At 36.1% G+C, this 72,089-nt stretch overlaps 3 protein-coding genes across 3 annotated transcripts; 2 read left to right on the plus strand and 1 right to left on the minus strand.

The window, feature by feature from the left end:
- Window positions 1–9,265: 9,265 nt before the first annotated feature.
- On the plus strand, window positions 9,266–11,449 carry LOC141696139 (uncharacterized). Its single transcript, XM_074500325.1, has one exon. It carries the CDS (start codon window positions 9,266–9,268, stop codon window positions 11,447–11,449), a length of 2,184 nt encoding a protein of 727 aa, XP_074356426.1.
- A 12,071-nt stretch (window positions 11,450–23,520) lies between these two features.
- On the minus strand, window positions 23,521–24,505 carry LOC141696140 (uncharacterized). The gene is made up of 2 exons (XM_074500326.1): window positions 23,737–24,505; window positions 23,521–23,636 (listed from the first exon to the last, which is right to left on the minus strand). Exons 1-2 carry the CDS (start codon window positions 24,503–24,505, stop codon window positions 23,521–23,523), a joined length of 885 nt encoding a protein of 294 aa, XP_074356427.1.
- A 6,401-nt stretch (window positions 24,506–30,906) lies between these two features.
- Window positions 30,907–32,240, plus strand: LOC141696142 (uncharacterized). The gene is made up of 4 exons (XM_074500327.1): window positions 30,907–31,092; window positions 31,145–31,594; window positions 31,663–31,866; window positions 32,031–32,240. Exons 1-4 carry the CDS (start codon window positions 30,907–30,909, stop codon window positions 32,238–32,240), a joined length of 1,050 nt encoding a protein of 349 aa, XP_074356428.1.
- The last annotated feature ends 39,849 nt before the right edge of the window (window positions 32,241–72,089 follow it).

Here is a 72,089-nt window from a genome sequence, read left to right on the forward strand (position 1 = left end):
TGGAAATGAATGGCAAGTTATGACACTTCAAGAAAAACAAATTTATGATCGAATGACACTGATGCAGCACAAATATCTTATAGAGCTAACCTTATCTCCTTCCTTCTTCTTCCATTTCGCCAAGTTACCTTAAGCCTGCAATGCAGTGTACGAAGAGCATATGTTATATTTCACTAAGAAACATGTTTAAAGTTTATATACCTAAGCAGCTAAACATCTTACCATTGTAGGGGACAAAGCTGGCATAACTATAATGTGGTTGATGACCTAGTCAACCACCTGTTTATAACTGGAGTAGATTTAGAACAATGATTTCTGGCATTTTAAATTACCCCTATGGAATCACTCATTGATTTCATTTCCCTTACTTGTGCTCCTAGAAGATTCATAAGGTCCTCAAAGTATCATACCTCTGCATGGACTCAAAAATGTCAGCTACAAATATTGTTACATGTTCAGTATCCATCAAGTATGGGAGTAGGTAACCTAAATCATTAAAGCACAAAGACAAAAAGATAAACTTATTCCGAAAATGCTAGCAGCAAAGAAAGGAAGCCTGGATTTGAATTAAATAAGTTACCTCCTGCTGGTTGACCAGTTGAAACTGGTGGGGTTTGATCCTGCCATCGGAAACAAGATGTTTTCATGATTAAGAATAGTAAAATTACTTATCTGAACTGTTGATGATAAAAACTGAGAGATATATTTAAAAATGGACTCTATAAGGTGTGTAAATGAAGAAGAAGAATACATGCCTTCATCTATCTCCTCCTTTGTAAGGCCCTTCTTCTCAGAGAGGAACGTCTGTACAGGACAGAAAATCCCTTAATTTTTAGATGTAAAAGAAATTTGACAGCATTCTCCACTTGATCGTCCTGAATTGGTTCTGAGTTCACAAACACAGATAGAACCTTGGTATCTTGATGGACCTTGTAAACTCCAAGACTGTTATTAACAAAGTAGCAATGCTTAGCACAATTTAACACAACTTAAATTACAAAAACAATAGCAGTATATTACTGAAGTATTAATACATCATTTTCCCATATTCCTGTCAATCATAAGAGTTTTTAGAACCGTAAAAAGTTATTTTAATGAATGCATGAGTATTTGGTAGATCGTAATTAGTAATTAGCACATAAAACTCATGAAAACGATAGCAGTATATTACTCAAGTATTAATACATCATTTTCCCATATTCCCGTCAATCATAAGAGTTTTTAGAACCGTAAAAAGTTATTTCAATGAATGCGTGAGTATTTGGTAGATCGTAATTAGTAATTAGCACATAAAACTCACGTAATTAGTATTTTTCAAGAAACTCATGAAAACGATATTCTGAGTTTCTTTTTTATCGTCTTCAAACTGTTGTGCTACTGAAGCATTTCTCTTGAGACATTTAGTGGTAAGGTATCAGAATCAACAAGTCCCTAACTAGAAAGAATCATATCAGCAAATCAATCAGTGGTCACATATTTCATATTGTGACTCGAACAGGTTACACTATTTCATGTACTCGGTCTTTCTTTAACAAAAGAAAACATACCTAAAGAGAACCCGTTCTTCGATGATTCTGTGAGTGCGGCGTCAACAATCTGTTTGAGACGTATCAGCTTAGACCCTCGCATGACAGCATTGCAAGTTATCAGTACCTTTGGTTTACAATCACTTATTCTTTGGGCAACAGATTCAGCAGAAAATCACTTATTCTGAAACCAATAAGCAACTATAATTAAATGGCTACGAATCCCATTTCACGAAATTACTTTCCTTTCTTCTACTCAAAAACAAGCCTAAAACACGGGGTTTGGGTCTTTTTATCACATTGAGATGCCGCCTTAGGAAGAGAAATCCAAAACAAGCAAAAATCCCGGGAAAACGCTAACTTGTCCGATTTGAGATCCCATCTACGAGCGGAAATGGACTTGCAGCCTAAAATCCCGCGAAACATGTACAAATTAGTGACAACAATTTGTTAACAAAAACATACAGGGAAATTCATACAATTAGATATCCAACACAGTTCCCCTTGACATAATTAGCTATATACCACTGATATAAAAAAATACTAGTAAACTATTAGTTATTTTTTTAAAAAAACATATATACTGGAATTAGCTACCAACATGCTCATTATCACAAGAAAGAATTGAATACCATGTAATCAGTAGACATGAAAGGATCGTTAACTTTACACAATTTACAAAAATTAAAAAAACAAACAAAAATACAAATGTACAACCAAAAACACCCAAATTACCTAAAGTTTTAAATCTTTTTCTCAGATTAGGTCCTGTATACAACAAGAAGAAAAGTATAAGCAACAAGTTTAGACACTAAATTAATAAAAAAAATAAGGGTTTCAAATTAGAAAAAACCCCAGTTTACAAAATTAGGGTTTTGAATTCAAAAATCCTCAACTTTGAAAACTGGTGTTCATGTAGAGAAGACCAGTTCGATTCAAGTAGATACAACACTTACCGCAGTAGATAGGTTAACTGAAAGAGGCTTAACGGAGAGATTGAGAGCGGAGAGAGGTTCAGAGAGAGAGAGAGGTTCCAGTGAGAGAGAGAGAGAGAGAGAGAGAGAGAGAGATTGTGATGGTGAGATGATGGCCGGAGTTCAGAGAGATTGTGAGGCGAGAGAGGTTCGATCGAGAGAGAGAGAGAGTTTCGAGAGAGAGAGAGGTTTGATTTTGTTGTGTCTGAAGATTGATTTGGGGGGAACCAAAATTTGGTTAAGGGGGGAGAATTTTGGGATTAGGGGGAATGTAGAACTAAAAACTAAATGAAAATTTCACTAACGGGGAAAAGAAAAGGTGGGCGCGAATTTATTTTTTTTGGTGAATTTTAGACATCGGTTTAATTAGAACCGATGTCTACAAAGAACAAAGACATCACAAAAATACAGGGTGATGTCAATACTTTTTTTAACATCAGTGGCAAAGTTAACTGATGTCTAATGTGTGATGTCTATTGACATTATTCTTGTAGTGCGAATAGTAAAATATTTTTGATTTAGCACGAGATCTCTAAAGAATATTTCTGATATATTCCTTATTTGAGCTTGTTGCCTTATTGATGTTGCAACTGTGATCTAAAAAATATCATATCTTGATATTTCTTATTTGATCAAATTGTCTTAGAGATATATTCCCTAAAATATAATTTTGATGTTTTTAGAATAATGGAATATCTCTTTTATAAATAGTCTTGAAAATAATTTAGCTGGTTTGACTATTTAACTTTGATCTGGATCAATTAAAATCATGTCCTAATGGAGAGGATCTAAGTGTACTTAAATTTTATGTTTAATCGTACAAATACCAAAATAAATAATATATCGAAGATATCCTTTCACCTTATATATTACTAATTCAATATAGTATACGTACTATAACAAACATAAATATATATTTTTTAGCCTTTTCGAATCATATATTTTTTTAATATAATAGTTAGAATTTTATTTTAATTATACTCCTTGATTTCTCTGCAACACCAAGACCATTCTAATTTCATATATTAATCTAACAGACTCTTATTTGAAAATATATTATTTTTAGCCGCATTGATTTGGTATAATTAATAGAATTATACTTTAATTATACTTCTTGATTTTTAAGTATCACTGAATTATATATTAATTATACTTTATGATTTCTAAATATCACCTAGGTATTCTTCTTTAATTTTTATATGACTTATAATATTATGTGTATTATTTTACCTTTTTTCTAATTCCAATTCTTATATTAATTTCAACTCGGTAATCCTATTTCTCATATGACTCAATAGTATATTTTAATGAAATAATAAAAATTTAAAATCATATTATAATTATAATATTTTTATTTATTATAATTAATAACATTTTTAGTAAGTGAAACACTCTTTTATGGTAATTTGATTTCACCTTTTTTTGGTTTCATCAACTTTTGGTTTCACCCCTTTTTGAATTTCATTATAACTCTAAATGTATAATCTTTATTCTTCTTTTATTTTATATGACTTAAAATATTATATGTATTATTTTACCCGTTTTTTAATTTTCAATTCTTATATTAATTTCAACCCAGTAAGAATATTTTCCATATGACTCAATATTAAAATTTAATAAAATAATAAAATTTTTGAAATCGTATAATAATTATAATTTTTTTCTTATAATCATAACACAAACATTGTACCTTTGTAATAAGCGAAATACTTTTTTTTAAATGGTCCCAAATTTGATATCACCTCATTTCTTTTCAACCTAGTTTCACTCGAATCATCATATTTCTTATACACCCTCTATATTATTTTATTTTTAATAACATAACTAAATTGTTTAAATCATATTGTAATTAATCCTATTTTTATTTCAGCTCGATTATCTTATTTCTGATATGACTCTATATAACTCTATAGTATTTTTAATGAAATAACAAAATTGTTGAAATTAAATTATTATAATCTTTTTTATTATAATTCTAATGCAAATAATGTATTTATCAAATGTATATTACAATTTTTTTACTTTTCTTAAAATAATTGTAAATAAAAAAAATAAAATTTACGATAAATTTAATTCTCGATTTGTTCTCACCTCTAGATTCATATATTTTGTACAGTTCTAAATTATTTTTCGATAAATTAATATGATTATTAGAATTATATTGTAATTGTAATATTTTTAATAATCAATTATTCTGTAATAAATAATATATTTACATAATAATGGTAATTTATAATGAAAAATGCACGTAATACCCCACTTTTAAAATCGGATGTCAAAAAATACATAATAGCGTTAAATAGTTGCCAGAAAATACATATTAGCGTTAAATAGTTGTTAAAATACCGGTCAACTTATATGTACTAATATTTTGTTTGAACTATACACGTGTTTCTTATACGTGATCATTGCAATTAAAGTTTTGAATTTGCTGAATACGAATGTTCAATATGCGTATCATATATTAAAAAAATTAAAAAAAATATGCAAGTTCGACATATTTATACTTAGATATAAAAACATATATTTTGGTGATATTTATTTAATACACATATTACCCCCACATATTCATTTAGTGGGTATTTTGACCAATCATTCCCTGCATAGTTTAAATTGGGTTGTTTAAGTAGAAATTATAAATTTTGACATAACATTTATATTATTATAATTTTTTAAAATTATTTAAATAAATTAATTCGGGCCCATGCTTCGTACGGTTACCGTCTAGTATATAATAACTGAGGGAGTAGGTGACTGAAAATTAGTTTCATAGTAGTTCTATATGATCACTATCATAATTTGCCAAAGGCCAATGTCTTAATTTGCGAAATGGGTGAGCTAGAAGTGAAATGGGCATAAAGCCCGAATGAGGGAAAAAAAGAATGAATGCCCCGATAGCAATTCCAAGAGTTTGGTCCAAATTTGGATCGAACCTCGGTTCAAATTTAGACCGAACCCCTCTCCAACTCCAACAGTTAGTCTAAATTTCGGTATAAATTTTAAAATATTTATTTAATTATTTTAAGGTCTTATAATAATAAATATATTATTTTTGTATGATGTAAAATATTATCTTTATATCTTATTATTATTATTATTAATTACTTGTTTTATTTTAAAATTATTAATAAATGAATAACAGAATTCTAATTAAACTTCAAATATATCTGAAGATGAAGGTCAAGGATCTCAAAACAACCTAAATAGTTACGGGCAATATTTTGACTATCTTGGATGAAGTCGATTTAATTTGTCGGACTAAATTAATAATTTAGTTCTTATCGCATTTTCATTTATGTTTTGTTTCAAATTAAGTTTTATGTGTTGTAATCTTTATTTTAATGTTTGAATGTATTCGTAATTTGAATTCAAGAAATGCAATGATATTTATTTAATTATGTTTAAATATTTTTTAATTTAAATTATTATTTAAATAAATAATAATAATAATAATAATATCCTAATATCGGTTAATTGCATTTATAAATACCAGAAATCAAAATTTTATGTAATAAACTAAAAGAAATACATTAAAAACTAATATTTTAATCTCGGTCCAAATTTGGACCGATGAATTTAGGCCGACACTATTCATCGGTCCAAATTTGGAACGAGATTTAGGCCACTGTTGGGTAAATTTGAACTGAATTTGAACCGAAATCGGTCCAAATTTGGACCTTTAGACCACTCTTGGAGTTGGTCTAACGAGCACTATGAGCCGAACGACGATTCACTTATTATGAAAGAAAAGAACTAATTACAAAATAATTTCCCTTCAAAATTTGATTTTCATAATTGTCAAATTTTAAGGAGAATGAAAAACGCCGCTCTTTTTTAAGCGTTATGTTATCCTTATTTACTTTTTTTTTTCCAACTTTAACAAAAATTACTGTGAGACTAAATTGGTTAATATCTTTTACATGTGAAACAAATTCATACACGTCAATATCAAGATATATATAGTCATTATAAATATTATGCGCAACATCGTTTACGTTACAAAATATTCTTTTTTTAGTGCTCAACTGAAATTTGAGAATTTCAAATCATGTTTGAATCTTATAACAACACATAGAAACTGAAAATGTAATATTATACTCAAAGATAATTTCTAAATTGTACAAGTATATGAGTTCATATGGACTGCTAGAAGCGCGCTCGCTCGACGCTCATATTAAAATAATACTACTAAAATACAAAGTTGAAACGCCTGATTTCAAAGATTACAATTTATAACAGGTTACCCAACTTATCAAATAAAAAACACAAATGCTAACGAATCTTTACATGTTCACACTTCTTCACCAAACTTTTAACTCCTTAAAATATGGTTGAAAGGATTTGGTCGACTTTCCCGAGCACCATATATCGGATGTTTTATAACGCCTTAAATTATGGTGAGTACACATGTAATGCATCCAGAAGGACGGGCAAATTTAGGCATATTTCTTGACAACCAAACCAGCTAAACAGGAGTCTCATTTAGTCGACATCCGACAAATTTCACCGGGGGAGTGCCCTCTGGGATAACATGACTCTCATGTACAAAAAGCTACCATAAACTTTGCGGAAAAGATAATATAAGTTTTCTCTTTGAAGGAAAAATACGTTAATAATGGAACGAACTCATCCATTTGTAGTAGGAAAAGAGTGATTCATAAGGAGCGATTCGAATTTGCATACTGCAAAAACTAACTAAACCCAAAGTACGTTAAGAACTTAAGATGAATACATATAATTGAAAAGGAAACGAAATACAAATTATAAATCTATGAAAGGTAAACTATCAACATCTCTAATCTATGAAAGGTAAATCTATAGATATGTGAAAGAGTATTTTCTTACTAATATAGAGAGCTAGATAGAAAGACCAAAAGGCTGTTTTTGATCATCAATCACCTGCACTAGTAGCACTACCCATAACATATGTATGGGATAATTTATTTGCTTGATGGTCATCAAACTTAACCGAAGAAGTGCTCTTTGGATTAACATAACTTTTCATTACACTAGGCGTCTCTGTAACATTACAGCTTGTATGCATAATAGCTCTAGAATACATCTTCGCCGCCTTTGTGCTTGAGGGTGGAGCTTTGTTCTCGTTGCCAGCATAGTCACTCTGTACTAGAGCTGATTTGCTTCTGGCACTATGCTTACGGCCAGATGAATCACTGCTAAGGCCTCCTGCCGAGCTCTCTATAATTATCTTCGTCTTCCCCATTTCGATTTTATGTTCAAGATGTAGTGCATTGTAGTATGTACTTATAGGAGGATGGTTCCTAAAGGCCTAACTTAAGCTGGGCCTATAACCAACAGTATTGTATTAGTCTTTTAATTTTATCATGCAGACATAACTTCAGATATTTTTAATGATATATTTGGTAAAAAAAGACAAATATATTTTATTCAACCTTTTTCCAGCTGTTTCCCTAATCTCCCATGCTGCTCTACGTTTGATGTTGAAAAGTTTTGTTCATTCTCCACTTTTGTGAGGGGTAGGTTCCCACTAGCGGTTTAGTAATCGGTTTATGGCTGTCCAAGCTGAGGTAATCGGTTTCTCCCCATTTTATGCTGTATGTTTGTTGAATTAATTATATGTTTGACTTCAAATATTTCTAATTTATAATTGTATTTTATTTTAAAAATTAATTTAATAATTATTGTTTAACATATATTTTATTTATATTTTGATATTAATTAAATATTTAATATAATTTACCAAACTGTTGGTTATAGGCCCAATAAGGCTCATTGAACGAAGGCCCACAAAGCGGTTGTGCTACTGGGCCGAATGACCTCCAGGCCCGCGTCGCCAAGGCCCATGGAAGCTCAGGCCGAGGCCTGCTACTCGCGGACCGTTGGACAATGCAAGGGACACAACGCCCCCTTTTTCACTCCCTCCTTAATGCTTGGTAACGGAAGAACATTCATGGCATGATTGGGTATAAAAACCCTTGTGAAGTAAGATAAAAGACATACACTCTCAACACTCTACTTCTCTTGTATTACTACCCTAATTTTACAGCCAGATTCTGATTCTCACACCGGAGGTGAATCGGGGGTCCAAACCCTCGCATTCTCTTCACTTTCAGGTACGGCCGAAGCCATCTTCAATCCAGCCGAAGCCTGTTCATACAACCGAAAGGATCTGGGCGTAACATTTGGCGCCGTTTGTGGGAATACGAGAGTTACAAGTTGAGAAAATGACAGAAATTCATGAGCATTCACCGCCACCTGGTTTCACCGACAAGGGACAACCATCCTCCCTAGTCGACGATGACGGGGTTATCACATTAACCCCTGAAGAAGAGGCCTTACTCCTAAAGATCCGGGCAGAGAAGGCCGCGGAAAAGGGTAAGTCCAAAGTTGATCAGATTGACAAGGAAGCGGAAGCGCGAGCCAAGAAAAGAGAAGCTGATGCCCTCCGACTCAAAGCCCTGCAACTGCAGAGGGAAGAAATTGAACTGCAAGAACAAGCCTTGAGAGAAGCGATGCGGGCCGAAGAGACCGGCGGAGCACATAAGGATAGAAGGGAACGAAGGGCGTATGACGAAGAAGATGAGTTTGACTCTGATTCGCATCCCCGAAGGAAGAGGGCTAAGCAACCCTACTCTTCCGATTCAGATGACGAGCCCGATGGATCCCGCCTCAGGCTCAATCGCTTAGAGAAGGCCCTCTTCGGTGATAGGAGGCCAGATCGAGAACCTGTTGTAACACAAGAGATTGAACTGTAACGACCATTGTGAAAAGAGATAATTCCCCAAGATGAGCGAGTTCAACGGGAAAGGGGACCCCGAGGACCATTGTGAAAAGTATGAACTCCTGATGGTTGGGATGGGCCACAACGATATAATGCTGTGCAAAATGTTCAACACTTATCTCAAAGGGTCTACCTCGATGTGGTACAAATCCCTGAAGCCTCGGTCAATCGGGTCTTACGAGCAGTTGAAGAGGAAATTTTTAAAGTACTATTCGCACCTGTGCCGAAAGGCGAAGGACACCGAAGCCTTGGTCCATTGTCGGCAGAGGGCGAATGAGGAGTTGGGGGATTATCTCGCTAGATTCAAGGAAGAAGCGGGAATGATCACCAATTTGGACAAAATCAAAGCTATGGGCTTCCTAACGGCGGGGCTAGACCCCTATAAAGGTAAAAAGCTTCGTTCATCTCTTTACGATTTCCCCCCAAAATCCCTAAATGATATATATGTGAGTGGCGAGAATATTCGCCGCAAGATGGAAAGTATTGGGGGATATAAAGACACAAGAAGGGACGACCGATCAAAGCGAACCGACAGAAATGAGGGCTCAAGATCAGGATCTGACCGAAGGGATAGCAGAAAGGAAGGAAGGAAGGAATCAGATCGAGGGGCCGAACGACGTCGAGATAGAGATTCGGCCGTGTTCACTCCTTTGAATGCGCCGATCTCCAAGATTCTTCATGAGATAAAGGGCAAGCCGAGATTTGTTTGCCCCGCCAAGATGAAGGTCCCGAACCACAAGAAAAACCCCGATAAGTACAGTGACTATCACAGGGACAAGGGGCATAACACAGATGAATGCTACCACCTCAAGAAGCTCATTGAGCGCATGATCAAAGACGGCGAGCTTAATCAGTTCGTCCGAGATCTGAGAGATAGATTGGGGCCGAAGGAAAACCCAGAGGAGGAAGTAGAGGCCGATGAGCCAGAACGAAGGGACAGGATAAGGGGCGAAGTAAAAACTATATATGGGGGGAGCATCCTGGATAAGGATAGCAAGACTGCAAAGAAGAGGTACGCCCGACAGGTGTACAATCTGTATCAGTTCGGGCAGGCAAAGCCCCACATGCCCATGACCTTCAGCACTGAAGACTATGAGGATGTCATTCGCCCGCACGAGGACCCTCTGATCATCAATCCTATCATCGGGAAAAATAAAATATGGAAGGTGATGATGGATACCGGCAGCTCAGCCAATATACTATTCCACAAAACCTACTGTAAGATGAACTTGGAGGGAGAGCAACTAGAGCCCTGCAACGAGGCCCCCCTCTATGCAATCGGAGGTCATCCAATTCAGTTCGAAGGAACGATTACTCTTCCGGTCCTCCTGGGCAAGTTGCCGTATACCGCCGAGAAGCTGGTGAAGTTCTACGTGGTTCGGATTGAAAGCCCGTACAATGCAATATTTGGCAGGCTCTTCTTATCAACTTTCGAAGCAGTGGAGTCCATACCTGACCTCAAACTCAAGTTCCCAACTGAAAAAGGGGTAGGAGAAATGAGGGGCGATCAGAAAACTGCCCGAATCATAATGCTCGAAGACCTTGAGAAGGATCAAGAATATGAAGGGCCGGATGGAACCGGAAAGAGAAAGCAGGCAGAATCCGAACCCAGCGGAAGTCGGGAAACATTGAACATTGAGTTGGAAAAATTTGGGGCTGATCTCTCGAGTCCTATCGCCGAACCCGCGGCAGAGACTGAAGAAGTGGAGTTGTACGCAGGCCATTCGGGAAAGATGGTACGGATAGGCAAAAATATGGGGCCAGACCTGAAGGTGAAGGTAATAGCTGTCATTCGGCAATACCATGATGTGTTCGCCTGGGGGTCCGAAGATATGCCCGGATTGGATCCCAAGACGGCAACGCACTGCTTGAATGTGCAGCCCGAGGCCAAGCCGGTAAAGCAAAAGAAGAGGACATTTGCAGTCGAACGACAGAAGGTAATAGAGGCTGAGGTGGAAAAACTTTTAGAGGCCAAATTTATCGAGGAGATCGAGTATCCTGACTGGCTAGCCAATGTGGTGGTCGTGAAGAAGTCGAACGGGAAATGGAGGATGTGCGTGGATTACACTGACCTCAATAAAGCATGTCCGAAGGATCACTACCCATTGCCTAACATCGACCAACTAATAGACGCAACCGCAGGATATGAGGTACTTAGTTTTTTGGATGCTTTTTCTGGTTATCATTAAATTGCTATGAATGATAGGGATGTGCCCAAGACAGTGTTCATAACTTCGAAGGGGACTTATGCTTATATTAAAATGCCCTTCGGACTGAAGAACGTTGGAGCCACATTCCAACGAATGGTGAACAAAGTCTTCAAGGAGCAGATTGGGAGGAACATGGAAGCATACGTGGATGATATGATAGTGAAGTCACTGTTCCAAGATCATGCCGAGGAATTAAAGGAATGCTTCGAAACTTTCCGAAAGAACAACATGAGGATCAATCCGAACAAATGTACCTTCAGAGTCTCTAGTGGAAAGTTTCTCGGGTACATGGTCAGCGCCCGGGGGATAGAGGCGAACCCGGAGAAGATCGAAGCGGTTATCAATATGGAACCTCCCAAATGCATTAGAGATATACAGAAATTGACGGGGCGACTCGCCGCCCTTCGGCGTTTCATTTCCCGGTCAGCCGAGAAAAGCACTTCCTTTCTTCGTCGTGCTCAAAGGGATCAAAGAATTTTGAGTGGGGGCCCGAATTCCAAAAGGCGTTCGAAGAAGTAAAGGAATATTTAACAAAGGCATCACTCTTGATGAAAGAGAAACTAATAGCTTCGGGTTGAAGGCGAACGTAGACTTGCTGGAGGAAGAAAGAGAAGCCGCCCATCAAAGGAACATGAGGTATTTACTGCAAGCGGCACAACACTATGACTCCAATGTGAAGAAAAGGGCCTTCGGAGTAGGAGATCTAGTATTAAGGGAGTTGGCAGCATCTATGCCGGCCAAGAAAGGGAAGCTCCAGCCGAACTGGGAAGGGCCTTACAAAGTGACCGAAGTCGTTCGCCCTGGAACCTACAAGCTCGAAACGCTGTTAGGCGAATCAATTAAAAATACTTGGCATGCCAGTCCCCTTCGGAAATTTTATCAGTAAGAAATTTCTTAAAAAGCTTGTATTTCAATTATATGTGAAGAATGTAAGCGGGCTGATTGAATAAAGATGCATTTCCTGTCAAAATTTCTTTATTCATACATGTTGCGGCTGACCGAGTATTATCTGAGGGCGATCCCGAAGAAGATAAACCCTTCGGCCGCCGCCATTGTCTAATTTGTTAATTGAAAAGACATAAGGGGCAATCACCCAAAAATCGAACATCACTACATTCTTATGAAAACTTGAAATTGGTAAACACGAATTAAGGGCCTTAAGGGGCAGTCCTAGAATAACGCTCTATCATTCGTCTTACTTAATTATTTATTATTAATAAGGCCCAAGGAACCCCTGTCCCGGGGCGATCAAAGGAAGGACATGGTCCTTCGGCCTAGATAATGAAAACAATTAATCCGACCAGGTTTAGGGGCGATCCCGAAGATGACCGCAGATCTAGGGGCGATCATTAAAAGATCAGCACCCATATGCTCTCGCCTGAATTAAGAAAGGATTAACAGACCGAACCAACCTTCGACCTTTAACCCTTGGGGCCGTAAGGGGTAGTGAGGCAGCAATACATTAAAATCGTTAAAAAAAAGATCGTTGAGGCGAATAAAGCCAGAGATGCGATTCATTTAAGCCAAAGATACGATTCATTTTATCCAATTCGATAAGATCGTTGAGGCGAATGAAGCCAGAGATGCGATTCATTTTATTATTAAAATTGTTGAGGCAGAATAAGCCAAAGATACGATTCATTTTATTCAATTCGATAAGATCGTTGAGGCGAATGAAGCCAGAGATGCGATTCATTTTATTATTAAAATTGTTGAGGCAGAATAAGCCAAAGATACGATTTATTTTATTCAATTCGATAAGATCGTTGAGGCGAATGAAGCCAGAGATGCGATTCATTTTATTATTAAAATTGTTGAGGCAGCCTGCAAAAGGACGGCAAAAGCATTACTAAAGGATGCCGAAATAAAAAAAGTGGAAGAAAAATAGAAGATTAAAAAACATACCAAGGACACGAAGGATAGAAGCTCCGTGCAGGCTTCGGTAGCAGAAGCCGAGGCAAAGGTCGGGAGATCGACCGGGAGCTGAAGACCATGGCAGAGGTCCGAAGCCACCTCCTTCGTGGACTACCGAGCAGGATACACCGTATGGTCGGACGTAAGCACGCCCCACCCCGGGAGATAAGAACGCACTATCCCCTCCTTGCTCTGGGTCCTCTTGGAAGGGTTCCCCTCTCCCATGTACTCCAGATCGTCCCCCTCCTCGGCCTCAGAAGCCACTCGAGATTGATGGGGCGACGAAGGCTTATCGGTCGGGGCCCTTTCGCCCGTGCCCTCAGATGGATCGGGCGTAGCCCCCTTATCGGCGGCCTTCTTCACCGCCTCTTCGGCCGCCCTCTTCTCGGCCGCCCTGGCCTTCTTTCTCTCGATCAGGGCCTCCCTTGAAGACACTGAAATAAGAAGGGAAAACAAGTCAGTCCAAGCATATATATATAATCGAATGCATAAAAAGAAATGGAAATACAGGCGTGGGGACAAAACTAAAAGACCAAGGAAGAAGTTTTGTTACCCCCACCCCACAAGCTGAAGAGCCAATCCTTGTCCCGAAACTCTCCGGGACCCAGCTTCTTCACATTGACGTCCACCAACGCCGTGTAACTATCCTTCTCCTCCAAGGTCAAGCTCGGCATGAGAAGCAGAGCGGGGTTTACATCCCGCCAAACCGACATGGCCACTGACATGGCCGCCAACCCCGGGCCACTCACATAACACCAATGTGTGTGAGTGGACTTATTGTTCGAGTTGGTCGCCGTCCAATCGGGTCCCCCTGCCCGACGGGCGATGGTGTAAAAACCAGCACTCTTTGGATTCCTCCTGAAATCGTAGTGGTACCAGAATAGGCGAGTGTTGGGCGCGATCCCGGCATGAAGACACCTGTTCTGAAAACAGTTGATGTGGATGAACCCATTCGGATCCATCTGTCCGAGGGCGATGCCCATCTAGAAAAAGAGGTGCTTAATCAACTTCAACGGCGGCACCCTCAAGCCGCATTTGAAGGCCGCCTCTGAAATCCCTACGGCACAGCCTCCATATCCGTCCGGTACCCCGGGAGTGTCGAAGATTCTCTCACCCTCCCTCGGCGCGTACAACCAACAAAGTCCTCGGGGAACAGAGTAATCATCGTACATCTGAACGACGTAGCCGAAACCGTATAGGGCCCGTCCCATCCGCTCGGGGCGAATGGAAGACGTTCCCACCAAGCTGTTGGATAAGGGGTCCCAACAATCCGGGGGACGTTCTGCTCGGTCCATGTCCCTGTATCGAACAGAGAGACTTTAGTCCATGTACTCGGATTAGCAGATAAAAGAAAAAATAAACACTCGAGTACACTTCCCAGGACCGAACGAACCCGAACCCCGGAGGCTGTTTCCGAAGGCTGCTCCTGAGCCAAGCCCACCCGAAGGATGTTCTTGCCTACAGAGCCTTACGCAAACATCGCTCCAGACCACCTGTTTAAGCCCTGGGTCGGCTCCCGAAGGGTGTTCTAAAACCAAGAAGTCCCGAAGAACGTTCTTGGTCATAAAACACCTCGCATGCCATCTTTAAACCCTTGGGGCCTCCTCAGGATTGGTAAAACCCAGAAACCTATGATTACCTACCCAAAAACCCCAGAAAAACACAACAGCACACGCAAAAACCCAGAAAATCCCCATAAACCCGGAACAAAAGTCCGCATACAAACTCTATAAAACACGGGAAACTAGCATGCAAATTCAAAACTGGAAAACAAGAAGAGAGACTTACTTATTTGAAGATGTTCTTGGATTGAAATGGGATAATTTGGAAAGACGGAGTTGCTGTTGCCCGTGATTGAGAGATTCACCGCGATTTGTCACTGTGTATGGAGAAGCTAAAGTGATAAAAAGGAAATGAAACATACAAATGGGCTTATATAGGCGCCTAAAATGAATTTAGAGCAGCGACGTTTGGGGGTTTTTGAAACGAACGTCCCAGATCAAAACGGTTGGCATTCAACGGCTGAGATTGAGTCATGAAACGACATGCCACCAGCTGTCATCAATGCACTGCAAGTCCCCATAAGATTGCCACGTGTACGACCGAAGATCGAGGCGGGACTGAAGCGATCGCCCTAGGGTTCCTCCATCCCCATATGGGCCGAGACCGGTGTCCGTCGGCCGTCCCGAAGGCCCAACCGAAGGACAGGGACATGTTGGTTATAGGCCCAATAAGGCCCATTGAACGAAGGCCCACAAAGCGGTTGTGCTACTGGGCCAAAGGACCTCCAGGCCCGCGTCGCCAAGGCCCATGGAAGCCCGGGTCGAGGCCTGCTACTCGCGGACCGTTGGACAATGCAAGGGACACAACGCCCCCTTTTCACTCCCTCCTTAATGGTTGGTAACGGAAGAACATTCATGGCATGATTGGGTATAAAAACCCTTGTGAAGTAAGATAAAAGACATACACTCTCAACACTCTACTTCTCTTGTATTACTACCCTAATTTTACAGCCAGATTCTGATTCTCACACTGGAGGGGAATCGAGGGTCAAAACCCTCGCATTCTCTTCACTTTCAGATACGGTCGAAGTCATCTTCAATCCAGCCGAAGCCTGTTCATACAACCGAAAGGATCTGGGCGTAACACAAACTATATAAGAAAATAAAAGAAGTAATGTTAATTTTAGAAATCATTCACAAGTATCTCCATCAACTTGCATCGAAATTCATACTCTTTATGCTGTATATTTTACCCGTGAATTTTCAAAATTTATTTTTATCCACGAAACACTATGATTTGAAGTGTTCCCGCTTGGTTATAAAACAGTGCACAATTTATTATTCAAAACTTATTAGTATTCTAATTAAATTATATATAATTATTTTAATTTAACACGTACCTACTAATTCTTAAATATATTTCAACAAAATATTTACTCAAAATTAAATAAATATTAAAAGTAGCATCTGCGTGGAACTTAATATAAGTTAGTGTTAATAACATTTTAAATAAAAAATATATGATTTTAGTTACGAAATTAAATATGAAGATGCTGGTGAAAATTTACTAAATGTTTCTGGCAAATTTAACCAAGTTATTTAATAACGAATAAAAAAATTAAGGGAAATAAATTTCTATGATTTAAAGAAAACAAGGTATATACTCGGAGGAATATTTTCACGTAAATGACAAAAAGAAGGCGCTATAGCTGAAAATTTAAAAAAACCAATATAGAGAATTTAATTAGAGAAGCGTCATAGCTCCCGAAACAACCTCCAAACCAAAATTTCAAAATCCAACAAAGAAAACACAGGCGAACAAGAAACTGGCATGCACATGGCTTTATAGATCAGAGCTCACGCAAACTCCAGCTGCTAATCATTTTATAAAAAAATTACCTGCCGTTCTTCATGACAACATTGAATTCTGGCACAACCATATTTTATATTATATACCAACCAAGTTTTACGCGACTCCAACACGTCAGTACACACGTACCGAACTAAAATATGTGCTAAGTTGGTACGTCCGTGATTTTTGAACCACAAAACACAGCTAGCATTTGTCGCTTAATATACTTTAAATAAACTAGACGATGGTAATTACTAATTCAATGTAGAAGGCTGTTGAGCGAGCAGCAAATATGAGTCAATATTCCCGGCTACATGTACCATTTGCAGTATCAGCCACTAACTATTACATGTACCCGTGCCCAGAGGCGGATGCTGTATGAGGCAAGGGGTCATCCGACCCCCTTAAATTTTCAGTTTAGTTAAATATGTATATTCAAATTATATAAAAATTAAAAATGACCCCCCTTAATTTTTGCAAAAAAAAGATTGCCCCATACTTAAAGTTTTTCGATGACAAAAATCTTTTCATTGGGGCAACATTTATAAGTGAAAGTTATACATTTTTTGTTTTAAAAAAATATGAGTTACAAATGAAATTAGAAGTTAGGAATAGATGACAAAAAAAAGATAGAAATAGATATTGAATGAGCATTTCTAGTTAAAGCACTTTAACACCATTAATTTTGATTTTTGATAGAATTATAATGAAGTTAATATGAAGTTGATTTCTTACCTATCATGCCTTAATCCACATAATTTTTTATCAGCTTTTAATTAAAATTCTATCCTTCAGAATTTGATCAAATACGTCTTCTAATAACTTGAAAGTCACCTTTTTAACTATATGGTTGACACAAAAACCCAAGTTGATTTTCAAAATTTAAATGGCATTCTTGACCTCGTTCAAAAGATGGTTGAAAAATACAAAAATAGGGGTGTAATTCGGTCCGGGCGAGCCGGGTGTAATTCGAGTCGGTTTTAATTTGAGTCGAGCCGGCTCGTTTAGTTAAACGAGTCTAAACCTCTTACAATGAATTTGCGGCGATATCTCATTTCTTGGAACCCGACTCGTTAATTTATTATGAGTCGAGTCAAGCCGGCTCATTTAGCTAAACGAGTCGGTTTTAACGAGCCGGGCGAGCCGACTCCTTCAATTTTACACTAAATCGAGCCTAAAATGCTATCCGAATTCGGCTCATTTAATTTTACAAGTCGAGTTGAGCTGACTAGTTTAATCAAACGAGCCGAAAGCTCTACCCGAAATCGAGCTTGTTTACGAAACAAGCCGAGCCGAGCCTAGTAAAACGAGTTCGAGCAGGGCAAGTTCGTGAGCTGCCCGGATCGATTACAGCCTTACATAAAGATATTGAATATCCTTGGGTTTATATGTTAGTAAAATTGTCAGGATTTTCAGCCGAAAATATTATCAATAATCTAATATATAAGATCTTATTTTTGATTTTTTTTAGTCAAACTCGAGTTTATTTCGAGCCGAACTCGAGCAGAACATGCCAAATGCTTGGCTCAAGCTTATTAAAAAAAAGTTTTGATTCCCCTTAAATTCGAAGCTGGATCCGCCACTGACCGTGCCGGCTTAAGTAGGAGAACAATTTCCAGAAGCCCAAGCAATAAAACAGCAAAATTAATCCTGTTTGTGCGCGCATAAGCAACAACACAGAGGGAATTAAATTCTAACAAAACTAAACATAACAAAATGTTACGTGTATAAAATTGGATATAAATTTTTAAAAATTGATATATGTCAAACTTTTTGGAATGAGACACCTTTACTTATATAGTATCAATCAAAGCATCAAATCTCACTTCTCATGTTATTTGTAAAAAAATTTGTACCCATTTTTGTAATTTGGAATGAGACACCTTTACTATATAGTATCAATCAAAGCATCAAATCTCACTTCTCATGTTATTTGTAAAAAAATTTGTACCCATTTTTGTAATTTGGAATGAGACACCTTTACTATTTAGTATCAATCAAAGCATCAAATCTCACTTCTCATGTTATTTATATATTATAGATTCCTAAGATTTGATATACATATTTTGGTTTAGATATGATTTTTAATTTTAATTTGACCCAATAAATTATCCATTTTTAGGTTTGGTATTGTTTATAAAAGATCCATGTACTTATTATGACCCATTTTAATTATAAAAACTTTGCAATACAATTTTAAATATGAATTGTATTACTTATGATAAGTCTTTAATACAAATTTGAAGTAAAGTTTAAATTTTAATAGATCTATTTATAGAAATAATCTCATATAATATATAACATAAAAATAATATATGTAACGAAAGTAGTTCTTAAATAAATTTATCATAATATGTAGATGCAGTACACTTATTATATTTCATAATCAAAATAAAAAATATATTTTAATTATAAATTTATTTATTTATTTTATTAAATAATTTTGAGATCCCTGTGTGCGTAGCACGAGCTATAAACTAGTTTGTAAAAAAAATTGTACCCATTTTTGTACATGCAGTCCTATCCCTAAACAAATAAATAAAATGTTTTTATTACAATTTACGGGTTATTAGTTAAGTCGTTTAATGTTGATCTAAGCAGAATAATAAATTAATGAACAAGAACATAAAATTAATCAACATAAGCAATTGGTGACACGGGACAATCCCAGTGAAAGATTAAAACCGCGGGTGGGACGATAATATAAAATTATATATCCCTAAGTTTTGTTTTTTTATCTATCTAAGGGGTCATTTGTTTTTCTTTTAATTCTTCTTAATCCTTCTTAATAAGATTATCTTAAGCGTTAAAATTATTTGGACCTCTCTTTTTTTGTCTTAATGATAAATAATTCTCTTAATGATTCAAATAAAAAAACCCCACTTAAGCGCTAAGATGGAACGTTGGTACTTAAGATTTTTAAATCACCATATTCTTGCGGACAAAACACCATCAGCAGCATGTAAGTTTCAGTTATCTAACTAAGATTGAAGAGAACATCAAAAACGCACATTAACATTCAAGTATGAAGGAAATGATCGAAGCTTTATCTATAAGAACCAGTATTTATTTACAGAGAGGAAAGTGTATTTCTATATTTCTATCATTGTGTTTCAGTTAGTTACTTCACAGCTAAGTCTATCTGATTATATATAGGTGATGTAAGTCACTAATTCTGTTACGCCTACGTGGCAGCTATGACAGGCTGTTTAAATAAACAGAGACCATGAGCTGTGCTGAGATGGAATGTACAAGCTGATAGATTAACCAATACCCCCCTTCAAGCTGGGAGATGGCGAGATGGTGTGTGACAGCGACATACCCAGCTTGGAAAGCAAATCTTTAAACTGAGGTGAAGGTAATATCTTGGTGAGAATGTCTGCTAGTTGGTGCTGAGTAGGAAGGTAAGAAAGTTGAAGTAAACCCTCGAGGACTTTGTCACGAGTAAAGTGACAATCAAGTTCAATGTGTTTAGTGCGTTCGTGGAAGACCGGATTTTTGGCTATGTATAAGGCGGACTGATTGTCACAGTGGAGAGTAATTGGTTTAAGATTGGTAACACCAAGCTCTTCGAGAAGACGAACTAACCAGGTTACCTCTGAAGCAGCAGAGGCCATTGCACGATACTCAGCCTCTGCTGAGGAACGAGACACGGTCGATTGTTTTTTGACTTCCAAGACATTGGAGAATGGCCAAAAAGCATGATATAGCCCGTAATAGATTTTCTAGAATCAACACAAGATGCCCAGTCGGAGTCCGAAAATGCTTGAAGAGTTAGAGAAGATGCAGCATTGAGTAAAATTCCTTGGCCAACTGTATGAGCCACATAGCGAATAGTGTGACAAAGAGCATCAAAATGAGACTGTCTAGGATTCTGCATATATTGACTCAAAGTCTGGACAACATAGGAAAGATCCGGGCGTGTATTTGTTAAATAATTCAATTTGCCCACGAGAGAACGATAATACTCTGGCTGAGAATATAAAGGACCTGCTGTAGCTGAAAGTTTCAAATGTAATGGTAATGGTGTCACGGTTGGTTTGGAAATATCGAACGTGCAATCCCTTAAAAGATCTCGAGTAAATTTTCGCTGACTTAGGATTATGCCATTCATAACATAACCTACTTCAAGGCCCAAAAAATAATGAAGAATACCTAAGTCCTTGATGCTAAAGACATGATCCAAATGAGACTTGAGATCGTTAATTTCCTGAGAGTTATCACCTGTAACGATAATATCATCGACATAAACAGCAACAATGGTGATAGTACTAGATGACCTCTTGATAAACATACTATAGTCATTCCGTGACTGAATATAATCCAAAGAAATTAATTCACTGACTAGCTTTTCAAACCACTTACGAGAGGCTTGTTTTAAACCGTAGAGAGATTTTCGTAAACGATAAACCTGTTTAGCCTTATGAGGAACACCCGGAGGGACTTTCATATAGACCTCTTCACTAAGATCGCCATGAAGAAAGGCGTTGTTTACGTCTAGTTGAAACAAAGGCCATTTACGGTTAGCAGCAAGTGCAATAAGGCAACGAACAGAACTCATTTTGATAACAGGCGAAAATGTTTCGTCGTAATCAATACCGTGTTGTTGAGTAAATCCTTTGGCGACCAAATGTGCTTTGCAGCGTTCCAAAGACCCATCAGCATGTAATTTGGTCTTGTAGACCCATTTACACCCAATGGGCTTCTTGCCGAGTGGCAAGTCAACGAGATCCCATGTGTGGTTAGAATTGAGTACGGTAATCTCCTTATTCATAGCATCGACCTATAATGGGTTAGCAGAAGCCTCTGTGTAACTAGTAGGTTCAATAATAGATTCATGATGAACCAGAAAAGCCTTGTGATAGGAAGGCATATCATCATACTTTACCAGATTGCACCAGTGAGATGAATGAGTTTGTATCGTGGCAAGATTACAATGATAAGAGTGAAGGTAGGCTGGTGGTTTTTTAATGTGTGTAGATTGATGAACTTCCGGAACAGAACTAACAATAACATCATTCTCAACAGGAGAAGAATGATTAGTATCAATAATGGAATGAGATGAACTAGATGCAGAGTCAATAACTGTATTGGAATGATCAGGAAAATTAGTGTCATGTATATGAGTTGTGGTGATAGAAGAATTAGATAATGTTGTGACATTGTCAAAGTGAGATGGGTGTACAATAGTAGTGACAGTAGGAAGAAACATGGATGAAAGATAATGAGATTTGGATTGACTAGATAATATATAATAGGGAAAATGATGTTCATAAAACACGATGTCTCGAGACACAAATATCTCAGAAGTTGATAAATCAAGTACTTTGTAGGCCTTTTGATGAGGGGGATAGCCCACAAATACACAACGTCTGGCACGAGAAGAAAATTTTGTGCGAGTATGTTTAAGTGAAGAAACATAACACAAGCAACCATACACACGCAAATTATCAAGAGAAGGAGTTGTCTTGAAAAGTATGCAATATGGTGTACTATTATTAATGCTCCTAAGGGGCATCCTATTTATCAAATATGTAGCACATAAGATGGACTCACCCCAGAAATGAGCTGGTAGATTGGACTGAAATTGTAATGCTCTGGCTGTTTCTAAGAGATGGCGATGCTTCCGCTCCACAACTCCATTTTGTTGTGGTGTGTAAGTACAACTAGTTTGATGTATAATACCTTTGGATTGAAGAAATGATTTCAGAAACCCTTCAGTAAATTCTTTAGCATTATCTGAACGTATAGCTAAAACCTTACAACATAATTGATTTTCAGCATACGCAATAAACTTGGAGAGGACAATTGGAACTTCAGATTTGTATCTAACCAAATGTACCCACGTATAACGGTGTAATCGTCAACTATAGTAACAAATTGATTACAATTGTTATGATTCTTAACCTTGTAAGGTCCCCATACATCAACATGTAACAATTCAAAAATAGCAGAACTTTTTATACTACTAATAGGAAATGAGTTCCTAGTTTGCTTAGCTTTGGGACAGATTTGACAAAGTGAATCAGTAGCATCTTCTTGCACTTTACAGGTAGGATGAATCAACTTTAAGTTGGAGAAAGGAACATGTCCCAAACGAAGGTGCCATAGCTTTGAATCATCTGAAATGCTGAGATATGCAGCCGAAGACTGGAAGAACTGAGGAGCTGAGACAACATGTTGAGGGGTAACAGTATATAAACCAGTGTGGATTTCACCAAGAAGAAGTGGTGGATTCTTCCGAGAAGGGTCCTGAAGATGACATTGTGTTGCAGAAAATATAACATTAGAATGCATATATTGACAGAGTTTACAGACTGACATCAACCTATAATTGAAAGTAGGGACGAGAAGCACATTGGTCAATGCGATTTTATCATTTAAAATCACTGTTCCAACATGTGTTACCCTAATTTTACTTCCATCTGGTATAGTTATGAAACTGTTTATCTCAGCTATAGGATTAAGAGTAGAAAAATCATCTTGATAAGGACTGATATGATCTGTAGCCCCACTGTCTAGAAACCATTCTTTAGTAAATGAAGACAATAAGCACATTTTACCTGCAAGTAAGGCATGTCCATTGTGATTCTGAATATCTTGATCCCTGTCTATGAACTTCTGTTTTCCAAGTAATTCAATCAAATGATTGTACTGATCCATGGAAATAGGAGGAACAGAGGTAGAAACACTGGTAAAAACAGAATTGGAGTTAGAAACCAATTGATCATCAGTATGATTAGGACTCTGATCAGACATATTAGCATTCTGAGAAAATACAGCTATTTTCCTTTCCCTAGGTTTGAAACCAGGTGGAAACCCATAAATCTTAAAACATCTTTCAATACTGTGACCATTGATTTTGCAGTTTGTACAATAGTAAGAACTCCCCGGTTTTCTGATGAATTGAGATTGGAAATTAGAATTCTGATGTGAAGAAGTAGGATATGATTGTTGATTAGGGAATTGCTGCTGAAATTTAGCACTAGAGTAATTGCCATTGAACCTTCTTCTATCAGCAACAAATGCCAAAGCATCATTCTGAGAAGTCTGATTTGATACTTCCTTATGATTTTCTTCCGGAACTACTAACCTGTAAGCTTGTGTCACATTCAGCATTGGGGTCATCATTAAGATATTTCCTCTTACAACTGAGAAATTATCATTCAGTTTCATAAGGAACTGAAGAACTCTTTGTTCTTGTTGCATTTTCTGAATTCGTCCTGTCAAATTACAGGAACATTTCTCACAAGTGCAAGTAGGCAGGGGATATGCATCATCCAAACTATCCCATAGGGTTTTGAGTTTTGTATAAAATTCTGAAACAGTAAGTTGTCCTTGATGTAGTTCAGATAACTTTTGTTCTAGAGAAGAGATTTGAGGCATTGAAGCATAACCAAATCTTTCCTCTAAATCTCTCCATATAGCTCTAGAAGTTTTAAGAAACAAAACACTCCTAGCTATGTTTTCATCCAAATTAAACAAGATCCAGGAGATAACAAGGTCATTGCAGCGTTGCCAGGCCTTATACTCATCAGAAGAAACATCTTCAGGTATACTAATTGTGCCATTTACAAATCCTAATTTGTTCTTAGCAGACAAAGTTAACATCATACTCCGCTTCCAATTATTAAAACCTTCTCCATTAAATTTGACCGAAACAAGCTGATTAGTGCAAGAATCAGAGGGATGAATGTAGTATATACTCGATGGATCTTGATTTATCTGATTAACTTGATTTGTGTGTGTAGTTGATGAATCATCCATAACTTTCAACAATTGTTGTTTTACTATGACTCAATTTGCAGAGATTAACAAGACAATAACAAGCTTCTCAATTAATCGGCGATATCAAAGTAACTTGACAGAGATCAAAAAACAATCAATCAGGAAATCAGGGAGAGATCAAATAATCGAGAAGACCGGAAGAAAATCGGCACAGATTCAACAGAACGATGATAAGAAATAATCGATCGAGTGTATTTTCTTATGTCAACTAATCGAATATCAACATTCAAAGATTATGTAACAATAAATCGTAGATTGAATTAGAAAACACCTATTTTAAGATGAACAAGACGTTTAGCAGCTTAATCAATCAGAGATCTTCAACAGACACATCAATTTCATCACAAATCTTCAACAGCGATCAACAAGGTAATGGATTTCAGCAGAAATTCGATCAATACCGCTCTGATACCATGTAAGTTTCAGTTATCTAACTAAGATTGAAGAGAACATCAAAAAACGCACATTAACATTCAAGTATGAAGGAAATGATCGAAGCTTTATCTATAAGAACCAGTGTTTATTTACAGAGAGGAAAGTGTATTTCTATATTTCTATCATTGTGTTTCAGTTAGTTACTTCACAAGCTAAGTCTATCTGATTATATATAGGTGATGTAAGTCACTAATTCTGTTACGCCTACAGTGGCAGCTATGACAGGCTGTTTAAATAAACAGAGACCATGAGCTGTGCTGAGATGGAATGTACAAGCTGATAGATTAACCAATACAGCAGCATCAGCAAACTAACAGGTACCATGATTTTTATCTCATACAACTTATCAATAATACAGATGCATATAATTCTTAACATGCAAGCACATGAGTATATATGTTTTAGGTCATTCTAATTTCCTAAAAATTTCATACCTGTTCTGTACTCCTAATATATACATGTGATAATAAAAGGAGATTTTTATTATTAACAAGGGAGCATCTAAGGGCCACTGAGAGACACGTGCCCCCTTAAAATAAAATTTTATCATTTTTTATTATTAATTTTTTTGAATATATATAAAAATGCCCTCCGAAAATTCAAAAATATAATGATGTATTCACAAAATATGGTCGGTGTCCCCCGAAATATAATTCCTGGATCCGCCCCTGATTATTACGGCATATAATTTGCCCTTATCAAAATATCCACCACTCTGTCTAATGTGTAAAGGTACTTTCAATTTTCAATATTTACATGATTACCGGAAATGTAAAAAATGCATTTTTCTTGTCGAGAGAACAACACAACTTCTAAAATATTTGCATATAGTTTCAGTGTCCATTGCCATCGGTCCTTATAAATTGCATTTTTAGATATAATAGTGTTTCATTACCTATTATTTGATGAATAATAAAAGTACTTGTCAAATTAGTATCATTCGGATATTTTAATAATTTTTTACCAAATACTATTATTGATTCAGAATTCAGATAAGTAATCATTCAGAAATTTTAATAATGCAGAAATAAATTATTCAGATTTGCCAAATGACCTCTAAGCCTGGTATGTATGGAAAGTCTTCTATCTTCTATCTTGGGGAGATGTGTGTTTGTTATCTGTTGTGTAGTTTTTTGATGACTATATTTCATATTCATCCATGAAGCAACCTTCATTCCGTTTGATATTGTTGTGCCACTCGCCCATAATAGTGTTGTTGAATAGGTAATCTAGTTAACTGCCCACCTATTTAAGGGCCATTACTGTTGGGCTTATTAAACAAGCCTAACTCCGCATTAATATGTATTATTCACTCTGGTCGAACCCGTACGAATTTATTTTTGGACACAGCCCAAATGGTCTCATACTAATAGAGCTATAAGCAATCTGCCCCTCCCACAAACGATGTGTAAAACCTCTCAACAATCTCTCTATTCACACATCGGGCTTGATATCTGTCGGATCTGCCTTCTGATTATGTGATATGGCTCCTCATCGACCGATACTGGAATCTATCTAGCTTTCTGGCACCATCTTGGCCCATATTGGAAGGTCCACCTTCCTCCCCCATTAGGCCATCCTGGGGTAACTCACATGCCCCTTCCTAGGTTCAATCTTAGAGCCCACTTGAGATTCTTATGGACCGTTATGACCTGAAACTCTAATACCACTTGTTGGGCTTGCTAAGCAGGCCTAACTCTAAATTACTATGATATTGTCCGCTCTGGGTCAAGACCACACAGATTTGTTTTTGGATAACTCTAAAAAAATCTTATACTAATGGAGTTATCCGGATACTTATATACTATCAAACTACCCTTCCCACAAGCGATGTGGGACTTATTGGGTCCTGCTAAGCCTAAGCAGACCTAACTCCACTTTAGTATGATATTGTCCACTCTGAGCTGAGCTCGAACGGATTTAGTTTTGGATAACTCCCAAAAGACCTCATGCTAATGGAGTTATATGGTTGCTTTTATACTAGCGAACTGGCCTCCCACGAACGATGTGGGATAACTCCTAACAATCTCCCCATTTCCACATCGGGCTCGACACCTGCCAAATCCGCCTCCTGATTGTCTGGTCTAGATCCCCTTGACCCATACTGAAAATCCATCTGGGTATCTGGCTCGTCCTAGGCCCATAATGGAAGGCACATCTGCCTCCCCCTTCAGTCTATCCAGGGGTAGGCCATCTGCTTCTTTCTATATTCATTTTGAGAGCCCATTTGAGATTGTTCTAGATCATTACAACCATAAACCTTATATCATTTATTGGGCTTGCTAAGCATACCTAACTCCACATTAGTATGATATTGTTTACTTTAGACCGAACCCACACGAATTTATTTTTAAACATATCCCAAAAGGCCTTATACTAAAACAATTATATCTGACATGGTTTGGTAAGTCATTGTTCTCTCGTTAGATTGTCTTTTTCAGTCATTCAGTCATCATAATATGGATCACACAGAAAGTTTAACAACAACATTAAACGTCATTTCATTGGAGGATGAGGAAGATTGGGGTATGGAGGTCGGAGCAGAGGAGATAATATCGGATGTCATTCAAGGAGAAAGATTTAACGCAAAGTTCTGCATTGTTGGCCGTTTTATTCAGGAGGGGAGAATCAATTTTGAAGCTATGAAGCAAACCTTGGTCGTGCTTTGGAAACCAGGGAAAGGAGTTTACATAAAAGAAATTGATTCAAACCTATATTTGTTTCAGTTTTACCATGAGGTGGACGTACGGAGGGTTATGGAAGGTTGTCCTTGGTCTTTCAACAAGAAAGCTATAATCATGGCGAGGCTTCAACCAGGGCAGAACCCCAGGACTGTAGATCTCAATCATATGGAGTTGTGGGTACAAGTTCATGATTTGAAAGTGGGATTCAAGTCATAAAAGATACTAATGGGGATAGGGAATTTTGTAGGAAATTTTGTCAGTTCATGTTCCAGCAATTTTGAATGATGTTTGGAGGGAATATATGCGAATTCGGGTTTCCCTAAATCTGAACAAACCTTTGAAGAGACGAATGAAATTAAAATGGTAGGTAATGATTGGTTCTAGGTTAACTTCAAATATGAGAATGTTCCTAATTTTTGTTTCATCTGTGGCATCATAGGGCATTCAGAAAGATTTTGTGGATAATTATTCGAGAAATCAGAGCAAGAAATTGTGAAACCGTATGGATCATGGATGAGAGCTCCATTTAAAAGACAGGTTAAACCTATTGGCGCTAAATGGTTACGTAATGGAGATGGAAGTAGTAGTTCGAGTTCACATGTTCAGGGATGGAGTAGTTTGACTGAGGAAGACGAAGGAAGTTTAGATCTTAAAATCACTCCATCAAATCTGATGGTGGTTACACGAGGAGGAAATCAAGGGGATAAGATAATTCAAAAGGAGGGTATTGGCGCGAGACAAGTGCAGAGTAATGAATGTATCAATACAACTGAATTACCGATAAATTAGGCTAATAAGTTGGTTATTATTGACAACAAGAGGCGCAGAACAGGGGATGGGCTAGACTGCATTAATATGGGCCTAACTGAAGAAGTGCCAATGGACTCAGATGGTGCAATTGAGCTGGGCTACGAAAATACAGACAACAATTCAAAAAACGTGCATGGGGCGAGTACTTAGGTGGGTGCTCGCCTAGCATTATGAGTCTTTTAAGTTGGAATTGCCAGTGGGCTTGGGACCCCGTGGGCTGTTCAATTCCTTAAGGAGATAACAATCTAAAAGAGACCCGATTTTGTTTTTTTTGTGTGAAATCATTTGTAAGAAAGGAACAGTCGAGAGATTACAGCGTGCTATAGGGTTTGAAGGTCTGTTTGTAGTCGAGTCATAGGGCCATAGTGGTGGCATGGCTTTCTTATGGAGGAATAAGGAGGAAGTAACCTTACGATCATACAACAAGAACCATGTGGATACAATTATTCATATGAATAATAGTAACCCCTTCAGAGTTACAGGTGTTTATGGAGAACCAGACAGGAGTAAACGTTACGAAACTTGGCAGCTTATTCATAATTTGTCAACAAACAATACTCATCCTTGGATCCTCATTGGAGATATGAACAATGTTTTCTCACAAGCTCATCAAAAAGGAGGTCGCCCTTATCCAGTTAGTCTTATTCAAGGTTTATCTCGAAGTGTTGGACGATTGCAGCCTTATTGACCTAGATCTTCAAGGTTACCAGTATACTTGGGAAAGGGGAGTTGACACCTCTGACTGATAGAAGTCCGCCTCGATCGTGCTTTGGTCACAACAGATTTTATGAACATGTTTAAAGATGTAACACTCACCAATATGGAAGTTTCTACTTCGGATCATTGCCCTCTTTTGCTTGAGTTTTATAAAGTTCAACAGCTCTTTCAGACAAGGAGGTTCCGTTTTGAAAATGCCTGGCCTTCGGGAGCCTATGTGTAAACAGTTGGTTGAGGACGTGTGATACAGATATCAAGGTCGGTCATTCTACGAGAAACTGAACGAATGTGCAAGTGTTTTGTCAGAGTGGGGAAATGAGATTACGGGAAGTTTTAAAATCAGAATTCGTCAGTATAAAAGGAAAATCAAAGCGTTGAAGGGGAGGCGAGATGAATACTCTATAGAGTGTATTAAAGAAAATCAGAAGGAGCTAGCTGAGGTATACGCTCAACAAGAATCTTTCTGGAGACAAAGATCCAAGCAACACTGGTTAAAAGCAGGTGATCAGAATTCCAAGTTTTTTCACGCAGCTGCAAAGAACAGAAGAAGTAATAACAGGATCAGATGTTTAAAAAACAACGAAGGTCATATGGTTGATTGGGATTCAGGTCTTCAAAATATGATGATTGATTACTTCACTAAGCTGTTCACAGCGTCTAATACATAGTGGAGTTATGTCATTGAATGTGTTCGAGCTAGAATCACAGATGATCAGAACAATTACTTGGTGGCAGATATCACTGAAGCTGAGGTCAAGGCAGCCCTGTTTCACATGTATCCTGACAAATTCCCGGGCCCGGAAAGGATGAGTCCGGGTTTTTATCAGAAATATTGGCAAACTGTTGGAGGTGATATCCATGATTGATCTTATTATTTCAAATGAGCAGAGTGCTTTCATTCCAGGCCGTTTAATTGCGGATAATGTTATCATTGCTTATGAGGTGATGCATTTCATGTAACGGAAAACATCTGGTAAACAAGCTTGGATGGCTCTTAAACTCGACATGAGCAAAGCTTATGATCGAGTGGAATGGAATTTTTTGGAGGCAGTACTCAAAAAAATGGGATTCTCTAGCAAGGTAATGCAGTTATTTATGGCTTGTATGTTATCTGTCAGTTATCAAATTAATCATGCAGGAACTACTTTTGGAAGTATCAATCCTTCTCGTGGTCTTCGTCAAGGAGATCCCCTTTCTTCCTACTTGTTCTTAATTTGTATAGAAGGGTTTTCTTCCATCATCCATGATTATGAGAAGCGTAACCTTATTCAAGGTATCAAGGTTGCTCGAAGTGCCCCTCCCATATCTCATATGTTTTTTACGGACGATTACTATATTTTTTGCAAAGCTAGTGAAGACAGTGCTAATCATGTTATGCAAATGTTGAGTATTTTTTAGAAAGCATCTGGACAACAAATTAATAGGGAGAAGTCATCAGTTTTCTATAGTCGCAACACTAGCTCTTATCTGAAGCAGGAGCTTTGTCAGCAATTAAATATTAAAGAAGCTAGTGAGAATACTCATTATCTTGGCCTTCCTAACATGATGTCGAGGAAAAAGTCAGCTGTGTTTGGTTATATTATGGATCACTTGCAAGCTCAGTTACAGGATTGGGATAAGAAATCTCTCTCAAAAGGAGGCAAATAGATTCTAATAAAATCCGCTGCACAGACCTTACCCAACTTTTCCATGAGCGTCTTTCTTCTTCCAGTTGAAATTTGCAAGGAGTTGGAAATGGCAATGTCTAAGTTTTGGTGGAAATCTGACAGTTCAAAAGATAAAAGCATCCATTGGATGTGTTGGAGTCGATTAACTGCAGCCAAGTGCAAGGGTGGCATGGGCTTTAAAAATCTTCGAGATTTTAACACAGCATTATTAGGAAATCAAGCATGGAGGCTAATCTCATTTCCGGACAAGCTGGTTAGTCGTATTCTTAAAGCAAGGTATTATCCATCTGGTTCCTTCTTAACAGCTAAATTGGGATCCAACCCTTAGTTATATTTGGCGTAGCGTGATGGAAGCTCAAGCTTTACTGGTTCAGGGCATTTCTTGCTGTATTGGAAATGGGCAAACAGTGGACATCACAAATTCTCCGTGGTTGCCATCAATCGAAGACCCGTTTGTTCACTCAGATAATAAGGCCATATCTAATCAGAAAGTTATTTCGTTGTTCAAGATCGATGAAAAGGCTTGGGACATAGAGTTGGTTTTGGACGTCTTTGAGGAGAGGGATGCTGAATTGATTCTTTCTATTCCTCTTACTGAAAATGACAAGGACACCTGGTATTGGCGCCACGAGAAAATGGGCCACTATTCAGTGAAAAGTGGCTATAATGTCATCCAAGCATCCAAAAATCAGCCTAATACAGTGGATAATTCGAGGTTTTGGAGGAAGTTATGGAACCTGAAGATACCGAATAAAGTTAAGAAGTTAAGAATTTTCTGTGGCGAGCCTCGTCCAACTGTTTGCCTACAAAAGATACTCTGCAGGCCAGAAGAATTCAGGTTAATGCTCAGTGTCCAGTTTGCAACCTCTGTGACGAATCAGCTATTCATTCGCTTGTCACATTCTCATTTGCTGTAGAGTGCCATCAGTTTTCGTCTGTCAAGCAAGTTGCAGGTGACTATCATATTTTTACTGAGTGGCTCCAGATGGTGTTCGAGCAGAGTAATAACAGAGATATATGTATCCAGGTAATAGTTTGTTGGTTCTTGTGGAAAAATCGTAACGACTATAGTTTGGAAGCAGCGAGGTGTTAGTGTCCCTGAAGTAGTTCATAGCAGCGTTGTCTTTTCTTAACCAATGGAAAGCTGCTCAAGATAAGAATTTTGATCTATTTCTGAGTTTCATGACTCAGGAAGACGGTTTAGAGCAGTGGTGTCCCACATCGTCAAATAGTGTTAAGGTGAACGTAGATGCAGCTTTATTCACGGATCCAAATCGCTACAACTATGCTATTGTTGTTCGTGACCACTTAGGACATCTTGTCCAGGCCATGTCAAAATGCTCTCTAGGGAAAGTCGTCTCCCGAGCTATCAGAGAGTGTAGGCATCAGAGAAGCCCTTAGTTGGCTCAAACGAAAGTAGCGTCTCGAATGGTATAGTTGAATCTGATTGCCTCCAGGTTATTCAGTTGATTCGCAGTTCTTTCTCAAGTTACTCGTATTTAGGGAAGGTTATGGATGATTGTAGACACCTATTGGAGGACTTAAGAAGCCACAATGTATTGATTCGTTTTGTTAAACGTTCCGCGAACAGAGTAGCTCATTATCTAGCGAGGTATAGCTGTTCAATAGCTGAGCTTAAGTGGGATATGGAAAATGTCCACCCTGCTTTTTCTTATGTTTTTGTAAAGATTTGAGTGAGTAATAAAATCTTTACCTTCGTGGCAAAAAAAAATAATTATATAATTGCTTATATACTAGTAATTTGCCTCCTCACAAATGATGCCAACAATTACTTAACTTGACTCCAATATCATTTTTTACTCGTTCAAACGATCCGTATTTGTCAAGAATCTCCCGGTCAATACAAAACCTTCTCGTTCGCACATAGTCATCATGGCACGCAAAATTCCCCCACTAACGATTGCCCCTAATTAATTACTAATTTAATAAAATTATCTCTGTAAATCAGTGCCCATCTTCCATTGTAGATATTTCACTTTCTTCTACGCAACCACTTCAATCACACTTCCCAATCTTTATCACTTCATTTTAGAAGTACATTTCCAGAAGTACAAGGTTTCTCCTTATTAGGAAAACATATACACTATCTCTTATTTACCCCTTTTTTTCTAATCGACACCGATGTCAAATCGTAACCCAAATTCCGTAATCAAGAATAACATCTAACCTCCTAATCCTCTGCATATCGAAAAAAATGACAATACTTTCAGAAGACCCATGTGGATTCATACTAAAACTTTTAAATCTCTTGACAACAACGAAAGCATCATGTATGATGATCTTGCCGATGAGGTTTTGTCAATGTTCGATGATAAAGATGTCGTAGTATTAATCCCTCTTCCGAATAAGCGTGCTGATTGGTATTTTAAAAACTGGGTGTGTTTTTATAACTACCCATTCGATATTGGTATACGATTTTCATTTACCAAAATTGTTCAGGATGTCTTGATTTCTCTAAATATATCTCCTGCTCAATTAATGTCGTCCTCTTGGAGGGTTTAACTTATCTTGAGTCTATCGAGGCAAAACATAACTTGAAGATCGAGTTGAAGTAGTGAAACATGTGTACACTATCAAACAGTAGAATGCATACCGATAATGCCTTGGCGAACAAACTGTGAAATCAGCCCCTGATTTTGAACTTGGAAATCGTGAAAGACAGGGGATGGAAAAATGAATATTTTTATGTGGACAAAACTTCGCTGGATATGGATGATGACTATCTCTGCGATGCTGGAACAAAAAGGGTAAAATTTAACTTACATCTATTTCTTTTAATCTTGTAATTTACCTCCATACTTGTAATGTTCGATGTCTTAAGAAATTGCATGTACGGCTTAGTTTTAATTTCTTTTGTACTGTTTATCGTAAGTCCCATACCAACAGTTGTTGCAGTCTTCACTTTGTTCATAATTAATTACTTAGTTGCTATGGAGCCTTGATATCGACTTCTGTATCAAACTGAGTGCGTTGATTCTTCATTTATTGTGTTCTTGAATTATAGTACGATGAATACGCTAATTGTTTGACAAAATGTATATGTCACAAATTGTCTGTTGTCCGATCATGTTGTATGCATATTGTCCTGAATCGTAGTCACATCTTTGATTGAAGTTTAATTGAATCATCTTATCTCTTGCATGCATATTTCGTCTTTGATGTTGCTCGATTGTTTTTAGTATTTTTACAATGGTCGAGTTGAGAAAAATCATGCCCCATCTCTGCACAATTCAAGTTAATTCGTCTATTTACTTGTAATTGCCCTTGGTTTTTGATATGCCATGTGCACAAAATTGATGTTTACAAAATTGATGTTTCCGACTGTAATTTTTTCTATTTAATGCGTGTTCGTGATATCCGTCTATGTTGTTGAATGTGCAGAAGTTACCTTTGAATTTGATGATAACAACGAGAATGCCAAAAAGATTGTGGGCAAAATTTTTGCTTTACCTGTAACTGAGAGGTTGTGGACTAATTGTCTCAACCGTCTGATCCGCAATGCTTCAACTATTGATATCGAAGATATCGCCATGCAGATACATATGGATGCTATTCAACATGATGAAAACAATTCCAATGAGACTGAGACTCCAGATACTTCAGGAGAAGCTGAAAACAAGCAGAATAAGGTTTCCAGGAACATTGCACGACAAATGTAAGGCGTCCCAACAGAATCTCCAGGTTGCTCCAAGAGTAAAAAAGGAATTGATAGAAGTCTTGGTCAACAGCATGCAAAAGATAGTTGTCTTAACATCCATTTTCTTCATAACTCGTTATTGTTTATTCTACTGATGCTTGATCACCGTGTCTTGTTCATAGAGTTAAGGTCCCTGTTATCAAGCCTTTGACCATTGCTAGTAAGGATTTTTTCCGAAACGATCTCATGATAATAAGCCTTCATAAGTAAATGCATTAGGATCTCGAGGTGTTAACCCAATTGTGAATCGTCCCACTAAAAACATTAAAATTGTTCCATCTGACAAAGATACTACATTTTCATTGGTTGCTCACAGTCACACCTATATTATTGGTGCCAAGCCATCCTCCTTCGTGCACTTGGTAGATGATATTTTATTGCCCCGTGTATTAGAGGCTAATTCAGTTAGCAGCGTTGATTCAATTATGGATGATACCATAGAAAACCTCTTTCACGCAAGTCATCAAGTACTTCATATGTATTTGTCATTTGTGAATATTTTCTCTTATTTTGTACATGTCCTTAATTTACTTCCGTGTTCGTGTAGGCTCTCCAAAGTTCCTTGGCTGCTCGAGCTATGTACGCTAATAACATGAAATTTTAAAGGAGCTTTTAGCTAAACATAGAAAGTGTGAACATAAGATTCGTGCGGAGAAAAAACAAGCTTCCATCAATTTAAGGACTCTTAGGGAAATGCAGAAAGAACTTGACGAGTTTGCTGAAAAGGTGGAGGCGTCGGAGAAAAAAAGGGATGAAGATGCAGTTGTTATTTCCATATAGAAGCGTACTCAAGCTGAGTTGTTGGTGTATAAGCGTGGAGATCATGCTTCCTGGGATATGGACTAGACAGTGCCTGTATATAATAGATCATATCAAGATGATGCATTCCCAGTGGACGACTTGGATGGCAGCGGGCAGGATTTCTCAAAAGGTGAAACTCCAGATGGCCATTAAAGCTTTTGTGTTACTTCTCAATACTACAATTTTGTTAATTTAAGTACCATGAACCATTATTTTTGCTTCATACAATACGTTTTAATCCTATCTTGTGGTACATGTGTATTTTTGTCTCATTGTTTAAGCGAGTAAAGTGTAGGACTTGATTTCCCTTTCTATAGAACACTCACTGTGACTTGCCATATTACGAATTGTTATTTGCTGGCTTCCAGTGCATCATCTTGTTATGTTATTCTTCCCTTCATGTAATTCTTGTTTGTTGTATAACATGTCCATGTGACTTAATAACTTCTTATCCTGATTTCATGTTTGTCATATCAAGATCTGCATCATGGTCGTAAATCATTTCATTGTGTCGCGGTGACCCAGTCTTTAGCATCAGTTTGTTGTTGTCCAAAGTTTGCCCTGTGGATATCACCTGTTTTGAAGTAGTTGTCCTCCAATCTATCTCCCATATCTGATGTCACAATGGTTGGCATCATGTATTGTGGAGAAATCTTTTCGTTTGATTTGATCACGCTCAGCTTAATCCTCAACATCTTGTTCTTTATTTGCATGCCTTACATCTGATTTCAATTTTTCTATGGAAAAGATCACGTCTCGGCTCCAGTGTAGTTTTGATCAGTAATGGCGATGTCTCTTGTGTGTAGCTAGTCATTTTTGTTGCAAACCGTTATTTAATTCTGATGATCACCACAAAATCTGCTAGTTTATGCTACGGGAATACTTTATTCGGCGGTATAAGTATTTACGACAAACCTGCTTTATATCTAAGATATTAGAGTTAATTGCATTTTTCGGCGGTATAAGTATTTACGACAAACCTGCTTTATATCTAAGATATTAGAGTTAATTGCATTTTGTAACTTCTACCTTTCATTGAATAACAAAATTATACTTAATTTCAAAAATACAGTAACCCCTAACTTTAGATATCAAATACAATATGCATCTCTTTAATCATTTTGTTAAAAATATTTATATTGTGGAGGGTAAAATTGAAATTCAGCAAAATATTTAAATAATAATTTTGATTTTTTTAATTAAACTAAAATTTAAAATTTAAAATTATAAAAATAATATTAATGTCAATTATTTTATTACTCGGTATATTTTTTAAATTTCAAAATATAGATATATTTAGAAACTTTATGATTAAATATATAAACATATATTTTGCTTAATAAATATATTTTAAGTATTTAGCATTATGATTAATTTAGAGTATTACTAATATAAAAAAACCATTAATTTTTTTTCATGTAAAAAATGCATTAAAATAAATATTTTAATTAATTTGAAATTTTAGTTATTAATATTAATATCTCAATTTCAATTTTATAACCGCAAGGTATGCATATTATTGTAGTTGATATTGAAAGTTAAGGGTTGCAAACTGTATTTTACAAAGTAGGTATACTGTTTTGATTTTAAATGAAAGGTGGGGGTTGCAAAGTGCAATTAACTCATATTTGACGGATTTTTAGTTAACCTATTTCGTCGCAAAAGGCTATATTTTTTTTTAAAAAAAATTAATTGATATTTATACCATTCATAACACAACCCATAAAATAAAAAATATATGTCCAAAAACCCATACAGAATTAAAATCTCAATTATACAAATATAAAATAGTATTAATGTTTCCAACCAGAAATGCATTTAAAGTACTAATCGCATACTTAGTTCAAAAATTAAACAACCGACTAACTTAGCCCCTAATCATCAAAATACTTTTGAAGCTCTTAATGCATAGGAGTACTTTGAGCTGGCAATTTAAAGTTAAAAGTTAACCAACTAAATAAAAAAAAATAAATTATTGTTTTAGGACATCATCTAAAATTAGGCAATTTATTATCAAGTAGTTATGTGAATTAACTGGATAAAATATTAGAGACCAAGATATTAAGGTAAAGAAATAGGCTGAGATCAAAGTACTAATTGAAATGTTCAGAGCATTATTTAAAAAATATAATCAACTTCAATTCTTCTTACCCGTAAATAATGTGGCATGTAAACAACTTATTCACTCCTGGAGCCTTTTTGGACTGACTTAATTTAAACAAATCAATACCTTGTTTATACACAAAAGTTCTTTCAAGAATCTACACCGATGGCAAGTAAAAACAGATGCATTATTACTTGATATCAGAAATTTGGAAGCACGATATACTCTGAACAGAAGCGATGCCAACTCCGCACAATCTTGTTCAGAAATATAATCTTGTTCAGAAGTATTAGTGAAAGTTACCCTCATTTATTTATTTAAGAGATTCTAATTTTGAGACATAATCCTTTTAAAGGAGAAGGATGAAATATCCGAATATAGCGTGTAATTATTTTTATCAATAAATGATTATTATGTGAATCTTGGTGAATTATCTGATGATTGATAATAATATTTAGATGTTTATATGTGATAAGATATAAGTATTGTAATTTTAATATGTCCAAAATAAAATATAGATAATTGTGATATTTTTCTGGTAATTTTTGAATTGCTATATGATTTTATAAAACATTTATAGATTTAATATTTATTTTCTGCATAATTACAAAACTATTTTATAAAACCGGGAATCGTCTAACTTCAACCGTTTTTACGTTTCTACAACCCGAAACTCTTCGGAAAACTCCTTCCTAACCTAATCTGATTATTCCGGACATTTTTCATGTTTTGATTTTTTAGATCCGGAATACGGTTTGACCCGTACGCGTCCCGGCGCAAAATTTTCGATACGATAATTATTTCGATAGATCAATAAAACCCGTATTTTTGAAAGACGGGTTATTACATTATCTTCATATAAAATGTTTTATAAGAAGCTCGGTTTTGAAAATTATCCAATACGGGTATCAAATCGGATCGTTTTTGCAGTTACTTAGCGGCTAAGTAACTTATTTTTCGATCCAATACGATCCAACGAGTATTAATATTCTATAAATATAAATAGTCCTTTTATTATTTCATTTTATTTGTATAATCATAATCGATCAGTAAAAATATAGAATTTACAGAGAAAAATCCGTTAAATCGTCGCGTTCTTGAGAATCAAAACTAAAACCGAAAGCCTTATCGAACTCAGAATCAAGCGTGCCATATACCGAATCGAAGCTTCCAAAAAGTTCTATCAGAATCAATCATCCATTTCAGTGCAGAAATCAAGGTTATTTTCTTATTTATTTATTTTAATTTGAATTAATTAATGATTAAAAGAGGAATTTTTGATATTGTTTATGTGATTTGATGGCTTAATCTTGTAGATAATTTTATCCTGGTTATTTTGGTATATTATATGATGAATTTGGAGTTCAATAACATGTAGAAAAATAGGTTTAATTCTCGAATTAATAAAAATAGGGTTTATGTGGTTGAATGTTCTTAATTGGAAATTATGCTTTTCTTTGTTAGGGGTTATTAGATGAAATTGATGTTACCAATGTGTAGATCATTGAAAAACGAATTGAATGATGTACACGTGATGAACAAACGATACCAGGAAGGACTTGATTGGAAAATCGAACCCCGTGGCGGCGGAATTTTCTAGGCGACGGTTCCGGCCGTATCGTTGATTTGTTGATAATTTTGTTTTCATATTCTTGTTTCTGAAAATTATTTTTAATTCAAAAATAAATCTTAATTAATTAATTAATTAATTTTAGTTAATAATTAATTATTTAATTAGTCAATTAATTTAAATATTAATTGATTAATTAATTTAATTAGTTATTAATTAATTTTAATTGATTATTTAATTAGATTTAATTATTTATTTGGATTTAAAAATTCTAAAAATAGTTTCGAGCTTTAAAATATCATTTTAAATTATTTTCGAGGCTCGATAATTATTATTAAATTATTTTAAAGTCAGATTCAAGTGTTCGAACCCGATTATTTAATTATAAAATGATTCGAAGACCCATTTTAATTCCGAAAAATGTTTAGAAATTCGTAATAAATACCTCACAAATTATTTTAACCCTGAATCTTCTTGAATAATTATTTTGATCGAATATCTTATGTGCTAGGTGCTATATGTGATCCGATTGATGTATAATATGACTATATGGGCATTATTGAACGACTTTTATCGTAGCTTTCAATCCGTACGTCGGATTTGGGTGAAACGAAGGGTAAATAGAAGCTTGTAATGTGTAGAATGAGATGATAATGAGTATTGATACATACATGTGATGTTTAACAAAGGAAGCGAGACGTAGAAAGAGAAAACAAGTGGTCAGTGAGTGGCAACCAATTGACAAGTACAAGTAGAGTAAAAGCGAATAGATAAGGCAAGTGCTTCTGCTATTCCTTATAGTATAATTGCAAGTATTTTTGAACTCTCTTAAGTATGTTGCAAGTAATCCAAATAGTCGTGGTTCTATATTGCAAGTACTTTGAAGTTCTTAACCTTGAACCTTGATTATTGTTATTGATCATGAACCATAAGCTTTATTCTTTGTAAACCACCGATTTTTGAATTCTCAGATCCAAACCACACATATACGATACTATTCCACAAATACATATATACCACATACTGATTCTTGATATGGAATTGCTTAACATACGAACCTTTGTGCCTTGTATAACATAATACCAATCCTTGTAACCATTGAACCCTTGGTCTTCTATTTTCTGACTCTTTCTTTGATTGAAAGTCAATCTTCCTGTTTATCTTGTTATAACTTTAGGGTACAATGAATTTCCCTATGTTTCGAGATAAATGTTATTTATGATCAAGCTTATTGATTACATTGTTTATCATGTTGTCGTTATAGAATTGGATTGTTTTTAAATATGGACCAGATTCGTGGTCGGACCAGATTCGTGGTCATAATAGGCCAATGTGTGTCTTGGATCCAGTATATAGAGCAAAGCTGGGAACCTTGCTCGGGGTTAGTGTGTGACTGATCAGCAAGCCTAACCTTGGTTTTTAAAATAAAAGTGAATATCCAATTCTAATCATTGCTTACCAGGAAACTTAATTCTTTATATCATTTCAATTGATCATTGTTTAATCTCAGTGTTGTCATTATGACTTGCTGAGCTAGTTAGCTCACTCTTGCAATTCTGTTTATATACTTTTCCAGTTAAAAAGGAAACTGGTGGTAGCGAGGATCCCCAGACAAGTGCGCGGCCTAGGTTTCCAGGTTGAAATGGTATAAGCTAGCAGATGATGTCTAGCTTAGTTTGTGTTGATAGTTTGTAATAAAGTTTACTTTAGTTGTAAGATAAATAAACTGGGATTTGGTACGTTTGTAAAATAAATAAATTTGTGGCTTGTGGGCATACTTTAAACTGCCACGATTCGTGGAGTATGGTATGTTAGATATATTTGTCATGTCATGTCTAATCTGATTTGTTTAGTTTCAGAACTTAATATCAGGACTTATCAGGACTTACTGGAAATCAGGATTTACTGAAGACATGAAGATATCAGAACTTAAGTTATCAGAACTTGTGATATAAGAACTTAAGGAAGGATATGCTTCAGAAGTAAAGTGCGGCTGATTTCTAGGAGAGCATCTGGACTAAAACAAAGGAAGATATGCTTTAAGGAGTTGGACGACTAGAAGACTTGTAGAAGATAATATCTGATTGATATATTTTAGGAAGAGATATATTTCATATCAATTAGAAAATATCTTGTAACTGTGTACTATATAAACACAGCTTAGGGTTTACACTAGATGTGTTATCATTCACGAGAATATTATTCTTTGTAACCTTAGCAGCTCTTAGTGATATTGTTCATCACTGAGAGAGTAGTTTAACCTACTTTGTAACAAAGCTTATTATATTGAATAAACTTGATTACTGTTATATACTTGTGTTCTAAATCGATTTGATTATATAAATACTATATTCAACCCCCTTCTATAGTGTTGTGTGACCTAACAAGTGGTATATGAGCCTCTCTATTAATATACAAACAATGAGATCCAGTTTACAATCATGTCTGACGAAACACAAACTCCACCTAAGCCCACCAAAACTCACGATACTCAAAACAATCAAACTCATAGTCGATATGAGAGTATTAGGGTTCCCATATTGAGAGCATCTGAGTATCCTATATGGAAGGTAAAGATGGCTATGTTTCTGGAAGCCACAGATCCTGTATACCTTGATAGAATTAATGATGGACCATATAAGCCTACCAAGCTTTCTGTTGCAGTAGCTGATCAACCAGTAAAGACCATTGTAATAACCCCAATTTTTGGAATTTTTGAAACACGGATGAATAGTAACTTTTGCTGATGATGCTGATTAAGGAAAATCATCGGACCACGCTATATAGAGTACTGTCATGGAAATTCTAAGATCGTATTAGTATTCCATAAAGTAAATGAGTGTATGTAAAGGTCGTTAGAATTCGAATCCGGACACCTTGGTTTTTCCCCGAAAATCCACCAGATACCGAAAGAATTGAGTATAAGGTAACATGATTAAAAGAATTTAAATTCAAGGATTATAAGAGAGGATCATAAAAGGAATATAAAATATTGAGAAAGGTTTAGGGGAACCCAAGTAATAAGATCCCGGGTATGATCCTTCAAACAATAAACGAGAACGAAAGTTAAGCGAACCATATAACAGATAAGCGGTCATTAGCCAAGTAATTAGGGGATAATCAAAGAGGTTAGTGGATGATGATGTCATCACACCACAAGGAGAAGACATGTGGCAAATGGATGACCTAAGCTTGATGACCTAAGCATGACAAGTGGAAAGGATTGGTTGGTTGATTGTGAGCCACACATTTTTCACCATGGTAAAAATTTAATCAATTTCCAAGACAAAAGAAGAAGCAACCACACATAATTCATAAAGCAAAAAGGAAGAGAATTTGACTTGCTCTCTCAAAAACAAGCTCTCGGCCCTTTCTCCTTTTCAAGTAGAAAAATTACAAAAATTCAAGCTTCACTCCATAAACAAATCCAAGGTAATTTCCTTAGCTTCTTGATGATTAGATAAGCATATCCTACGAGTTTAAGCTTCCAACTTCTTCACGAATCTCTTCCAATAAATCAAGGAAGAAGATGGTGAATAGTAACTTTCAAAAAAATAACTTTAGTTTCTTGAATTTTTATGAAAGTTTAAGGTTATATAAGCAAGGATCAAGGTTCTTTTAGGCATTCAAAGCTCTTGTGTTGTGTTAAGAAGCTTCAAGAAGGTATAAACTCCTAAAACCTAGCTTTACTTTTGAGTATTTAGGAATCGTTTTAATTGATATAGTATATGAGAAGCATGATGCTTGTTTGCTTAAAGTTTGGTTGAGTTTGTAGTGATTTTGATGGTTGAATCTTGGTTATTAGTTAATGAACCTTAGTATGGTTATTAGCTTTTGTTGTGATTGAATGAGTTGGATAAAACATGAAGTAATGGACCGTGTAGTGAGGTTTGGATGGATTTTGGTTGTAATATTGGTTGTAAGTTGGTTTGTGATTGATTTGGAGTAGTATAAACTTTGGTAATCGCGTAAACATAGCCGTCGTAATGCCCGATTTACCTTAGACTGTTTTTGTTCTTAACTTCAGGACCCGTGAACTCATTGTTAGATTCTGATCATCGCCATGTTTAGATAGTTCATGTTACGAGCTTTGTTTTGATATGTGGTTTGCTTGAATCCGATGTACGGTTTAGGAGAAACGACCGTTTTAAGTAACGGCGTTTCGCGAACGAACCATTACCCCTTGCCTTACTTTGAAACCTTGGTTAAGGCCCTTAAATGACTAATTTGAGTATGAAACAATTATGTAAAGTGGATTAGGCAGTTGGTAGAGTATTCGCGAAAGAATCGCCTTAAAATTCTTAATGATTAATTTATTAAAAATGGTGGAGCCAAGGGTACTCGAACGACTTATGTGATTCGTTAAGCGTAGGAGTGACCATAAGCGAACGTTAGGGTTCAATTGGTTAAAGTCTAGTTTCTTAAGCGACATGGGTTTAATTCTGACTTATGTTGTTGTTCATAGGTTATCGGACCCATTCTAAGCTTAAGTCTATCCGGGAACACTCAGGCAAGTTTTCTACCCGTATAACTGTTGTTGTGATGTATATATGTATATGCATTATTATAGGTGATAAGTGCATGGTTATTATTAGCAAAGTCTTGCGATATATTGGAGCATGTGATATGATATTTATATGCATGCCTTTTTCGTAATCTTGATATCTAATTGTTGGTTCAAATGCTTATAAGTTGCATAATACCTATGCTAGAGATAAGCAGTAGTTGCGTATACCCTTAGTATAGGGGACCCAAAGGTGAACTTTTCTAAACCGGGCGTCGATGTTCCCGAGTATAATATATACATATATATATATATATATATATATATAGAAATAGTTTTCAAAACTATTAATCAAATAAGGTTTATTCGATAACTTTATTTTATTTAATGAATATTATTTTGAATATTCATTCGAGGACTTATGACTCCGCTTATTTTATTTAATGAATATTATTTTGATTATTCATTCAAGGACTTATGACTCCGCTTACTTTATTAAATAATATTCTTTATTTTATTAAAGAATAATGTTTTGATATTTCAAACTTATTTTTGATTATTCAAATAAAGATCGTACTTTCGTATAAGTATATCTTTTGTTATTTATTAATTCGTTTCAAGTATGAGTTTTAAAACTTCTACTTCAATTATTTTTATAAAGATTATCCTTTATAGGAATATTATTTAAATAATAATATTCAGATATTTTGCAACATATTGGGACTGGTTTATTTTATTAAATCAGCATTACTCCAAACATTCTTAAAAATGTTTTCGAACCTTCAAAATGATTTTAAAAGTTAGAGTGGATCCCAAAACTCGTTTTCAAATTTAAGATCTTCCTTTCGAAGGGGACTTGAACACTCGCTTAAAAATCTGGGGTATCCGGCTCTGTGGTATATTTTATACTCGCAACGAGGTTGCTGTTTTGATAAAAGAATTGATTACTTACCCAACGTTCGGGAAGTAAGTCCATCTAATTGAGTCGGCATAAGCGACATGCCAGGGTACGGTCTATCAAAGTGTAAGTGGCTGGGTGGCAGTCCATCAACGCGTAAGAGGCCGGGTGGCGGTCCAGCACAAGGTCCTAATGCAGCCAGGGTGATGACCGGCGGGGGATTCATCCATCTACTAGTAGAAAAGGTTACTTATTGGTATCTTTGCCTGATCAGCAAGATATCGGGTTTATGCCCAAATTCTTTTCTTTCCAAATTCATTGGATATTACAACTCTGTTCATACTTTACATGACAGAGGTTTTCAGGAAATGTATGAGAGATATATATGGATATATATATCGGGACTTAATGAAGTATCTCGTAACTTCATTTCTTTCAAATGATATTTCAAAGATTGGATCTATTCAAGTCTTATCTTGTAGTCTCATTTATGTGATAAACATTTGAAACTAATTATAACTTGAACGGTGGTAGTTCAAGTAGTATTCCGAAAAGATATAAGTATATTGGAGTATCTTGTAACTTCATCTTTTTAACTTCTATCTAGTTAATGATTATCTTATGAATGACAAAGTTTTTCGGAAAAACGTTGAGACAAGGTTAGATATATGAGATCACCTTGCAACGATATTTTTATACAGTTATAAACTGGAACTCTGTGTATATTATACATGTCAGAGGGATTTCAAAGATTGTGAAAAGTATATATGTATATATATACTGAATATTTTACGACTTGGTCACGTTAAGATATCAACTTGGTTCATTTCTTCTTGACCAAGACTTTCATGAGTACTATGAGAATGCTCATATATTGTTAATTATTATACATATTATTTCGGTGGGCTTGTTGCTCACCTTTGCTTTCTTCTTTCATCACACAACAACAGATAGACAAGATGAACAGGACCAAGCTCCCAATTTGCGAGCGGATAGGAAACGTTCCGCAGTTTTCTGTAGGCATTGATGCCGCTGTAGCTGAGGTAGGAATTACCAATAGGCTAGGCTTTCAACTTCTGATGTACCAGACTTATGTATCTATATGAATTGTAATAATGGCAAAGAAATGTAAATTTATTCAGAAACCCTTTTGAGGTGAAATGGCTTATAATTGTGGAATAAAATGGCTTGTGTTATTTTTGGATATTCATCTCTGAGACTATAACTTGTGGTGTGTGTGTATATTGTGGGGTCACAATACGCAGTAGTTGGTTGATTATTAAGATTAAGTATTATTAAGGGAAATGGAACTCGTGACAACCCGGATCCCCGACCCTGGATTTGGGGGTGTTATAACCATACCAAAGGAGAAAGGTGATTACACACCTGAAGACATCTCATATATTGCCAATGATGCAAGGGTAAGGCATTTACTTTATAGTGCAATTGACAATGTCATGTCAAACAGGGTAATTGGATGCGAGACTGCAAAGGAAATATGGGATGCTTTGGAGACAAGATGCCAGGGAACTGAAGCCATCAAAAAGAATAAGAAGACAATACTCACTCAGGAGTATGAGCACTTTGACTCAAAATATGATGAGTCACTAACTGATTTATATGACAGATTTGCCAAACTTTTGAATGATCTGTCACTGGTGGACAAGGAATATGATCTTGAAGATTCAAATCTAAAATTCCTTTTAGCTCTTCCTGAAAATTGGGATTTGAAGTCTACTACCATAAGAGACAACTATGACCTTGCTGAAACTACTCTTGATGAAATTTGTGGTATGCTCAAGACTCATGAACTTGAGATGGATCAAATGAGCAAAAGGCATGGAAGAAAGTCAAAGACAGTTGCACTTAAAGTTGAGGAGGAATCTGCTAAAGTGCTTGTCTCAAAGAGGGGCAAAGGAAATGCTCTCATCACACAGTCTAATTCAGAGTCATTATATTCTGATGATGATGATTCAGAATCTGAAAATTTATCTGAAGTGGATGTTGGTGCAGAGATGATGCAACTGTGTGCTCTTATGGTGAAGGGTATCACAAAGATAGCCTACAAGAAATTCAGAAAGGGTAAGAAGTTTTCCCGGAAAGGTGGAAGTTCTGAAAAGAAAGGGTTAAGAAAGACTGAAGGCAAAGGAGAAAAGTTTACAGAGGAGACAACTCAAATGTCAAATGCTATAATTGTGGTGAAAGAGGCCACATCTCTCCTGATTGCAAGAAAGGAAAAGGTGATAAAGGCCAGGCACTTATTACAAAGAAGAAAAACTGGGCAGACACTTCAGATCTTGAAGAAGAGGTGAACTATGCTTTGATGGCAAATGCTGATAGCAGTTCTGGAACTGCTGAATTAAAGGTACCTCATTCAACTCTTGCTTTTCATACTGATGATATTTCTGAGCTAATATTATATCTTAAAACCATTTTCATTAGTTTTAGAGATCAGACTTTAGAAAATGAAAGATTAAAATCTGCAAGTCTTGCTCTTAGAAACAGAAATAACTACTTAGAAAAATAGTTAGTTATATTTCATCAAACTCAGAAAGAAAGAGATGAGGCTTTGTATGTTAAAGATGAACTGCTAAAATTGAATAAATCTCTTAAATCTGAACTGGAAAAGGAAAAAGAGATAATCAAAACTTGGACTAACTCTGAAGAACAACTTCAGAAATTTTAGAAAATGGAAATTGGAAAGGACTAGGTTACCTAGATGATAAATAAGAAAAGGAAACTGTGTCATCTAAACCAAACTTTACCAAGAAAGCTGAAAGCCTAAAGTTAATCCTGTCAAGTTTGTGTAAAATTCAGACAAGTCAAAATCTGAAAAGATGAAAGACTCTAATACAGAAGTCAAAGAAAAGTCAACTTCTGACAAATTAAAACAGGATAAACCAGTTGTAGTAAACATTGGCTTAATGACAAAGAAGTAGCTTAAGTAAAAGCTGAAAGAGATTAAAAATTTGAACAAGGTCAATGAAGCTAGGAAAAATAGGAATGGAAAGGAAGGTGTGAATAAAAGCAATAATTATATTCTTGTTCCTAATGCTCCTAGAAAGAAATGCTATAATTGTGGAAACTCTAACCATCTTGCTTCTTTTTGCAGAAAAAATAAAGATATAAACTCTTTACCTCTTATATCGAGAGTTAAGAGTAAGTCTGTTAGGTTTAAACCACAACATCCTTGTTTTCATTGTGGTAGTTTATGGCATTCTATTTATACTTGTAAGGAATATCATAGTTTGTACTATGATTATTATCACATAAAACCTTCTTTAAAGAAAGTTAGTGTAATTCCTTCTAGTATAAATTCTGATGCAAAGTTTGATAAAAAGCATGTTAGCATAAACTCTGAAACTAAATCCGCTGCAAATGCTAACAAACTTAAAAAGGCCAAAGGATCCAAGCAAGTCTGGGTTCTTAAAACTAACCAATAGTGGTCTTTGTGATTGCAGGGCAACAAGAAAAATATCCTAGTTCTGGACAGTGGATGTTCAGGACATATGACTGGAAATAAAGTCCTGCTATCAGACTTTGTGGAGAAAGTTGGCCCAAGAGTTTCTTATGGAGATGGCAACATGGGAAAAACTCTGGGATATGGCAATATCAATCTTAGGAATGTCATAATTGAATCAGTAGCTCTTGTCTCAGGACTTAAACACAATCTGCTAAGTGTGAGTCAAATCTGTGGCAGAGGTTATCATGTGGATTTCTTTGAAGAACACTGTGAAGTTGTAAGTAATTCTACAGGCAAAGTGGTTCTGAAAGGTTACAGACATGGTAACATATATAAAGCCAGAATTTCAACAAATTCTGATGGTTCTGCAATCTGTCTGTTAAGCAGAGAATCAATTGAAGAAAGCTGTAATTGGCACAAGAGACTCTCTCATTTGAATTTCAACAACATAAATGAGCTAGTAAAGAAAGATCTTGTGAGAGGACTGCCAAAATCAGTATTTGCTCCTGATGGTCTTTGTGACTCATGTCAAAAGGCAAAACAAAGAAAATCTTCATTCAAGAGCAAAACTGAATTCTCAATTCTTGAGCCTTATCACTTACTGTATGTTGATCTATTTGGTCCAGTCAATGTCATGTCCATTGCAATGAAGAAATATGCTATGGTTATAGTGGATGAGTTCACAAGATACACTTGGGTGTATTTCTTGCACAAGAAGAATGAAACTGCATCTACTCTAACTGATCATGTCAGACAGATGGATAAGTTAGTCAAAGATTCTGTTAAAATAATAAGAATGATAATGGCACTGAGTTCAAGAATTCAATCATGGAAGAGTTCTGCAAAGAGCATGGAATAAAGCAGGAATTTTCTGCACCTTGAACTCCATAACATAATAGAGTTGTAGAAAGAAAGAATAAATCTCTTATTGAAGCTGCACGAACTATGCTTGATGAAGCAAATCTACCAACCTATTTTTGGGCTGAAGCTGTGTAGACTGCTTGTTTTACACAGAATGCTACACTCATAAACAAGCATGGAAAAACACTATATGAGATGGTGAAGAAAAAGAAGCCAAATATGAAATACTTTCATGTATTTGGATGCAAGTGTTTTGTTCTTAAGACTCATCCAGAACAGCTGTCAAAATTTGATCTAAAAGCTGATGAAGAAATTTTTGTTGGATATCCACTTTCCACAAAAGCCTTCAGAGTCTATAATTTACGAACAAGGGTTGTCATGGAATATATCAATGTATCTTTTGATGATAAAAATATTACTGGACTTGAAGATTTCAATGATCATGATCAAGCTGAGATTTGAAAATGAAGATATAAATTATGATTCTAGTAAATTCTGATGACCTAAATCCCGATCCTGTAAGTTCTGATGGGTTAAATTCCTGATGTCATTGAAACTATGGTAACTACTCTAAAGGAAAATGCACCTGTTCAGGGGGAGCAAGCTGATGAACATACCACATCTCAAGACTCTCAAGAAGCATCAGAACCAGTCACTGGCTCTTCAAGTTCTGATTCATCAAGTGCTGATGAGCCAAATTCTGATAATTCTGGAAACTCTGATTCTTCAATTTCTGAAGGATCCAACTCAAATTCTGGAATCTCAGAGAACATAACTTCAGGGGGAGCATCAGAAAATGCTGATGGAGACAACATGGATAATGGGGGAGGATCCGGTTCTAGAGACCAACTTCCATCTGCAAAGAAGTGGACTAAATCACATACACCTGACTTAATAATTGGATGATCCTGAAGCAGGTGTCAAAACTAGAATAGCAACATCAAATGAATGTCTCTATCATTCCTTTCTATCTCAGACTGAACCAAAGAAAGTGGAAGAAACTCTTCAAGATTCTGATTAAGTGCAAGTAATGCAGGAAGAGTTAAATGAATTTGAAAGAAATAAAGTCTGGACCCTAGTGCCAAGACCAAAGGACAGATCCATTGTTGTTACAAAATGGGTGTTCAGAAATAAAACTGACAGTGATGACATAATTACAAGAAACAAATCAAGGCTTGGTTGCTAAAGGTTACTCTCAATATGAGGGTATTGACTATGATGAAACATTTGCTCCAGTTGCTAGATTGGAAGCCATAAGAATCATTTTGGCTTATGCTGCTCACAAGAAGTTTAAAGTCTTTCAAATGGATGTGAAAAGTGCTTTTCTCAATGGAGAATTGGAAGAAGAGGTATATGTTGAACAACCTCCAGGCTTTGTAGATCCAAAATTTCCAAATCATGTCTACAGGCTTGACAAAGCACTTTATGGCCTTAAGCAAGCTCCTAGAGCATGATATGAGACTCTTACTCAATTCCTTCTGGAAAGTGGATTTCACAAAGGCACAATTGACAAGACTTTATTCTACCTCAACCATGGAAATGACTTACTTTTAGTACAGATATATGTTGATGATATCATCTTTGGCTCTACAAATACAAAACTTTGTGAAATATTTTTCAAGTTAATGCAGTCAAGATATCAAATGAGTATGATGGGAGAACTTAGCTATTTTATGGGACTTCAAGTCAAGCAAACTGAAGAAGGTACTTTCATAAATCAATCCAAGTACACTAGAAATTTACTCAAGAAGTTTGGAATGCAAGACAGTTCTACTGCATCAACTCCCATGGCCACTGCCACCAAATTAGATAAAGACATTGGAGCATCAGTAGATATTACTAACTACAGAGGTATGATTGGCTCTTTACTCTATTTAACTGCAAGTAGACCTGATATCATGTATGCTACATGTCTTTGTGTAAGATTTCAGGCTGATCCAAGAGAACCTCATCTAATAGTTGTGAAAAGAATTTTCAAGTACCTTAAGGGTACAACTAATCTAGGATTGTGGTATCCTAGGGAGTCAGATTTTAAGCTAATAGGTTACTTAGATACAGATTTTGCAGGATACGAAATAGACAGGAAAAGCACTAGTGGAAGCTGCCAATTTCTTGGAGGCATATTGGTTTCTTCGTTTAGCAAGAAATAGAAATCAATTTCCATATCAACTACAGAATCAGAATATATTAATGCAGGAAGCTGTTGTGCACAGATTCTTTGGATCAAGAATCAGCTACTGGACTATGGGTTAGAATTTTCTAAAATACCTATTTACTGTGATAATCAAAGTGCTATTGCTATGACAGGAAATCCAGTTCAACACTCAATGACAAAGCACATCAGCATTAGGTACCATTTTATAAGAGAACATGTAATGGAAGGTACAGTGGAATTGCATTTTGTTCCAACAGATCAACAACTAGCAGATATCTTCACAAAACCACTATGTGAAGCTACCTTTACAAGACTAGTAAATGAACTTGGAATGATTTCAAGGTTCTTTCTCAAAATCTATTTAGTTTTTGTTCTCATACATCAGACTTTATGATCAGTGTTTACAGATTTTTTTATCTCAATGTAATCTGTGTATAAATTGTAACATATTAAACACTGCTTATTATCTGATGTGATTCTATAAACTCTGAAAGTGTTTTGAATGTTCTGTGACTATTCAATCCAATGAGGATTATTTTGTTAGATGCTAACTTAGTAGTCTTTAACAAACTATGTATCCCATGTTTGAATTAGTTGTTTATGTGGAAATCAATAACACAAGCAAATTCTAATTTTGATCTTAGTCAAATTTACTTTGTGTATCTTATTACTAAGTCACAAACTAGATTATTGCTTCTTATCTGTCAAATTCTGATGTCAGTAAATCTTAAGGATGAACTACATGCTTGATAAGCCTCACTTATCTGAAGAAAACAAAAGAAAAGAAAAATTGAAATTAGGTACTCCTTTGAGATCTAGAGTAAATATGTGAGAGGGAAGATCCAAGTGTATTGCTGGTATTAAGTTATATGCATTAGAAAAGCAAATTGATTTTTCTTGGTGACTTTTCATATTCTCTGATTACTGGAGAAATATTCTGATAACATCATAAATTCTGATGGCAGTTGTAACTCATTTACACTGAGAAGCCACTGTCTAAAGAATTTAAAAATATGCATAAAATAAGCACAAATAGTTGAGGTGGATTCTTGCATAACTTTATTCTACAGTGTACTTCACAATTCAAGACAGATTTTAAGCATTTTTCTTAGTTATGCCTTATTTCTAAGATATACTGAAGTTTATCAGACTTTAATCTTTATCTGATCATTTGCACATACACACAGTATCACTCCATATGAATGATGAAAATTAATGTGGTGATTAAGTTGTTTCTGACAAACAGTTAAGTATTATTTGCATAAATTCTGAGGACAAGTTCTGATATAAGCTCTGATGATTAAACTCTGAAGAAACCAGTCAGTATTTGTGTGAAGAATCACAGAAACAGTCACTTCACTTTTTGAGTACAGAAGCCATGTTCTGATGACCGTTAAATTCTGATAAGAGTCAAGTTCTGATGCAAACTCTGATGCTTACGTGTCACATTTTAATTACTTGACTTATTTTTAGTATTTACTGTAACGGTTCTTTTTCACAGGAAAGTAATTAAGTGAAGATAAAAATAATGATAATCATTTGGTTAATGGGTTGCGTGTTTGTTTTGGTAACCGCATGTGAGCAATAAATACTGCACGTTTACCGTGCCCACTCATAATGTTTTGACTGTTTACATGCTGCCAGGTGTAAAATGTTGGTTTTACTTCCAAAAAGAGCTGTTGAGTGGAAAGAGTATAAATATTAGAGATAAAAGATTATCAAATCTTTTAACTTCTCTCTTATCTTATCTCTTATTTCTTTTACTCTCTCTCTCTCTCTCTCTCTCTCTTCTCTCTCTCTCTCTCTCTTTTTCTCTCTATTTTCTGATGGACTTTCTTACAGGCATTTTATCAAACACCTTGCAAACACACAACTTTTCACTTAGTTTCTCACAGAAATGGCACCAAAGGACCTTATCTATGATGGATCCAAGTTTGTTCCCAATAACTACATGGCTATTCTCAACAAGGACGAGGCTCCTTCAGAACTTCACTTCATTCAAGACTTTCTTGCTCGAAGTGAAATTGGATATGCTCTGACCCAACCACAGACTCTTTCAGGCAAGCAAATTCTGGATTTTTGGAGGTCTGGAGTCTATGATGATGGTGGTGAAAATGGGTCCCCAAGCATTATTTTTATAACAGGGGAAAATGAGCACTTGGTCACCCTGTCTACTATTCGACAAGCTTTGCATCTACCAGAAAACTGTACTTACAGTTCACAAGTTGGGAAATCAGCTCTTCAAAATATGATGGCAAATCTTGGGTATGAGAAATCTTTGTCCAAGCTGGGACAACTGAAGAGGCCCTACATCAGGAGGGAGTGGAGCTTCTTTTTTGACTGTATTACCAAAGCCTTGGCAAACAAATGCTCCAACTTTGATGCTATCCCAATAATGAGTAAGCAAATTGGGTATGCCCTTCTTAATCAAACTCATTTTGATTACGCTACTGTAATTTTGGGTTTTATAGGTGATAGGATGAAAGAAGATAGCAACACAGTTTATTTTGCTAGATTATGTCAGCTTATATATAATTTCTGTTGTTCTGATGCACCTCAAAACTTTAGTGAGATAATTGAACCCTTTAAACTTCACAAAAGGGCTTTCTGTTAGTCTCTTAACAATATAGCAAGAATTACAGAAGGGGGGTTGAATGGAATTCTTGAACCTTTTTCTCGAAATAAAAATGTTCAACTCGAATATAAATATAAGTGTTTTGATTAGCACAATATGGAATAGGAACTTAATTGAATCAAAACATAAGTAATTAAAAAACAAGAGTCTTTAAAAACTTTCTGGTGGATTTAAACAATTCTACCAGAGATATATATTATATATCGAGAGGACTCTGTGTGCAAGAATGCCCACAGCTGCTTACAAATTGAACTACTGAGAATACAGGGAAATGCTAAGGATTTTGCTTACAAAGATTTCTCTCTTTTTGTATCTCAGTTATCTTTTATTTGCTACGTTCTTGGTTTATATATTACCAAGATTACAAAGTCAAAAAGACTAAATAAACATAAAAACTATAAGTCTTAAGCTTTGCTACTTTTCATCCTCTATTACCCAGTTAATGGGCTTCCACAGTAGATTTGTATACATCTCGACGGCCTGTGCTCAGTATTCACTGTTCAACTGCTGTTTGAATTCTTTATATGATCATCCAGTTGGACTTTATGAATATCCGTTGGATATATGATCATCCGTCGACTTTCTGAACATCCGTTGATGGCTTCATTGATCATCCGTCGACTGCTATATCAGGCATCCGTTGATAGTCATTTGATCATCCGTCGATGGCTTTGTTAATCATCCGTCGGTAGCTATTTTGGCACTTGACTTCATTTCACTTACGCAGAATTACAAGACATCATTTATATACAAGTAATCAACCTATTCTGCATATCTAGTTAAAGTCAACATGACTTATAGGCTACTACAGAATCTATACAAAGATGTATACAGAACTGTGCTACAGACTTATTATTACATAAGCTACTCACTCGATGGATAATTAGTTAACATCCTTCGGGACTATAATTAGTTATCCGTCGGGACTATAATTCTTATCAGTCGAGTGCTACATTATTTCACTAAGTAAAATCTACTTAGATGTTTTGTTTATGAAATCATCAAGTACACAACATATGCACAACACTTTCACAGACTTATTATCTACTAATAATAAGAAGAATATACTAAGACCCCTCCAAATTCCTCAATTTGTCAAACAATTCTTAGTAAATTCTGATCCTCACACATACACAACTATATATCCTGACGTTGCACATACACATCCTTCTACTTCTCAACCTCCACCAACCCAGCCTTCCAATACTCAACCATAGCCTACCATCAGAACCTACTATCAACCAGCACAATCCTCTCAACCACAACCATCAGCACCTACTATCAGAACCTCACCTCTCAAATCCAAAACAAAACCAACCTCTGGTACTTCTCAAAAGGTGCCAGTTGTAAAATCTGCTACAACATCCAGACCCAAATCTTTAAGAGCAAAATATGTTCCTCAATCTCCACCAAGGAGAAAGAGAAGGCTGATTCTGAGAGATGAATCAGATGAGGAAGAACAGGTCCAGGTTCCAAGCATCAGAACCTGTGACAGTAGCAGCTGAATAATCAACTCTTCAGAATGAGATTGAAGCTGAGGGCTCTGGAATTTTGAAAAGGAAAAGTCTTTCAAGTTTTGATACAGATAAAGTCACTCCTCCATCTAGAAGATCAAGGAAGACTAGAGCAGGTGTGAAAATTACACAGTCTCAATATGAGGATGCTGAGGAAGGGGATCAAGAATTTCTGATCTCATCAGGACCTATTGTAATTGAAGCCCTTCCAGCACCTGAAGACACTGTTCATGACACAGTGATCACACCTCCTATCTCTCCATTCAAAGAAAATGTTACAGTTAAAGATTCAGGATTAAGTCCTGAAATTGACATTCACAGGTTGAATATTCCAACTGTGTTGTATCTAGAAGCACCACCAGTAAATGCTGAAATTCCTACAACTCTAATTCTGGATTTGGAACCTGAAGATCAGAATTTGGAAATAGAAGCTCCAGAATCTTCTTCAGTAACACACACTCCGGTGTTATCAGAAAATGATGAGATTTTATCAGATTCTGGAGAAAGTGCTCCGGTAAATGCTCCAATTCTTGGAAAGGAGGCACTGCTTAAATTTGTTGAAGAAGATGCTCCTGTTCCATGGGAGGAAACTTTTAGAGGAGTTGAGTGGACAAAGAAGTGGAATGAACCTGACTTCATTCCCAGCTCACATGTTCTGTCAGAACATATTTCAAAAGCTGATGAGTTGCTGACAAATTCTGATTTCAAGCACCAACTTAAAGTCACTGCTCTCAGTACTAAAGCACTTCAAGGTCTACACTCCAAGACTCATGAAAAGGTTGATAAACTTCTGGAAGCATCTGATAAGCTAGACATGATGCTCTAGCTAGACAAGAATAGGTTAATCAGACCAATTCATGAAAAAGTGGAAGCTATTGAGCAAATTCAAACCAAGCAGCAGTTTTAACTGGATGAGGTCTTGCAGAATTAAGCCTCTCAACAAACACAGCTCAATGAAATCCAATCTTTAGTAGAACTCCTTCTTTCTCTACTCCTGCCAAATGATGCCAAAAAGGGGGAGAAGGTAGTTAAGTCCAAATGCTCAATTAACAAATCACTGAAGAAAAAGGATGATTCTGAAGATGACCAGGGAAACCCTAGCAAGGGCAAAGGTCAAGGTCAAAGCAAGCAAAACAGCAAAGTTTCTTCACAGAAACTAATTTCTGATTCTAGCAAATATTCTACACAGAAGAATACAAGTTCTGAAACTGTAAATGCTCAAATTCTGATATCAAAGTCTAATATTCCGATTCAGTCTAGATGTCAAGATTCTCAGAAGTTTTTACAAACTCTGAAGCTTAAGGGAAGGGAGACTACTGTCTACTATAAGGATCCCAAGATTCAGACTCTTGATGAAGAAATTTCTAAAAGATTATTTCTCAAGCATAATCCTGGAATGGATTTAGAGACTCTAAAGGAGGAAGAAGCTAGATTTGCTGCTGAGAAGAGAAATCCTAAATCTAAAGCTTCTAATGCAAAGAAGCCTCCCAAATCAAAGGAGAAAGGTATAGTGATAAAAGAAAGAACTGCCACAGAGGTTCCTACATCAAGGACTAGATCTCAAACTACTACTGATCCCAAAGACAAGGGAAAAGGAAAAGTTGGGGAGATAGTTAAGAAACATGAAATGAAGATTCCTCAAATTCTGATGGATCATGTGTACAAGTTGGTTCAAGTCTTTGATGATGCTACTGCAGAAGATGAAACTGTTGAAACTCTGAAAAGAAGAAAGATTACAGAAGAATCTAAGACAACCTCTGACATAGCTCAAGTTGTTCAGAGTGAAGAAATTTCAGAACAGCAAGCTACAGAAGAATCTGCAAATCCTGAACAAGTCATCAAGACATCAACCTCTGACAGAGCTCAAGTTGATTTGAACAAGATGACAGTTACTAATAAGAAGAAACTCCTATGGAAAAATGTTAAACCATCAGATCCTAAGAAAAGTCAACTACTATCTGATTTCTTGACTGTTGGATTGAATGCTAGAGAAGCAAGAGACAGATTTGGGTTAGGATCAAGTGAAGCCAAGATCAAAACAGGAGTTGAAGTAACTATCAAAGATCCATTTTTATTAACTAACAAACCACTTGAGGAAGTTACAAAGAAACACCTTGACAAGGTTATATCTGTTCAAGTGGTACTGGATACTCATGATAAGAGTAAAGTCAAGGAAAAGCTGATTCTATTTATTAAAGATGGAAGAACATACAGAATGTCAGAATCAGATGTGCTGAACAAATCTCTTAAAGAACTTCAATTCTTTCATTATCTTTTGGAGATAAAGTCTGAGGTTACCAGAAGATGGTCAAATTTCATCATGAAGACCATAAGGGATAAAGCCAGAATCTCTGGATCAAGGGTTATAGAATTTATTCCAAAATAGTTGAAGATGATGGAAGAGAAATTCCAATGAAGAAGAATTCTGCTAAGATGGAAGTTATTCTGAAAGAAAAATGTCTATGCTACAATGAAGACTCTTCTCATCCAAGGATAATCAGACTTGGTGATGGATTGGAAAGAAATCACATCTCAGCACCTAGGACTGCCATCTACCAGATTGGAAGTCAAGATTAAGAACTGAAGCAAGTCAAGGCTACATTAGCTCAAGTCCTGAGAATTATAGAAGAGAAGCTGATATCAAATTTTGTCAAGAATTATTTTAGATTCAGGTTGATTCAGTAAGATTGTTAAAAGCTGCAAGGACTGTAAGTTGTAGTTAGTTGTCTAAATAAACTCTCATTGCATTTGTACTTAAATATTTTTGACATCATCAAATCTATTAACTTGTATATTTTTTACAATTTACAAGTTGGGGGAGATTGTTAGATATATTTGCGATGTCATGTCTAATCTGATTTTTTTAGTTTCAAAACTTAATATCAGGACTTATCAGGACTTACTGGAACTCAGGATTTACTGAAGACATGAAGATATCAGAACTTAAATTATCAGAACTTGTGATATCAGAACTTAAGGAAGGATATGCTTCAGAAGTAAAGTGCGGATGATTTCTAGGAGAGGATCTGGACTAAAACAAAGGAAGATATGCTTTAAGGAGTTGGACGACTAGAAGACTTGTAGAAGATAATATCTGATTGATATATTTTAGGAAGATATATATTTCATATCAATTAGAAGATATCTTGTAACTGTATACTATATAAACACATCTTAGGGTTTACATTAGAAGTGTTATCATTCACGAGAATATTATTCTTTGTAACCCTAGCATCTCTTAGTGATATTATTCATCACTGAGAGAGTAGTTTAACCTACTTTGTAACAGAGCTTATTATATTGAATAAACTTGATTACTGTTACATACTTGTGTTCTAAATCGATTTGATTGTATAAACACTATATTCAACCCCCTTCTATAGTGTTGTGTGACCTAACATTGGAAGTAGGTCATTGTATATATATTATTATATTCATAACCAGGTTTATATATGGTGTGTGTGTGTGTTGTGGACCCCAAAATTCTGACCCTGGTTTGGAGGGCGTCACAGGTTTTGTATCAGAGCTATAATTTAAAAGTCACTATCACAAGCCTAATTTGTCGGGAAAGGGTAGAGAAATAAGATTAGGATTAAGAAATAGAAAAATAGAATATCGAGAGGTTGAGTGCGACTAAATAGTAAGTTTTAGTATAATTCGTGATGAGATTCGAGATTCTTATCTAGCAACGTAATTTTCAGATAGCAGTGATGGCAGATTCCTTTATCCCGATATCATCTGATCACTCAGAGCCTTCAGTCGGAAGACCGTCATCTGATCCACATCCTGCTTTTCCACCAGTTTCAGCTATAATACCAATTGTGACGGTTGTACCACTGTGATCTATTCCACCTCCTGGCGTGAGACCACCTATTCGAGGACCTCTACCTGCTGATTCTGATTCTACCGGACATTCGATTACGGGTGCATCTTTCCAGTTTATTCCACATCCTGTTCCATACTATTAGTATGAGGCTCTTCTTTTGAATGAGAAGCCCTGTTGGCACAAATCCAGGAGCTACAATACATTATAAGGACTATAGTGTAGACAGGAATGTGAGGGAGCTTCGGAATGAGATTTAGGTGACCCGAAGAATACTTGAGGCGAGACTTCATGGAGCTACTTGCGAGTATGTAGCCCCAGATGCTCTTATGGAGTGGGCTAGGGAGGTATTGGAGGACTTTGAAAGGCTTGGTGGACCAGAATTTCCCTGAAACTAGACGATGAAAACGATGTGACAACTGATATATGTATAATAGTATGTAGTGTGTACTATCAGACTTTTGGTGGGTATATAAATAAACTACACTCGTTGAATAATGGATAGGCCTGTTGTACCTTTGCCTTTAATAAAACATTTTGCGTTTGTACTACCAAACTTTGATATATATATATATATATATCAGTACCTTTTCTTTTCTAGCATTGTCATCTACCTTACTCTACCTGTTTTATCTTACTTATTGCACCTGTTATAAACTCTTGTGATAACATGCACTCTATCACCTAATTGTTTACATTCTGTAAAGAAGCATGCAATTTACTTGGTTCAACGATTGAAAATGTTTTCAAAAAGAGATATTTCTGTTTTATAAAAACTTTTCATAAAAATGATTTTGTTTTAAAGGCTAAATAAGTTGTTTGATTCTTTATAGAAAATGCCTCCCAAAAAAAATACCCGTCCTACCAATCAAAATGAAGAAAACCAACAACAATACCCAAGACGACAATAACCAGAATGCCAATCCAGGTCCCATAGACCCAACTGTAGCCCAAATTCTTCAGATCTTGGCCCAACAGACAGTCCATCTGACTCAACAACAACAGAGGCAGACTAATCCTCAGATAACCTTTAAGACTTTTCAACCGGTGAATCCAACAGAATTTAAAGGTTCTATAGACCCTATTGAGGTAAGAGTCCGGTTGAAGGAAATTGAGAAGGCATTTTCCTTAGTCAAGGTAAGAGAGGAACATAAAACTGAGTTTGCAAGTTACTACTTGAAGAATGAAGCAATCTACTAGTGGGAAACTGTTAAAATATTGGAAGGTACGGATGATGTTGCGTGGGATAGATTCAAGGAGTTGTTCTTGGAAAAGTATTTCCCTCAGTTTGTTCAGGATCAAATGGAATTGAAATTTTTGGAGTTAAAGCAGGGAAATATTTCAGTGACAAATTATAAAAGTAATTTGAGGAGTTGTCTAGGTTTGTACCATTGTATGTGGACACTGATAGGAAGAAAGCTAAGAGGTTCCAATAGGGTCTTAAGCCATGGATCCGAGGGAAGGTGGCCATATTTGAATTGGATACATATGTAGGAGTTGTGCAGAAAGCTATGATTGCGGAGATAGAGAGTGAAATGTCTCAGAAGGAGAAGGAGAGTAAGAAAAGGAAGTTTTAGGGAAATCAAGGATAGTCCCAAGCAGGGAAGTTTCCAAATTTTAATCAGAGGAAAGGAAAGTTCCATCCCGGAAGGAATTTTAATAGGCAGAATACAGGCAACGGAGGACAAGGTAACCGTCCAGCCACTGGGAATCAGCCAACCCATCATAGGCCAGCTTTACCTGACTGCCAAGTATGTGGAAAGAAGCATGGAGGAGTTTGCAGCAAGCTGAATGTGGTTTGCTACAAATGCAACCAGAGGGGGAATTATCAAGGGAGTGCCGTAATCATCCGGCCAGAGAGCTAGTCAATAAGGATCAACCTACCAGGAATCAGACAGGCAAAGTTCCAGCAATTGGGTATACATGTTTCAAGTGCGGAAAGCCAAGGCACATAACAAGGGATTTCAAGATACCAATTCCAGTTAATAATACACTGAGAATCATGGGAGCTACTCCAACAATAAATGAACCTTCCAGAGCTAGAGTTTATGACATTTCTGTGAAGGATTCTTGTTACTGCTGATTCTCAATGATCAGAAGGAGCTCAGGATCTGACTGTATTTAGATGTCATCAGTATTTGATGTGTCGTCAGGATTTGATCATCATCAGTATCTGCATGTCATCAGCATCTGAAGGCAGTCTATTATGAAGATTGATTCTGTTCCTTATTTTGAGGGATGGATATCTGTTACATTCTGAGTGATAGGATTTTGTATATTCAGTTAAAGATATGTATCATTTTCTGTTAGTAATTGACAATGCATATCTTAGATTAATTTGTAGCAGCTGTGTATTATATAAACATAGTTTAGGTCATCACATAGTGATTAACTCGAGCATTGTACAACCTAGCAGCTCTCAAGAATATCAGTATTTCTTGAGAGATTTTGTAACAATTTTTATCAGAAATATAAAGAACTGTTATATTTTTATACTTGTTAGAAACATCTATACAATTGTATCCAACCCCCCTTAAATAATTGTATCACTACTGGGCAACAATTGGTATTAGAGCGAACTGATAAATTTACAATCAGAAGCGATCTAAACATGTCTCTGAACAAGTATGAAAGTATTAAAATCCTCATTCTGAAAATGGCTGAATATCCTACATGAAAGGTGAAGATGCTCATGCACCTGGAAGCTACAGATCCAGACTACCTCGACGTAATCAATGATGGACCCTACATGCCAACAAAATTGGTGCCTGTAACTCCTATTATTGCTGAACACCTTCAGTTGAAGGAAAAGAGTGAGTGGACACCAGAAGAGAAAGTTGTTGTACTGAAGGATGCAAAGGTAAGAAACATTTTGCATAACAGTCTTGATTCTATGATGTCAAAAAGGGTTATAGCCTACTAGACTGCCAAGGAGATCTGGGATGCCCTTGAAACTCAATGTCAAGGAACCATGGCCATCATGAAGAACATAAGGGCTGTTCTAATTCAAGAATATGAAAATTTTGAGGCCAAGTATGATGAAAGTCTCACCAACATCTATGACAGGTTTCTCACCCAGCTTAACAATCTATCCTTGGTGGGAAAGGTGTATGATTGGGATGATTCAAACACTAAGTTTCTGAGAGCCTTGAATGAGGAATGAGTGACTCAGACTTCAATCATACGATATCAGTATGATTTGGAAATGGTTACCCTGGATGAAGTCCATGGCATGCTAAGAACTCATAATTTGGAAGTTCAGCAAAGGAAAGAGAGGAAAAGCAACAAAGGGAAAGTCAGTTGCTTTAAAGTTGAATGCTAAAACTTCAAAAGACAGGCTTGTTGAATCTGCAAGGAAAAAGAACAATCTGCCAGAATCAGATACTGATGATTCATCATCAAATCCTGATGATGATAATGGTTCTGAAACTGATGAGAACGTGATATATTCTGATGTCATGCAAATGGCTGCATAGCTAGTTAAGGGCTTCAAGAGGATGCAATTCAGGAAGTCTCAGAAGAAAAGAAGCTTTAGGAAGAAGTTCACTGGAGGGGAAAGGAAGTCATCTGGAAGAAGAGAAGGAAAGGACTCTAAAGCTGGAAAAGTCGATAGGTCAAAAATCAAGTACTACAGCTGTGATGAACCTGGTCACTTTGCTACATAGTGCAAAAAGACAAAGCATGACAAAGGGAAGAACAAAGCCTTGATTACATCAAACAAGGATTATATGGACTCCACTGATTCTGAAAATAAAGAAACATGTTATGCACTGATGGCTAGCTTTGATGCTCCTGCTTCCTCTGATTCTAAGGTATCAACTTATTTCTTCTCTTTTGATACTGAAGATATATCTGAACTAAAATCTATTCTTAAGTATCTCCCTGTAAATTTTAAAAATAAGATTCTAGAGAACAATAGACTGTAACTGAAAATGAAATCTTAAAATCTAGGAATGATCAGTTGGAGTCTGACTTAGTAAATCAGATTGAAATTTAGAAAGAATATGAGAAAGCTAAACATACAACAAAGATACTAGAATTTAAGTATAGTATGTTAGAGAATGAATTAGAAAATGAGAGGAAAACCCTTAAAGCCTGGACTGTTTTAGGAAAAAAGGTTCATGATATGATCTCTAAGAAAAACTGGAAAGAATGTCTTGGTTATGTAGATAGAGTTAAGGATGTTGACACTAGAAATAAAACTACCCTTAAGACTCCTGTTAAGTTTATCTCTTCAGAAGCTGATGAACCCAAATCTATCTTTGAGAAGGGTTCAACCTCAACATCCCAAGAAAAGTCAGTATGCGATAAATCTCAAAGAAAGGATAACAAGGAAACCATTAAGACTGTTAAGAAAGAAAAGAACATAGGACTTTTGTCTAAAAGACAATTGAAAAAGAAATTATCTGAGGTTACTGACAAACCTCTAGTAAAAATTCCTAAAAGAAACAAGAATGGTAAGCAAGGTATTTTTAAGGATTCTAATTATAAGTTTGTTCCTAATGCTCCGAGAAAAACTTGTTTTAACTATGGTAATACTAATTATCTTGCTATTGATTGCAGGAGGAGTAAGAAAATGAAAACTGATATTCCTGAGTCTGATGTTAGGGGCAAATCGGTATTTTATAAACCATAAAATCCTTGTTTTTATTGTGGTAGTAGTTGGCATTCAATTTACACTTGTAGTTCCTATCATAAGTTGTATCACAACTATTATGAACCTTTGCCTAAATTTAATAAAATTGTTTATGTGCTTAATTCTTCCAGTTCTACTAAATCTACCCCTGATAAGAGAAATCCTGACAAGGGAAAAACCGTCAGAAGTGAGCTTGAATCACAAAGACTTAAGTTATCCAAAAAGAGAGCCCAACAAGTACTGTGGGTCCTTAAAAATCCTTTTAATTAATCACTCCTCTGACTGTAGGGTAACAGGAAAAATACTATTGTCTTAGATAGTGGATGTTCAGGACACATGACTGGAAATAAATCCCTGCTATCAGAATTTGAGAGGAAGGCTGGCCCAGATGTATCATATGGGGATGGAAATATAGGACACACTCTGGGATATGGCAACTTAATAATTGGAAAGGTAGTAATAGAGAATGTAGCTCCGGTGGAAGGACTAAAGCATAATCTTCTAAGCATCAGTCAAATCACTGACAGAGGTTATCATGTAGTATTCTATGAATCTCACTGTGAAGTTGTTCATAACAAGTCAAAGAAGATTGTCTTGATGGGATACAGATATGGCAACATGTATGAAACAAGACTGCATGAAATTCTTGAGCAAGAAACTACTTGCCTTATCTCAAAGGCATCAGTAGGTGAGAGCTGGAATTGGCACAAGAAGCTCTCACATCTCAACTTCAATTCAATTAATGAACTTGCCAAGAAAGAGCTAGTAAGAGGATTACCAAATATGCTATACTCATCTGATGGTCTTTGTGATGCTTGTCAAAAGTCCAAGCAAAGAAGAGTATCTTTCAAAAGTAAAATATAATTCTCTATCACTGAGCCATATCATATGTTACACTTGGATCTCTTTGGACCAGTAAACATAATGTCAATCAACAAGAAAAGGTACACACTTGTAATTGTTGATGATTTTACTAGATACACTTGGATTTATTTTCTACACAAGAAGGATGAAACTCCAGAAATTCTTCTGGATCATATAAGGCAAATTGAGAATGGATCCAACTTCAAAGTAAAAATACTGAGAAGTGATAATGGCACCGAGTTTAAGAACTCAAAAATGGAGGAAGTCTGCAAGTACAAAGGCATACAATAACAATTCGTAGCCCATAACACACCTCAACAAAATGGTGTTGTTGAGAGAAAGAACATAACCCTGATTGAAGCTGGCAGGACTCTGCTAGAAGAAGCCAAACTACCCACTTACTTCTGGGATGAAGCAGTAAACACAGCATGTTATACTCAGAATATCACACTGATAAACAGACATGGTGTCACTCCTTATCAAATGCTGAAAGAAAAGAAGCCAAGTCTCAAACATCTTCATGTATTTGGATGTAAGTGCTTTGTTATGAGAACTCATACTGATTAGCTAGGAAAATTTGAATCAAAAGCTGATGAAGGAATCTTTGTTGGTTACTCACCATCAAGAGCATACAGGGTGTTCAATCTGAGAACTAATTTTATAGTTATCTCCATCAATGTATCTTTTGATGATAAGAAGATTCTTGGTTTTGAATAAGACTCTCATGAAAGTCTAATCTTTGCAAATAAAAATGCACTGTTGGAATCTGCATCAAACTCTAATGGACTGTCAATTACTGATAATCCAAATCCTGATACTCCTTCAGATTCTGAAGATGATAATTATACTAATGAACCTGCACATGTTGAGGGGGAGCAATAGAAAGGTTCAATTGATAGTACTAACACTGAAGAATCAACTCAAGGTTCTTCTCAATCTGGTCATTCATAATCTAATGCTGATTCAATATTAGGTGGACATGAGTTGAGTCCCAATACTTCATCAGGAGATAACATCACTGATTCAGGGGGAGCCTCAAATGCATTTGATGGGGCATATGATTCAGGGGGAGCATCTAGCACCAGAAGGACATTTCCTAGTTCCAGAAAATGGAAAGATCAAACTCCCGATCCGATCATTGAAAATCCCGATGAAGGTGTAAAAACAAGGAGTGCAACTCAAAATGAATGCTTGTATCACAATCTACTTTCAAGAGAAACGCCAAAGAAAGTGGAAGATGCACTCAAGGATGCAGATATGGTTATATCTATGCAAGAAGAGTTGAATGAGTTCGAAAAAAATGAAGTTTGGAAGCTGGTGCCTAGACCCAAAAACAGGTCAATTGTAGGCACAAAGTGGGTCTTCAGAAATAAGACTGATTATGATGGAACCATTGTTAGAAGCAAGGCAATATTGGTGGCTAAAGGATATTCTCAACATGAAGGCATCGATTATGATGAAACCTTTGCTCCTGTTGCTAGGCTGGAAGCAATCAGAATTTTTTGGCATATGCTACACATAAGAAGTTCAAAGTTTTTCAGATGGATGTCAAGAGTGCATTTCTCAATGGAGAACTAGAAGAAGAAGTCTATGTTGAATATCCACCAGGTTTTGTAGATTCTAAACATCCTGACTATGTTTATAGACTTGACAAAGCACTCTATGGACTAAAGCAAGCACCTACAGCATGGTATGAGACCCTTGCTCAGTTTCTGCTTGAAAGTGGATTCAAAAGAGGTACAATAGATAAAAGTTTATTTAATCTGAATCAAGGTAAAGATCTGCTTTTAGTTCAAATTTATGTGGATGATATCATTTTTGGATCAACTAATCCAAAACTGTGTGATAAGTTCTCAAAGTTGATGCAATCAAGATATCAAATGAGTATGATGGGAGAGATGAGATATTTTTTGGGATTGCAAATTAAACAGACTGATAATGACATCTACATTAATCAGTCCAAGTACACAAAGAATCTGTTGAAAAGATTTAATTTACAAGAGAGTGCAACTGCAACTACTCCTATGGCAACTGCTACAAAGCTTGATCCTCATGAAGGTACAACTGTTGATGTCACAAACTATAGAGGTATTATTGGTTCTCTTTTGTACCTAACGGCTAGTAGGCCAGACATTATGTTTGCCACCTATTTGTGTGCAAGATTTCAGGCAAATCCTAGGGAGCCGCATCTTATTGCAGTGAAGAGAATTTTCAGATACCTCAAGGGTATTGTATCACTTGGTCTTTGGTATGCAAGGGAAGCTGATTTTGGATTATGTGGATATTCGGACGCTGATTTGCTGGCTGCAAGATAGACAGAAAGAGTACATCTGGGAGCTGTCATTTTTTGGGAGGCAGATTAGTCTCATGGTTCAGTAAGAAGCAAAAATCCATTTCTACTTCAACTGCTGAGGCTGAATATATTGTAGCCGGGAGCTGCTGTGCTCAGTTGTTATGGATGAGGAATCAACTCATGAACTATGGATTATCATTTTTTAAAATTCCTATTTATTGTGATAATCAAAGTGCTATTGCTATGACAGGAAACCCAGTGCAACACTCTTTTACTAAAAATATCAGCATCAGATATCATTTTATAAGAGAGCATGTCATGGAAGGAACAATTGAGCTTTTCATTTTGTTCCTACTGATCAGCAGCTGGCTGATATCTTCACAAAATCATTACCTGAAGCAACATTTACAAAGCTTTTCAATGAACTTGGTATGGTTAGTTGGTACCTATAATTTTCTTTTAATTTATATTTGATCAAATCCTGATGAATAATGATCAAATCCTGATGTGTCCTAAATGCTGTTGAAGATATTATGTTGGGAATTTTTGATGTATTTTATTATATGCATGATAAATGAAGTGAATTTATTTGCTAAATGTGCATGTATGAATATATATCATTGTCATCATTGCAAATCAGTCTAGGGAGACGCGCTTTAATAAGATATTTTTTGGTTAAATCATTAAGTTAACTCGACACTTAATAATTAATCAAACCCCTAGTCTTTTGATATTCCCTTTCTCTCTCGATTATTTAACCATCATTCATCATCCAGTCCAATCATCTCTTCCTAAACACAAAACGCTCTCTTCACTTTCATTTCTCATATCTCTTTCTTCTCAAACAATGGCATATTTCTGGTGGTTCTACAACCATTTCACTAATATTGTAAAAAATCTTCATGATGGAATGCAAACTCAATATCACATCAAAGCCATTTCATACGACATCTGGATTCAACTTCCAGAAATCATCAAAAATGACCTTCTGAGATTCCAAAGAGATCTTTACCCCTACACTCTTCAACATCAAGAGAGGATCATTCATCTTGCTATCCTCTCTGTTGAATGCAGAAAGAAGCCCAGATCATCTACCGCATTAGTCCTCCCGGCAAAAACCCTCTTGTTATTTCTCTTTACCATCAGCTTTGTCAGGCTTCTTAGACTAAGGCTGTTGAAGTTTCTCTCTTAGACTAGGATTTTCTTGTAATCACCTATGAATGTAATCAAAACTTCATTAAATGTACTCTCTTGAACTATTAATGAAATTTTGGTTGTTCTGTTTACAAGATCTAATTTATGTCCCTTAGTTGTGTATGCATGTACCTGTTCTTAATTATAGCCTGTTAATCTCTAAATCATACACTTAACATGTATCTTTTAATGATTCTTGTGATTAAAATTGTGGTTTTCTGATAAGCTTGAGTTGTTTTGACAAATACTGATGAATTTGAATCGCCAAATCCTGACATTGTCAAATCCTAACAGATAAGAGGTTCCAAATATTGACGACAGGTCAACATGTTTTCATTTAGAATATTATTGAAAAATGATTTCTGAATTGTTTAGTGCTGAAAATTGAATTTCTTATTTAATTATTGTTTAATAGTGGATTATTTGTTGAACAAATTCACACACTATTTTATTGAAAGAGCTGTGCATATTTTGTTGCTAATTTCGCACATTACTCCACTTTCCAATCCTACTCTTCAGTAATTACCCTATATCAGAATTTTAATTCACTAAGCTTCCTTCTTCGTGTGTGTTACAAACAACTCAGCTTGGCAAACTTATATTTGCACAAGAACTTCTGTGACACAAATCATCATACACACAACCTCACTATTCACATCTAACGAATATTCTTCCTCAATGCCTACAAACATCATGTCATCTTCTGAGATTTCACCTTTCTTCAGCCAAACCACTATCATTCACGGCAACACTTTTGGAACCAATAACTACTTGGCTCCGCTTACACATCAGCAGTTTCCCCAATCTTTTCATGATATATAGGATTTCTTACTCCAATGTCCAATTGGGTATGTGTTAGTCGCTAAACATGCGCTAATAATACACGCAAGTATTATTAACTATTTAATTTATGCACCTAAGCAACAATGTATGGTTATTATCCAATGCTAAGATGATAAAAAATTGAGATTGTTTATAACTAAGAATTAACTAATAATTATAACTATGAGAATAAGATTGACTGAATTAATATATATGACAAACATGGGATTCTAACTTCATTAAATACTTCATTCAATAGCCTTATTATTCTTAACCTTAGAATGCAATGGTTATGATACTAATCAGATAACACGAAACTGATAAACGTCAACTTTTGTTGCACGAGTACCATTCTACCAGACATCCACAAAAGAGATAGAAGCTGAATATGCACCAATTATAATCCTATATGTCTATAGAATTTGAAAACATAACGGTTTAAGCACAAGTTTTCTATCTTGATTACATAGGGCAAGTAAGATGGTTAAAATTACCTACGAATCATGCATGACAAATATATGAACCTATGCTAGCATGGCAAGTTCTAAATCCTTAAATTCACTTTCGCTTCATTAAGAATTAACACACTATCTTATAAGTTCGCGACGCTCATAAGACGAATACGCACAACCAATACTAGGATATCATACAATCACCACATACTAAGGCATCAAACAATTTAACTAAAGAAATCCATAAATAAATCCGCTGTAACCCCATGATAACAATTAGCCCATAATCGGACTCATCATCAACGTGGGTTCCGATAAAATCATGATATATAAAACGTAGTCTTTATACGAATAATTAAACCAAATACAAACAAGAGAATAGGTTCAACAAAACAAGAAACAATCATCCAAATTACAACTCAAAATAAAGATTTATAAGAATAAACTAGACCGTCTTCGCTTTTGTTGAATTGTGCTAAAGGTCTCTTGTCGTCTTCTCCTTGCGCTCTGGTTTGTCTCTTTTTTAAAACAACCTAATATGAATATATATAGAAGCCCTAAACAATCTGGAAGCCTTCCCTTTTAGAATTGTATAACAAACAGGATTCTTGAATTCGGCATCTGCGCGGGCGCGTGCTATTACAGTGCGGGCGCGCTGTATTTCTGGAAATCTGGAGCGGCCGCGCGCTATCACAGCGCGGGCGCACCATCCTTCTGGGAAAAACTCATATTTCTTCTTAAATCTTGCTGTTTCGAGCCGGCTTTCCAAGAGCTTTTATTCCAACACCACCTGGACACCAAATTAGCACCAAAACAATGCTAATTCACCTGATTACCTGAATAATGCCTGAAATGCAAAAACAATAGAAAAGGCATTAAAACACTTAACAACTTGAGTACAAATGCATCAATTCAAAGCTTATTAGAGCATAATAAGTGTCATAAATGCCACTCAACATACCCCCAAACTTGAATCGATGTTTGTCCTCAACCATAAATAGACTAAAAGAACAAGAAACAAAAAATGCATGAATGCAACTATATGAATGCAACGATCCCAATAGAATAACTCAACCAATCAGCAAATGCAGTTACTTGCATGAAGATCAATCAAATCATACAAATCAACTTACAAACTAGAGGCGTACGTGTGTGAAGATGCTTACAGATATACTATCGCAACTAGATCAATAATCATGACTCACTACTCATCAAGACAATCGCAAGGTTATAAATAAAATAAAAAGCTAGGCTCAAAATAACTTATAATACTTCAATTCTTATATTAGAGTTTTATACGGATTCATGCTTTTATTCATAACAAAATAGCTTAAGTATGCTTATTTGATCGTGCAATGAGTGAGGTCCATAAAAGACTTATACAATAGCACCCATGTAGCGAGCGTTAGGTTAGCGGATCCCAGACTATAAAAGCCTTAGGTCACTAGGCACAAAGTCCCCTAAGAACTTAATAACTCGAGTACTAAAGAGCCCACTCGTGATCAATTATACATCACACTTATTCTTTTTTTTTCTTTTTTTCTCTTAATTTCTTTTTTTTTTCTTTTCACAATTTCTGAATGAGTGTGTTTCGCTCCATCTCATTCAACCCTAGACTACTCATAAAAATATGAGCCGACTACTAGCCAATTGACACCTAGCCACAAAACTAGCAATGAAATCCCATTTTTCCAATTTTTAAATATCCATGTATTTTATTATTAAGAGAATACCCTAAATTCTAAATATAAACAAATGATTAAACCTCGACAAATCAACAAACCATGATCATGATCTAGCACTCTAGCAACCTATAAGACTTAGTGAAATACAAGTGTCTCTAGCATGCAAATCAACTTAGTACGACTTAACATCTCTAAACACGACATCACTACACTAGCATCAATGTCACAAGTCAATCAGAAAAATTATCTAAGGGATCATGTTATAATGCAAATGCATGAAACTACATGAACAAAATATCATAAAACTACCAAAATTAAAAAAAACTACATGGCAAAATAGGCAACTATATGAACTAAACTATCATGAACATGGAACTATATGAGACTCACACAAACATATTCCTTCAACTACTACCCCCAAACTTAAAATATTCACTGTCCTCAGTGAAGGTAATAGTAAGGAATCAGGCATACCTACTCTAAATCAGAATCCTCACCCTCAAGGGGTGGAGTGTCAAGCGTGTTAGGAGGCGGATACACAGAGTCCTCACCAAATACTGGCCACTGAATGTCAACTCCGGTGGATCTAAATGCAGTCCCAAGTGCCTGGGTGAGATCATGTGCAAATCGACTATGAATGTCGTGCATCACATCCATCCTCCTCACAAGACGCCTATACTGTGTCATGCTCTTCTTCGATGATTCCTTCAACTGTGACGACTCTATCTCCTCACCCAATTAAGCTCTCCAACCCGCTTCACGGGCAAACTTGGAACCACCAGCATAATACTGATCATAGGGCCGCTTTCCTGGAAGCATATCAAATGAATAACCCAACCCTTCAGGATCAGGCTTACCCCCATACCACTTCACCATGTGAAATATAATCGAACTATCAATGGCAGCACTAGGGAGCTGAAGTTGTTCATATTTGGCCCAACGAACATGAGCTGCCACACAGCAACCTCGTCACTATGGACGCGTAAGGTATAGAATCTGTAGTGCTCCCTCTCAAAAATCACAGAATACCATGGTGAATAATCCTACTAATGTCCACATAATCCCCCTTCAGAATACCCCACAATAAACGTGCTCGCTCTACATTAACCTCATGCATATGAGACATTGGCAGAATATTAGCACAAATAAAGGCATTCCAAGCACGGGCAAATCTGTTCATACAAGAAGCAGGGAATGTGGCATAATCAGTTGTGCCCCTCTTGAATTTCCACTGAGTCTTAGGCACACATAGAGTAGC

Source organism: Apium graveolens, chromosome 11 (genome assembly GCF_009905375.1).
Source record: "Apium graveolens cultivar Ventura chromosome 11, ASM990537v1, whole genome shotgun sequence".
Lineage (NCBI taxonomy): Eukaryota > Viridiplantae > Streptophyta > Magnoliopsida > Apiales > Apiaceae > Apium > Apium graveolens.

Bases quoted from the DNA above. Each gene is read 5' to 3' on its own strand.
- LOC141696139 (XM_074500325.1), top strand. From the start codon at position 9,266: ATGAGCGAGTTCAACGGGAAAGGGGACCCCGAGGACCATTGTGAAAAG.
- LOC141696140 (XM_074500326.1), bottom strand. From the start codon at position 24,505: ATGGATGATTCATCAACTACACACACAAATCAAGTTAATCAGATAAAT. The intron at 23,637-23,736 runs GCAATTACTCTA...TCAATTCATCAG, and splicing joins TGATAGAAGAAGGTTCAATG to AAAACCGGGGAGTTCTTACT.
- LOC141696142 (XM_074500327.1), top strand. From the start codon at position 30,907: ATGGCAATGTCTAAGTTTTGGTGGAAATCTGACAGTTCAAAAGATAAA. The intron at 31,093-31,144 runs GTTAGTCGTATT...CCTTCTTAACAG, and splicing joins TCTCATTTCCGGACAAGCTG to CTAAATTGGGATCCAACCCT. The intron at 31,595-31,662 runs GTTAAGAAGTTA...GATACTCTGCAG, and splicing joins ACCTGAAGATACCGAATAAA to GCCAGAAGAATTCAGGTTAA.